This window comes from Lactuca virosa, chromosome 5 (assembly GCF_052849685.1).
Source record: "Lactuca virosa cultivar CGN04683 chromosome 5, Lactuca_virosa_CGN04683_v6, whole genome shotgun sequence".
Lineage (NCBI taxonomy): Eukaryota > Viridiplantae > Streptophyta > Magnoliopsida > Asterales > Asteraceae > Lactuca > Lactuca virosa.
The window spans coordinates 458,671,675-458,743,763 of NC_136430.1; the positions used below are offsets into that span (position 1 = coordinate 458,671,675).

Sequence of the window (72,089 nt, forward strand, 5' to 3'; positions counted from 1 at the left end):
TAATTACACCCTTTTCTCAACGGGTTACAAAGGTGGCAAGGTTTCGCAAACTATTTTTATCTAGCTTAATGTGGTAAATAGTTTGTACACACAATATATATATATATATATATATATATATATATATATATATATATATATAAGAATAATGTTGTGTATTTTGTACTCGTTTTTCATATCTTTACGTTTTTATCAAAACTTTGTATGTAAAATATATGAGGTCTGTTGTAAAGCCATTTCACGTATTTATCACTTTTCGTAAAAATAGTAATTAAATGTATTTGAATGTTTGCATTTCAACATAAATTTTCTTGTGTGTTACTTATATTCCCCCCCACCCCCCCCTCCCCCCAAAAAAAACATAGAAAAAGCCTTGAAAATATAGGGGTATGAACTCACATTATGTGTGTTTGTGGCTAGATAACGAGGTGTAAACGATGATCTTTGAGTTTAGAGTACGTGCCGGTAGTCGTATCCTAATATTTTTAAACACATAATGATATGTGTAAATTAGATGAACTAATAGTTTAAGTGTTGTATAAGCACTAGATTTATGATAAAACTTACCAAAATCTCTTGAATTAGCTTGGAAGATGATTGGAAATAAAGCCTTGTATTTCAGAGAGGAAAACAAGAATGGGTGGAATACTTTTAACTGTGAAATGTGAAAGTGTTTGGAAGAGGTCTTATTACCTCTTATATAAGGGAAAACAAAATGGAAAGTGAAGTGACATTTACGTTGGAATGTGTAATTTATCATCTTGGGAAGAGTATTTAACCAATCACAATCACTACAAGTGGGTCAAGTTGAGGATTTCGGCCAAGCTATGACCGAAATCCTCTTGATTTTGGTTTGGCATCACCCAAGAAAGAGTGATTTCGGTCCTAGTGGTCCTTAGGCTTGAGATTTCGGTCCTAGGCTTGAGATTTTGGCCATATCATGAGATCTTGGCCCTACAAAACCGAAAACCCTTTTGTTCTTGATTCCTAAAACCGAAATCCCTTAAGTAATTTACAATTTCATGCTTTTAGACTTATCATTTTGACTTGTGTTGACTTGCTTTATCTTGTTTTGTCTTATGTGGTCTTATGTTGATTGTTTTAACTTTCAAAGTTTCATTACCACGTGGTTTTTAATGTATATATTTACTTATACAAATGATGCCTTTTGGCTATAGATGATCCATTGCAACAATGTTAAGATGTGGTTTCACTTATACATAATACATCTTTAGACTTTGCTCGACTCCAACTTTGCCAGTTGTCACACTATCCTCAAAAGCCTTGTGACTACCTGTTTAACGGTTTCATGAGAATACAAGTAGTTTTGAAATGTGTCAACAATTAAGTTGGTGAGTTCATAAGAGTTTTGTATGTAAAAAATCTATAATTCTTTCCTTGTAAAATGATAGTGTTTGTTCCCAGAAAATCCAATATTTCCTTAAAAATGAGTTGTAGTCTTAAAAACCCTAAGACCAAAAATGTATAAGTATTTATATACTTAATATAATATTATGTAGTTTTATTCTTATATAAAACCATTTGAACACATGTTACCCCGTAAACTAAATGTATCGTTGATTTCCCATGTGAGTTATTACAACCATGCTAAAACCGAAGTTGGCTTGCTGCGACGTTCTTCAGGCGTCGGAATGTTAGACATTTGTCACCCCAGACCTGCTGGTGTAGCTGTAGCTAGCAGCTTAGGTGCGGGATTGTCAGTCCCGTATAGATCTATACACAAGTATCACGCTCTCTTACCGAGATTATGGTTATAATTCAGGACTTTAGTGTGTACTCTAGAAGGTACGGTGAAGACTTTGTCTCACATAATTGTTTCAACATGTTTAAGTTTTGTTGTAATGAAAACCCGTGTATGTGTAATTATCACTTTTCCATGGTATTAATATAGTGTATAATAATTATATACTTTTATATAATTATTAGTCTTGTCTAAAAATATTATAATAGTTTTAATGACCCATAAACTACACCTATTATAGTTTATTATAAATATTTCGTTGTACCTATATATATATATATACACACACACACACACACACATATATATATATATATATATATATATATATATATATATATAGGTTAACATGTTTAGATGTTCATAAATAACATATATTATACATCTAACACAAATATATGAACTTTTAGTATGATAAAATCAGTTTTCTAGTTTTTGACTTTTTACGTCACCAAACGGTAACTGTTGAATTATAAACTTTGTAAAATTTATTTTTACCTTTTGTGACGTTTAAGTCAAGTTAACCTTATATGTTTAAAACAACATATTTTAGGTCAAATCTCACAAAAATGGTACCATAACCTGGTTGTGACCATTTTTGTTAGAAAACCCTAATTTTTACATAAAATGATAGATTTTTAGGTTTTCTATTTGTAAAACCAAATCCTTGGTATTTATAACTAGTTTCGTAACATATGTCCAAAATAACATATTTTGATTTATATCCCACAAAAATGGTGTAATAACTTGATTATAACCATTTTTGCTAGAAAAGTCATATTATGTTCATAAAAACCATAGTTTTTTTTATAGTTTTGTTTTTGTGACTTTTTCTTAAGAACATATAGCATGTTTATACTCATTTTTCATAGATTTGTATTTTAAGAAACATACCACACATAAATGTTCATAATACTAGGTAATAACATTATTTCATGTAGATAACATTTTTACACAACATGAAAGTAAAGCATGCATAACAACATTGTTTCATGTAGATAACATTTTTACACAACATGAAAGTAAAGCATGCATAACAACTTGTACATTTATACAAGTTTATTTGTATTCTCCCCCTAAAACTTGGATAAAGATGAAAATGAGGGGTATGAACTCACTGTGAGTGTGTTTCTTGGTGGATAAAGAGGTGAAGATGAAAGATTTCAAGTTAAGAACACTTGAAGATTGAATGATCCTATGGATATTAACACATATTAATGTGTGTAATTGTAACAAAACTAGTATATATATGTATAGAATCACCAGATTAGTAAGGAAAACTTACCAAAAGATCAAAAACCAACTTCTGAAAATTAGTCTTGAGTGAGAGAGAGAGAGAGAGAGAGAGAGAGAGAGAGATCTTGTTCTTGAGAAAGGAGATAAACAGAAAAATGAAGAAGACCGGGGGGGGGGGGGGGGGGGGGGTCGGCTGAAATAAAGAAAAAGAGGGAGGGAGGGTGAGTGGGGGTGGGGGTGGGGTGGGTATGGGGGGCATGGAAAAGACTTCTTGAATTTAATATTCAAGTATGTCTCCTTTACTTAAATAATAATACTTTTATAAAAGGGTAATAATCATATAAGACAAATGTGGTCTTTAGTTTATTTGTATAAAAAAAATGGGTAATTTTTATAAGAGTTTGTGATTTTTATAAAAAGTGTGGTAAAAATGATGTATAATTACTTAATTTGAATCATATAAATTCAAATTATTATAAAAATAATTATCATTAAAAATAATAACACGTTACACGAAAGTTAGGATGATTCCTAATTCTTTTCGTTAAAGTTTGAGTGTTTAAGTCGAGTAAAGAATTTGTCGCATTTGGTGACGAATTCACCAAAAATCTGAATATGTAACATTTGTTATGAATTTGTCATGTAGTATAAGGTTTATGAATTCAACTACATTGTGTTATGTATATTATTTATACCTAAATAATATATAATTGAATTATGGAATTTTTACGGTACTAACCCTAATTAGGGTTTATATTCAATAATTGGTAAAAAAAAGAGGTACTTTGTATTATAACTTGTCAATAGTACATTAGAAACATTAGGGAATGTCACATTTCTCTTAAAATTCTAATACGAGTTGAGTTGACCTGGTTGACTTTTGTTGACTTTGTTTGACCGAAATTGACAGTTGTCACAACCACCACCACCACCATCACTACCACCATCGACGCTACTACCAACCACTACCGTCACCGCAACCACCATCACCTGCCAACAACTACCGCCGCGACCACCACCACCACTACCGTCGTCGCCACCATCGCTACCACCGCCGCCACCACCTCCACTGCCACCAACACCACCTCCACCACCACTACCACTCCCACCATCACCACCACCACTATTGTCGCCGCCACCACAATTTCCATCACCCGCTACCACCATTACCATCTCCCACCACCACTACCATCTCCGCCACCACCACCACCATCACCCGCCGTCACCATTACCTCCACTATTACAATTTTTTCCGCCACCACTACCATCATCCACCACCATTACCACCTTCACCGCCACCACCATCACCGACCACTACTACCACCGTCGCCGTCACCTCTACCACCACCAACACCACTGCCGCCACCACCACCACTTGCTCCATCAGTACCACTACTATCCCCGCTGCCATCACCGTTACCATTACCCACCGCCACTACCACCACTACTGCCACCACTATCACCACCACCACTACCATCACCATTACCATCACCATCCATCAGATACCTCAGGCTCTTGTGGTCTATGTAAATAGTACAACGAACCTCATAGAGGTAATGTCGCCAAATCTTGAGGGTGAAAACCACAACCCCCAACTACAAGTCGTGTGTAGGATAATTCGCCTCATGAGGCTTCACCTGCCTTGAAGCGTAAGCGATCACATGACCCCGCTGCATCAAAACTACACCCAAACCAGTGATCGACGCATCACAATATACCACAAAATCCTCAACACCCTCCGGCAGGGTCAGAATCGGCGCCTCACACAGTCTCTGCCTCAGAGTCTCAAAATCTACATGTTGCTCAGGCTCCCAACAAAACGTAACAGTCTTATTCGTTAACCTGGTCAAAGGAACAACTATCTTGGAGAAATCCTAAATGAATCTCCGATAGTAACCCTCCAATCTAAGGAAACTCTGAATTTCGAATGGAGACCTCGGAACCTCCCATCTCATAACCGCCTCAACCTTGGCCGGATCAACCAAAATATCGTTCTGGTTGACAAGGTGTCCCAGACACTGCACCTCGCGCAACCAAAACTCACACTTAGAGAACTTCACGAACAACTTCTCCCTCCTTAAAGTCTCCAATGCCTCCCTCAAATGCTCCTCACGGTGTTCCTGAGTCTTGGAATAGACCAGGATATCATCGATAAATACAATCACTGAACGGTCCAACAGAGGCCTGCATATGCGATTCATGAGGTCCATGAACACGGCTGAAGCATTGGTGGGACCCGAAGGAAATCACCAGGAACTCGTAATGACCATAACGAGTCCGGAAGGCCGTCTTCTACATATCCTCCTCTCTGAACCTCATTTGGTGATAACCTGAACGCAAATCAATCTTGAAAAACCAAGATGCACCCTAAAGTTGATCAAATAAATCATCAATCCTCGGGAGTGGGTAACGGTTCTTCACCGTTAGCTTATTCAACTGCTATTAGTCGATACACATCCGATGCGACCCATCCTTCTTCTTCACAAATAAGATCGGCGCTCCCCATGGTGAACTACTTGGCCGAATAAATCCCTTGTCCAACAACTCCTACGGCTATTTAGACAACTCCTACACCTCTGGAGTTGCTAACCGATAAGGTGCTTTGGTTATCGGAGCCGTACCTGGAACCAAGTCTCCGAAACTCCACTTACCTCTCCGGGGTGTGATACAAACAAGTATTCTAGAGATTGAAACTCGAATTTTGGATCAAATCAAGATAAATTCGATTTCTAGAACACAAACTTTCTCAAAGATGAAGATCCCACAACAATGAAGATTCACTCAAATCATGTAGTCATCGTGGATCAATTCTTGAGAGCATCAAGAACACTTGCTCTGATACCAAATGTAACATCCGGATAGGAAGGGAGTTTCAAGCTAGGCTGCTTAGAGGGGGCTCAGAACTTCTTCTATTTCATCAAAGGCTTCTGTTTGAGGTAAGAATCCATGCTTATTTTTGTGTATATAGTAGATTTCTGGAATCTAGGGTTTCTTTACTCCTTTTTGTTGAGATTATGGAGCATGGGGAGTCCCTTTGAGGCATATGACATTAGATCTGGACCTTGAGAGGTCCAGAGAGTCCCAATCATCTAGCTTTATGCAGTCCCATTGGAGTTTTGAGTCTAGGTTGTCATTTTAAGGGCTATTTCTTCAAATAGAGCTTGATGTGTGGTGCATGGACATAAAGATTGAACCTTTACATGACTTTTGGGTGCTAGAAGGCCAGGTCTATAAGTTAGAGAAACAGATCTGACCTCAGAAGGTCAAATGAGTGTTGCCATAGAGGAAACTCATCGAGTCCATAAGAGGACTCGACGAGTCAGATCGGGTTGCCCCGCGATTCATGATCAGTGGTAACACGTCGAGTGAAAGGTTAACTCGATGAGTCAAGTGAGGCCTTATAAGGATTCAGAGGACACGCATGGACTCGCCGAGTCACCCGAGTGCACTCGATGAGTCGGGTCAAAGTTGGACCGTTGACTGGAGTTGACATCAGTTGACCTTGGGGGTTTGGTCAAACTGAATCATAAGAGGCCATGGAGGGGTAGAATGGTCTTCTACCCATTCTTTAGGGATGAGAACATGAGGAAAGTATTGATTAGAGATATTATCATTTTGATAGGCGGAGGCTAGGTCGGGGATATCGAGCACGAGAGTTTACTAGACATCATACGAGGTGAGTCTTCTCGCTATACATTACCTAGAGTGGTATCTATGTGCAGACCGGAGGGTCTTATGTGTTATGTGTATGTTTGAGATTATGTGCATTGTGATATATGTATGCTATGTGTTATATAGACCGGACCGGAGATTCCAACGACTTACGAGGCCAGAGGGTCCTCGAGTAGACCGGACCGGAGGGTCCAACGATTTAGACTGGACCGGAGGGTCGAACGAGCTAGACCGGACTGGAGGGTCCAACGAGCTACGGGACTGGAGGGTCCCGCTGAGACACATTGACCGGAGGGTCATACCGAGTTATAGCCTCGAGTGGCTTATGTGTTGTATGTGGTATTTTGGGGAACTCACTAAGCATTATGTTTACCGTGTTATGTGATATGTGTTTCAGCTACTAGCGAGGATCGCGGGAAGGCGCCGCCATGATTTGTACACACTGACAGAGGATTTTGTATTTGAGATTCTGGGATATGTTTTACCGTGATAACATTTGATACACTTGAGTTTTGAGATGATTTATATGAGATATGTTGTGTTTGAAAAATGAAAAATTGTTTGAAAATTTACGTTGTTACAAGTTGGTATCAGAGCCTTGGTTTGAGGGATTCGGATGCACCTTCGGGCGTATCTGAACTCAAACTGAGGATTTGAGAAAGTTTTTCATAAAAGAAACAATTTTTCTAAAAAGAGTAAAAGATTTTCGAGAAAAGCAGAATGGAGCAGTGTGTACGATCAGCCAGCGCCCGAACAATGATTTCCCAAAATACCCTTACATTATGTGTTATGAGATATTATGTGATATGCTATGCATGCTAGAGTAGGCTAGGTATTCATATCTAGGACTAGAGTGGCCTGATTTATGATGCCTTAGCCTAGGAGATTACTGCTGCTATGAGTTACTTCGAGAGTGAGTAGGTAGCAGCGAGGAGCTTATGAGTGGTCTACTGGAGGGTAGCCTGTGTTCAGGGAGATATAGTGTACTTGTGATCTGGGATCCTAGGAGGAGGACTTGGGGTGAATACTAATGCGGTGTGGAAGGTAGTATAGGGCCCGTACTACTGGAAACACCGGATCAGTGAGCAGTTCAAGTAAGAGTCCTTAGGGTACTAGGGAACAAGTAGGGTTGAGTAGCGAGTGCGAGTATACTCGAGCGAGTCTCTGATTTCTTTTGTGTTGTGTTTCAGAGACATCATGGTTGGGACACGCCACACACCAGAGGGCAGCGGCGTTAGCGACGAGGAGATTCCTCGGATGATTCATGACGAGGTGGCCGCGGCGATCCGGGAGGCCATTCCGGAGATGTTTGGGTCTATCAAGACCACGCTGATTGAGACGTTTGACGAGAGATATGTTGTTGTTACTGAGGCGGCTGATGCTGCATCCACTGCAGCTGTCGCCGCCACGAGCCCACAGGGGGGTGACTCATTGATGTACCGAGAGTTCAGCAACACGAAGCCACCAGAGTTTGATGGGACTCAGGATCCTATCACCGCGATGAGATGGATCTCTGACATTGAGGGATGCTTCTACACTTGTTCTTGTTCGGAGCATCTGAGAGTACGGTTCGCGCTGAACCAGCTTCGCCTGGGGGCAAAGGATTGGTGGAAGTTTGTGACGGCTGATTTCACCACAGCAGAGCTTACCGCGGTGACTTGGGAGAAGTTCACCGCCATGTTTCGAGATGAGTACGTTCCCCCGGTGGAGAGGGAACGGTTGGCTCAGGAGTTCTTGTCCCTCAAGCAGGGGACGGAGTCCGTGACTGTGATCACACAGATGTTTCATGAGAGGGCGTTGTTCTTCCCTGAGCACGTGTCCACTAAGCAGGCACGTATGAGCCGATATATGAGCATACTGAGGAGGGAAATTCGTGAGTTCATGGCGAAATCGACGTACCGGACATTTTCCAAGCTCCAGGAAAATGCCCGGAAGAGGGAGATTGAGTTCGAGACTCAGGCCAGGGAGGAGCCCGAGTCTCAGAGGAGGGATAGGCGGCCGACACAGTCTCAGCCGGCAGCCAAGCGGGCAAAGCCCGCTGATTCGAGATCTGGAGGTCCGAGGGGCCGCACTTGCGGGAAGTGCGACAAGAGCCATGAGGGAGTGTGCAGAGTAGGGGTGTGCTACAAGTATGGCAAGGAGGGGCATTTCGCGAGGGATTACCCCAAGGGGTTTGTAGTTTGCTTTCACTGCAACCAGACTGGCCATCGGAAGGCCGAGTGCCCACAGCTACTTCAGGGATCAACACATAGATCTGCACCTGCTGCTAGAGCTATCGAGGCCCGTCCAGCGAAGGCCGAGGCACCGAAGGTTCGCGGGAGAGCCTTTCAGTTAACAGCGGAGGAGGTTCGCGCAGCGCCCGATGTCGTGGCTGGTATGTATCCTTTGATTTACTTATACTGAGTTTGAGATTTTGTGCTTATATTGTGGTATGCATAGGTACTTTTCTTGTGAGTTTTGTACCTGGTTTGGTGTTGTTTGACTCGGGTACGAGTCGATCTTTCGTATCATTAGCATTTAGTCAGCACATCAGTATCCGACGAGAGGTGTTGAGTCGACCTCTGCGAGTTTCTATAGCCGACGAGCGAGCGGTTTATGCTGCTGAGGTGATTCGAGCATGTGTACTCGAGATTTTCGGTGTTGAGTTCCCGATAGATTTGGTACCGATTGCGATGGGGGATGTTTGTGTCATCGTGGGCATGGACTGGTTGAGCCGATTCGGAGCTGTTATCGACTGTGAGCGTCAGTTGGTGACCATACGAGACCCTAGTGGGGGAGTACTTACGGTGTATGGCGAGGGTACCCGATCTGGGTCAGCATTTTGCTCGACTGCCAGAGCGAGACAGAGTCTACAACAGGGCTGTAGAGGGTTTGTAGCCTATGTGATGGATACACGATTTGCCACAGAGAGGTCGAGTTCTGTCGGTGAGGTACCGATAGTAAGAGAGTTTACGGATGTCTTCCCCGAGGAGTTGTCGGGTGTGCCTCCCGAGACGCAGGTGGAGTTCCGCATCGATTTGGTTCCGGGGGCAGCCCCCATTGCCAAGGCACCCTATCGCCTTGCGCCACCGGAGATCCAGGAGTTATCCTCGCAGCTTCAGGAGCTGTTGGGGAAGGGATTCATCCGACCGAGTAGCTCGCCGTGGGGAGCGCCGATCCTTTTTGTCTAGAAAAAGGATGGTTCACACCAAATGTGCATTGATTACTGGGAGTTGAACAAGTTGACGGTCAAGAGCCGTTATCCACTACCGAGGATCGACGATCTGTTCGATCAGTTGCAGGGTGCGTCTTGGTTTTCCAAGATAGATTTGAGGTCTGGATATCACCAGATGAGGGTACGCGACGAGGATATCCAGAAGGCGGTGTTTAGGACTCGTTATGGGCATTTCGAGTTCGTGGTGATGCCTTTTGGGCTCACCAATGCACCAACGGCGTTCATGGACCTCATGAACCGAGTATGCAGGCCGATGTTGGATCGATCGGTGATTGTGTTCATCGATGATATTCTAGTGTATTCGAGATCCAGAGAGCAGCATGAGGAGCACCTGAGGGAGATCCTTGGAGTATTGAGATCGGAGAGGCTTTATGCCAAATTCTCCAAGTGTGATTTCTAGTTACGAGAGGTCCAGTTCTTGGGACATCTCGTTAATCAGAATGGGATATTGGTCGATCCGGCCAAGATTGAGGTTGTGATGAGTTGGGAGGTGCCAAGATCCCCCACCGAGATCAGGATTTTTCTGGGGTTGGCCGGCTACTACCGGAGATTTATTAGAGATTTCTCCAAGATTGCCATTCCCCTCACCAGATTGACCCGGAAGGGCGCTGCTTTTATTTGGGGTCCCGAGCAGCAGACCTCGTTTGAGACTCTTCGCCAGAGATTATGCGAAGCCCCGGTGTTAGCCCTTCCGGAGGGAATAGAGGATTTTGTGGTGTATTGTGATGCGTCTATATCGGGATTGGGTGCGGTGCTTATACAGAGAGGGCACGTGATAGCATACGCATCGAGGCAGCTGAAGCCTCATGAGACGAGGTATCCCACCCACGATTTGGAGTTGGGGGCAGTGATGTTCGCCCTCAAGATATGGCGCCATTATTTGTATGGGGTTCGGTGTACCATATACACGGACCACAAGAGTTTGAAGTAATTGATGGATCAGCCCAACCTGAATATGCGCCAGAGGAGATGGTTGGATGTGGTAAAGGATTACGATTGTTAGATCCTATACCACCCGGGCAAGGCTAACGTGGTAGCCGATGCTCTGAGCCGCAGGGCGGAGAGTGCCCCGATTCGAGATATATGTATGAGGATGACGGTGATGACTCCGGTGTTGGATACCATTCGAGAGGCCCAGGCAGAGGCTGTGAGATCGGAGAACCGCAAAAGAGAGCGGGTGATTGGACAGGTATCCGAGTTTGTGACGGATAGCCGAGGGCTTATGACCTTTCATGGTCGGATTTGGGTGTCGTATACGGGCAGGGCACGTAGCACTCTGATGGAGGAGGCGCATAGATCGAGATTCTCGATCCATCCCGGGGCCACTAAGATGTATTTGGACCTGAAGAGAGACTACTTGTGGCCCTGTATGAAGAGGGATGTTGCATGGGTAGTAGAGAGGTGCTTGACATGTCGTCGGGTTAAGGCCGAGCACCAGCGTCCGCATGGCAAATTTCAGCCATTAGAGGTTCCCCAGTGGAAGTGGGAACAGATTTCTATGGATTTTATCACCAAATTGTTGAGGACCGCGAGAGGTGTTGATGCAATTTGGGTGATTGTGGATCAGCTAACGAAGAGCGCTCATTTCCTTGCTATCAGTGAGAGCTCTTCTGCAGAGAGGCTGGCAGAGATATATGTGAGGGAGGTGGTGTCGTGGCATGGAGTGCCGATCTCGATTGTGTCGGACCGAGATGTATGTTTCACTTCCAGGTTCTGGAAGAAGTTCCATGAGGACTTGGGAACGAGATTGCACTTCAGTCCTGCTTACCACCCAAAGACGGATGGACAGAGTGAGCGGACGATACAGACGCTTGAGGACATGCTTCGAGCATGTGTTATGGACTTCGGGGGAAGTTGGGACACATACCTACCTTTGGCTGAGTTTTCTTACAACAACAGCCAACATTCGAGTATAGGTATGCCTCCCTTTGAGCTTTTATATGGGAGGAGGTGTCGAACTCCCATCTGTTGGGGAGAGGTAGGGCAACGAGTGATGGGTAGCACTGAGATAGTGCTTAAGACGACTGAGCAGATACAGCAGGTCAGACAGAGGTTGATGACAGCCCAGAGCCGCCAGAAGAGTTATGCGGACAGGCGGCGATCCGAGCTCGAGTTCCAGGTTGGAGATTTCGTACTCCTGAAGGTATCTCCTTGGAAAGGAGTGATCCGATTCAGGAAGAGGGGCAAGCTGGGGCCCCGATACATTGGTCCGTTCAGGGTGACCGCGAGAGTGGGTAAGGTAGCATACCGTTTAGAGCTACCTGCGGAGTTGAGCCAGATTCATGATACCTTCCACGTATCCCAGTTGAGGAAGTGTATAGCCAATGAGACGGAAGTAGTGCCGCTAGAGGATATTCAGGTGGATGCGAGCCTGAATTACATTGAGAGGCCGATCGTGATCTTGGATCGGAAGATCAAGGTTCTGAGGAACAAGGAGGTGCCTCTGGTTCAGGTCTAGTGGCAACATCGGAGAGGGTCCGATCTGACTTGGGAGCCGGAGACGGAGATGCGGGAGCAGCATCCAGAGCTGTTTGCAGAGTAAGACTTCGAGGGCGAAGTCTGATTCTAGTGGGGGAGAATTGTAACATTCGGATTTCCAGTGCATTCTTGCAAAGAAGGAAGGGAGTTTCAAGCTAGGCTGCTTAGAGGGGGCTCAGAACTTCTTCTATTTCATCAAAGGCTTCTGTTTGAGGTAAGAATCCATGCTTATTTTTGTGTATATAGTAGATTTCTGGAATCTAGGGTTTCTTTACTCCTTTTTGTTGAGATTATGGAGCATGGGGAGTCCCTTTGAGGCATATGACATTAGATCTGGACCTTGAGAGGTCCAGAGAGTCCCAATCATCCAGCTTTATGCAGTCCCATTGGAGTTTTGAGTCTAGGTTGTCATTTTAAGGGCTATTTCTTCAAATAGAGCTTGATGTGTGGTGCATGGACATAAAGATTGAACCTTTACATGACTTTTGGGTGCTAGAAGGCCAGGTCTATAAGTTAGAGAAACAGATCTGACCTCAGAAGGTCAAATGAGTGTTGCCATAGAGGAAACTCATCGAGTCCATAAGAGGACTCGACGAGTCAGATCGGGTTGCCCCGCAATTCGTGATCAGTGGTAACACGTCGAGTGAAAGGTTAACTCGATGAGTCAAGTGAGGCCTTATGAGGATTCAGAGGACACGCATGGACTCGTCGAGTCACCCGAGTGCACTCGACGAGTCGGGTCAAAGTTGGACCGTTGACTGGAGTTGACATCAGTTGACCTTGGGGGTTTGGTCAAACTGAATCATAAGAGGCCATGGAGGGGTAGAATGGTCTTCTACCCATTCTTTAGGGATGAGAACATGAGGAAAGTATTGATTAGAGATATTATCATTTTGATAGGCGGAGGCTAGGTCGGGGATATCAAGCACGAGAGTTTACTAGACATCATACGAGGTGAGTCTTCTCGCTATACATTACCTAGAGTGATATCTATGTGCAGATCGGAGGGTCTTATGTGTTATGTGTATGTTTGAGATTATGTGCATTGTGATATATGTATGCTATGTGTTATATAGACCGGACCGGAGGGTCCAACGACTTACGAGGCCAGAGGGTCCTCGAGCTAGACCAGACCGGAGGGTCCAACGATTTAGACCGGACCGGAGGGTCCAACGAGCTAGACCGGACTGGAGGGTCCAACGAGCTACGGGACTGGAGGGTCCCGCTGAGACACATTAATCAAAGGGTCATACTGAGTTATAGCCTCGAGTGGCTTATGTGTTGTATGTGGTATTTTGGAGAACTCACTAAGCATTATGCTTACCGTGTTATGTGATATGTGTTTCAGGTACTAGCGAGGATCGCGGGAATGCGCCGACATGATTTGTACACACTGACAGAGGATTTTGTATTTGAGATTCTGGGATATATTTTACCGTGATAACATTTGATACACTTGAGTTTTGAGATGATTTATATGAGATATGTTGTGTTTGAAAAATGAAAAATTGTTTGAAAATTTACGTTGTTACACCAAATGTAGTAATCCTAATCATGATGACATATGCGGCATTGATAAGATCAAGTGAATCATACAAACATCAAACTAACACTTACAAAATGGATCTTACATAATGGGAGTCACTCACTTCCTAATTATAGGAAAGACTCAACCCATTTACACATACAAGAGGATAAGCCTACACTCTACATCCAAGGAGAACTTTGCACCCTAACAATGATACCCTCCTTGAACGACCCAAACATCACCGGGGTCGCATCAAGGATGCCTCTAGTAATCTCAAATGCAATGAACTCATGTAATTCTTCATCAATTGGTTCGGTACCCGAACTCGAACCGGATCCAGATCCTAAACCTCCTGCCTCATCGCATTTCATCACCATGCTAAAACATAACACATAGAAAATCAGTATACACATGTAGATGTTCACACTTTTGAGTTTCCAGGATTCATCATGGTCTTCCTTGTCTCGGGTATAAATCTTGTGCTTCTAATAATACGGTCCCAATACTACCTTCCACTCCTATCTATACCCTCCCCAAGGACTATCTCGAATCCTCCAAGTCACTCATTCTTATCTAATACTCCTCTCATACTATAAGGCATCCCATACGCCAAGACATATTCCAGGAACTTCCTACGGTTCCTCTCCTCACCACCCTCTGCTATCAGCTGCAGAAAGAACTCCCTCTAATATCATCTAACTACCACACAAATACAATTACATATCATTGGTACAAGATAATTCTTCTAATGAAAGGTCTCACACTACAACGGTTGGACTCAAACAAGAGCTGCGCAATAGATTTAAACCTAACCTTCTAAAATTATCTAATCTCAACAATATGTAATCAATCGCATTCATCTACTAGTCATTTGATACTAATGGGAATTCCTAAAAGCACAAAGCATGCAACATTCGAGCATAAAGAAATTTGAGTCAGAACATAACCTAAAAAGACCATCCTATCAGATAATTGATCTCATACTATTATGCAAATCTATAAGCTCATACAATAGGCACATACAAGCATCTCTCCTAGCATTCTATCATGCAATCATGAGCAGATCCTTAGCCCTAGTCTAGCATGTGATTCTCATATCATAACATAATACATTTAACATGTAAGGATATTTTGGGAAGACTTACTTGAGCTCGGCCGATTGCATGCATCACACCCCCTTCTTTTATTAGAAATTTCTTAATAAAATATTTCTTTTTATGAAAACCTACCAAATCCTTAGTTTGAGTTCAGACACACCCGAGAGTATGCTTGAATCCCTAAAACCAAGGCTCTGATACCAACTTGTAACATCCCAAAATTTTCAGACAAAAATTTTGTCTTTAATTTATTTCTAAACATCCAGTAATCATGTCAAAACAACCAAAAGTGTATCATAGTGAAATAATATCAGAGAACAAATCCCCAAAATCACATAATGCGGAAAACATGGGCGGATGCGGTGCGATCAAGTTGTGCCCTTCCCTTTCAAGCTGGAAGTACCTTAAACATAAACTAAAAATGTAAGCATAAAGCTTAGTGAGCTCCCCCAAAATATCCCATACCATACATACATAACAGTCAAAACATAATTGGGTCTATTTCACCCCCTTCGGTATCTTTCAACCGGTATTGGGTCTATTTCACCCCCTTTTGGTATCTTTCAACCGATATTGGGTCTATTTCATCCCTTTCGGTATCTTTCAACCGATATTGGGTCTATTTCACACCCTACAACTATGCATACAATCATATCAGTGAAAGTCACGAAGACAACAAGCATAAATAGACATAACATGAAATTCTCACGAATACAACTATCAGCCTACTAACATAATCTAGTGGGCCGACATGGGTGCCTTCGACCCACGAGTACAGTGGAGGAAACTCACCTTGCAAAGCAGCTCAAAAGTCAACACACTCTCAAAATCCCGCAATAGATGCTAACACCACCTAGATAATCACACAAGGCAAGACCTTAGTCTACCTATCATTAGCTGAACAAAAGTCTATAAGTCAAAATTAAACCTTCACGGTCAATGGTCAAAGTCAACAGCCGATGTTGACTCCAGTTGGCCGCCACGACGTGGTCTTCCTTGGCCACGAAGTGGTCCGTATACGACCAAACATGCAGGAAAATACCAGCCACCACGTCGTGGTGACCTAGGACCACGTCGTGGTTGCCGAGGTTCCAACAACTTAATGCATTAAGCGGTTTTCTTCGATTCCAAGAGCCCCAAAGCTTAGATCTAGTCTAAAATGTGATCGTGAAGAATAAAGTTTCTAACTTTATCCATTAGGACCATATAAGGGTCCCAAAAAGGCTTAATAATGCAAGAACTTAACCAATAAGCACTTATTCCACAAGGTCGGAAATCCATCCTTTCCAAAAGCAATTCTAGCACCAAAACTCACTTAAAAGTTGGTGCTTTATAGATATGCATGTCTAATGCATGTCTTGAGCCCATATTAGGTCAAAATGAGGGCTTTATGACCTAATCTCATGCATGGATCAAAAACCCAACCAAACTCCAGATCCATGACACAAAATACTCCAAATTTCCCAGAGATTCATAAAGTTGCAAACTTTATGAGACCTTATCATCTCAAAAAACAAGAATAAGAAGTTAATGGGACAAAACTCAAGATCTAGCAACCTAGCATCATCAAAATCGAGTCTTGGACACTTACAATGGTCCAAAAGAGTGCTATAGTGAAGAATGGAGACTTGTTTGTGTGATCTTTGCTTCTTTCTTCCTTCTTTAGCTTCAAGGAACACCAAAACTAGCTCAATAATAGAGGAAGGTGATTAGGGTTTCTTTAGGGCTTGAGGGAACTGATGGAGGTTGAGGATGAGCAAACCCTAGCCTCCTCATTCCTTTAAATAGGGAGCAAACATGTAACACCGTAAATTTTCAAACAAATTTTTTGTTTAAAATCACATAATTCTCACAACGCGTTTTACAAAAATACCATTTATTTAATTTACCAAATACAACTCCATAATTATTTAGTTAACAATCCAGGATCCTCAAAATATATCTCCTTCTCTGTTGTGTACAATCAAGCCGGCGCCTTCCCGCGATTCTGATAAAACCTGAAACACATAACACATAACATGGTAAGCACGAAGCTTAGTGTATTTTCCCAAAATACCACATACATCTTTCTAGCCACTCGAGGCTATAACTCTGTACGAACCTTCGGTCAATGTGTCTCAGTGGGACCCTCCACTCCCACAACTCTGGTGGACCCTCCGGTCCTAACTCTGTAAACTCTGAGTAACACACAGCATAAATCACAAAGACCTAATGCAGGATATCACAATACACAGATAAACACATAAAACAGCTCAATCACCACTCTAGGTAAGTATAGTGAGAAGACTCACCTTGCGAACAAGCAAGCAAATATCCTCGAACTCGAATCTCGAACTAGCCACCGCCCAACACATATGGTAAATATCTCTAATTAATACTCGATTCTCGACTCTAAGTAACCACATGTTATCCTTTTCTCTCTAACTCTCGAATTGGGTAATATACCATTTTACCCCTCCATGGTCTCCATTACTCATGTTGACCAAACCTAAAGTCAACAGAAGTCAAACTCGAGTCAACAGTCCATGTTTGATCCGACTCGTCGCGTGCACCCTTGTGACTCGTCGAGTCCATTCATTTCCTCTAAAGTCTCGTGGAAGTCCAGCTCAGCTCGTCGAGTTGACCCCCAACTCGTCGAGCTATCGCATGATTCAGCTCTCCGGGACAAACCCTAACCAACTCGTCGAGTCGGCTCATCGACTCGGCGAATTCATTCATACCCATTGCTCATTCAGACGATTTAAAACAGATCTATCACTCCCAACACTAGATCTGCTATCACAAGGCTTAATAATCACGTAAAGCTTCGATCTTTACTTTCATGCATGATATATTTGCTCCAAAATTCCAATACACGCCCTTTATGAATGATTAAGCCCAAAAACCCTCATATGGATGAATAAAGCTGGGACATCTAGACTCTAGGGACCTCACAAGGTCCAGATCTGAGCTCTAGACTTCTTGATAACTCATGCTATTCAAGGACCCAAACAAAAGATGGCAAAAAGCCCTAAAACTCCATAGATATGATATCTATCCAAAATAAGAGGAAAGGTGAAGACTTTCATACCTTCCCCAAGAGCTCTAGACAGGAAATCAATGGACCCAACAAGCTCTCCTCCAGCTCCTTGCTTGATAACCTCCTTCTATTCCTCAAATGATGCACAAGAACCTCAAAATGAGCTTTTCTCTCACTCTCTAGCTCAAATTGCAATTAGGGTTTGTTATCAGGGGTGTAGGGTAACTGATGAGGCAGAAATGGGGCATAAGTTTCCTTATATAGGCCCCAGCCCTGGGAAATTAGGGTTTCTCTGCCCAGCATCTACTCGGCGAGTCAGTTTCCCGACTCGTCGAGTCCACTCATTAATTCCCTACGAATGTCTCGACTTGACTCGGCGAGTTGGACCCTCAACTCGTTGAGTCTCTCCACAAATCCTCAAATTAAAATACACCATACTATACCTGAAAAATCTGGATGTTACAATTCTCCCCAACTTGAATTCGATTTTGCCCTCGAAATCGCTCCTTAGCATCGCATAGATCAAAACCCAATAGCTCGAGAAGCACCACCAAAAAGCATTCCATACCACACAACTATTTTCCTCCATGGACACCTGAATCCAAACTCTCAAACCCAGAAAAAGGCAGACCCATCTATCGCTACGACACCTCTTCTGGTTTTCACAATCTGGAAACTCTAGTGGCCTGTCTCATTGCCAGACCGCCCTCTCAAGATATCACCATGTTATTCGCTCCTCGAATAACAGACCACGATGACTTACTGCCCCTCCAATTCTCTCGTTGCGACTGATAAAAACAAGTCAATACCTAAAATTGGCTACCGATCACTCATCCCAGACATGATAGACAATCCAGATCATATACCAAGGAATGAAAGGATCACATCACACCAGGGGTCCATCCACTGTACTGCAAACAAAACCCATCTGAACAACGAACCCTCAACACCCTGTCCTCAGACACATAAAATGATCATGCTCGTTCAGAAGTATCCTCAGACTTCTAACAATCATAAAATCCAGCTCCCTTCTCAATATCCCTTTCAAAACTGAGCACCAGGTCATCTCCCGACCCAACAAATGAACCTCCAACCCATTGCACACTCAAAACGTATCTCACTAGCTTCCTCCTCGCAATAACTATCTCGGCTCATTATGACACACAGGTCACGAAGTTTGCTTTTTCCCCATCGAATACTACAATACCAACTGAAGATCATCTCACTATCGACCTCTGTCGTCTACTACTCATTAGTTCCATGCGTCTCGCGGTCCTTCTCATACAACGAACTGACCCACTCAGGCCTAAGACATCAGATGACACCCAATACCCCTCAAAATGAAACCCATCTCTGAATCCAGAATCTCATTCGCCTGCTCAATTCATCACCCAAGCCAAGCTCGAACTCAAGCGTCTGATCCGACCCAGAATTGGAACTACTCATCCCAATACAACACTCAACTCATGACCCATGACCCGCAACCCACACGTACGCCACTTCTCCAATTCCCTTCGGTTGCGATAACCACCACTCAACTCAGAATTTAACGACTCCCGACAAATAAAGAGACCCCAGTCTCGCCCCTGGTTCGACCACCAGGATTCTACAGACTCGAATGACAAGGCTACACAAGCCTAGGAACTCTCCCGAGTCATGCTCTGACTGACGATTAACACGGCTCCCCGCAGCACCACGACACTCTCTCGCTGGCTAGTGAATACTACGGCTCCCTGCAGCATCACAACACTCCCCCAATGAGTGGTGAGTACTATGGCTCCCCGCAGTATCACAACACCCTCTCTCTGACTAGTGAGTACCATGGCTCCCCGCAGTATCACAAAACCCTCTCACTGACTAGTGAGTACTACAGCTCCCCGCAGTATCATAACACCCCCTCACTGACTAGTGAGTACTACGCCTCCCCGCAGTATCACAACACCCTCTCACTGACTAGTGAGTACTACGGCTCCCCGCAGTATCACAACACTCTCTCACTGACTAGTGAGTACTACGGCTCACCGCAGTATCACAACACCCTCTCACTGACTAGTGAGTACTACGGCTCCCCGCAGTATCACAACACCCTTTCACTGACTAGTGAGTACTACAGCTCCCCGCAGTATCACAACACCCTCTCACTGACTAGTGAGTACTACGGCTCCCCGCAGTATCACAACACCCTCTCTTATCGCCCCACAATCTCATCCTCATGTCATTACCTCACCGCGTTCACTAACTCACGCTTCGCGGCCCAACATCGATAAATGCACACACCCACCCAGGCTAAGCATCACTACTCCCGACGACCGCCATCGACAAAAACACTTTTTCTCGTTGCAATTCACATTCTCAGATAATCCCGCTTGATGTCAATTAGCTAAAAGGGCTCCCACCGGAACCATAGACACCTGATACACCACTCGCCATCTCATAACTCAAGTCTCAAAATGATCCGAAATTTAGGACATCATACTCAGATACCTCGGTACATCATCACAAAACCTCACGACGTCTTGCATCAACCACTGATCTCCTACTTACGGCATCATACCCAGATACCGTAATGCATCCTTTCAGAATCTCACAACTGATCTTCCTCTCAAACAACTCGTAACTTCAGAATATTCCAATTCTCAATTGAAACATGGAGGAATCGACGATGACTCAGAACACGTTGACGACAATCCTAAACTCCCTCCTCTAATGCTCAAAACCCATGTAGGAATACTCATATTGATCCTGAAGTTGGTTGCCCAATCAACTTCTATCCTTCCCAAGGTGCATATAACAACCCATACATTGAACCAGAAATTCTCAACCGCCGAAACTATCCTTACGAGCCAACCACCTCGAAATTACCATGACATCCTCGAAGAACTCATATCCACCACAAGGTCTCTGACCAATGGCCACCTGCCGTGGAGACACTCATCCCTTCTTGAACACGTACAACATGCACTATCTCGCTCTGCACCTCGCCTCGACCACTAATAATCCTGGTCTCATGTAACCGTACCGTAGGTCACCATAACTAGTCCTCTAACCGTTGTTGAACAAATCTCTGATATCCTCAACAAAATACCCGGTTCTCCCCCACTCAGGGCTCGAACCATCACCATTTGGCACACCAACCATCTATTCTACAGACTGTTTCACCAGGTACATCACGCTTACTCTTGTAAAGTACCACAGAACACTCGATGATCATCCCGATAGGGACAAAGCAACTCCAAACATCCTAAATCTCATATAATATCCTCGAAACTTCCCAACGTGACTGCCCCTAGTCATGTTGAATGCCTCAGACCGACACACCGCCAGATACTCCGACTGTCCCGACACAATCCTGACTCTCAATTTGGAAATAATGCACTATTACGCACCTCGTTTCTGATTCCTCGGCCAGTCTCCCAACGCGTCATTCAAATCTCATACTGACACACTACCGGACATCGCAACAGTTCCGTAGTAGCCACGACTCTCAGTCTGGAATTAATGAACTATCACACTCCTCGTCTTTGACTCCCCAACCAACGTCCCCTCATGAGAATTATCATGATAGTAGAGACCACACTCCCACACTCGATATCCATCATATACAATGAAGGCCACCACCCCGATACACTCCTCTTGATCACCCGACACTGCAGCTAGCATATGCCCTACAATACTCAAATAGGGTATATCCTTGTCCTTGACCATCTCAGTTCCCACTGATGACCCTCCCATGCTATAATATTACCTTGCGGCAGACATACCGCCTCGATACTCTGGTGAAAAGATCGCAACCAATACTACCCCACAAGGTTTACCCCCAAGCTCGGAAATCGGAAGCTCAATATCTCTTCTGCTTCTCACAGGAAACGAAAATAGCACAAGTCTGGCCACAGAAAGTGACATCTCCACTATCGGTCGATTGTTCAACTCAGACCGTAGTCCTCCACAAAGCACCATCTCTATTCATCCCTGAGTCTTGCGACTCCAACTGACATTTCACCAAAAAAAATCTCTCGGAAACTAACTCGATTTCCCTCTCAAGGTATGCTCCATTGAAATTCGTTCAATATGGCCCTCTGGCCCCACACTCTACCACATCTGATCTCAGACTAATCAATCACAACGGGATAATTGGTCAAACTAGAAGCACTAACCGCCACGAGTCATGGCACTCGAACCATGTTATCTCCTCTCCATCTGCTATTTAGAACCTCTAGAACTCTCCCTGTTTCGAGTACGGGTCCTCTGCTTTCAGTAGTACAGGCCCATACTACCTGCCACATCTACCCATACTTTCCACACGGATTGCCCCAGATGTCCTAAGTAGCTGTTCGACCTCCTCGATCACCAATCCCGTCAAACCTGGTCGCTCCCCAGCGAGCACTCTAATCTGTCAGCGTACTTATCTGACTAAGGTCACTCCCTAGGCTCTCCCTAGGTTCTCACACCTCTCTGCCATCAGTTGCTGAAGAACTCCTTATGATGTCAGCCATCTACCTCCTGAATATCGTCATATTCACTTAGTAGCTGACTCCCATCATCAAGAGTTCCACAAAGCACGAAGCAAGCAACATTCAGGCATCGAATAATCTTCTCTAGTACGTGAAACCACTCTAGGCTACAACTTTATTTTCTCTACTTACACTCAAAAGGTATCACCGAACTCAAGCAACCCTACCTCTCGTAGGTATCTAACTACTCCCTCAGTAGGCTTCTCCAAAACTCATCTAGGTATCTCTTCTAGATTACTCCTCTACTCCAAGCTCTCTTTAAAAGATTCATGTTGGATACTCTTACTCCGTACATACTCAAAGCACATCACAGATAACAACAATTCCTAGGCTAAGGCATCACAAATTAGGCAACTCTAGCCCTAATATATGAAGTACCTAGCCTATCATCTAGCATGCATCACTAATATCTCAATAATAACTCATAACACAAATAAGTAAGGGTATTTTGGGAAATCACCTTTCGGGCTCTGGCTGATTGTACACACTGCTCCTTCTCGTTTTCTCTTAGAAACTCTTACTCGTTATAGAAAAAATCTTTTCTTTTTGAAAACTTTTCTCAAATCCTCAATTTGAGTCCAGACTTACCCGAAGGTGCATCCGAATCCCTCAAACCAAGGCTCTGATACCAACTTGTAACACCGTAAATTTTCAAACAAATTTTTCGTTTAAAATCACATAATTCTCACAACGCGTTTTACAAAAATCCCATTTATTTAATTTAGCAAATACAACTCCATAATTATTTAGTTAACAATCCAGGATCCTCAAAATATATCTCCTTCTCTGGTGTGTACAATCAAGCCGGCGCCTTCCCGCGATTCTGATAAAACCTGAAACACATAACACATAACATGGTAAGCACGAAGCTTAGTGTATTTTCCCAAAATACCACATACATCTTTCTAGCCACTCGAGGCTATAACTCTGTACGAACCTTCGGTCAATGTGTCTCAGTGGGACCCTCCACTCCCACAACTCTGGTGGACCCTCCGGTCCTAACTCTGTAAACTCTGAGTAACACACAGCATAAATCACAAAGACCTAATGCAGGATATCACAATACACAGATAAACACATAAAACAGCTCAATCACCACTCTAGGTAAGTATAGTGAGAAGACTCACCTTGCGAACAAGCAAGCAAATATCCTCGAACTCGAATCTCGAACTAGCCATCGCCTAACACATAGGGTAAATATCTCTAATTAATACTCGATTCTCGACTCTAAGTAACCACATGTTATCCTTTTATCTCTAACTCTCGAACTGGGTAATAGACCATTTTACCCCTCCACGGTCTCCATTACTCATGTTGACCAAACCCTAAAGTCAACAGAAGTCAAACTTGAGTCAACAGTCCATGTTTGACCCGACTCGACGAGTGCACCCGTGTGACTCGTCGAGTCCATTCATTTCCACTGAAGTCTCATGTAAGTCCAGCTCAGCTCGTCGAGTTGACCCCCAACTCGCCGAGCTATTGCATGATTCAGCTCTCCGGGACAAACCCTAACCAACTCGTCGATTCAGCTCATCGACTCGGTGAGTTCATTCAGACCCATTGCTCATTCAGACGATTTAAAACAGATCTATCACTCCCAACAGTAGATCTGCTATCACAAGGCTCAACAATCACGTAAAGTTTCGATCTTTACTTTCATGCATGATGTATTTGCTCCAAAATTCCAATACACGCCCTTTATGAATGATTAAGCCCAAAAACCCTCATATGGATGAATAAAGCTGGGACATCTAGACTCTAGGGACCTCACAAGGTCCAGATCTGAGGTCTAGACTTCTTGATAACTCATGCTACTCAAGGACCCAAACAAAAGATGGCAAAAGCCCTAAAACTCCATAGATATGAGATCTATCCAAAATAAGAGGAAAGGTGAAGACTTTCATACCTTCCCCAAGAGCTATGGACAGGAAATCATTGGACCCAACAGCCTCTACTCCAGCTCCTTGCTTGATAACCTCCTTCTCTTCCTCAAATGATGCACAAGAACCTCAAAATGAGCTTCTCTCTCACTCTCTAGCTCAAATTGCAATTAGGGTTTGTTATCAGGGGTGTAGGGTAACTGATGAGGCGGAAATGGGGCATAAGTTTCTTTATATAGGCCCTAGCCCCGGGAAATTAGGCTTTATCTGCCCAACATCCACTCGGCGATTCAGTTTCCCGACTCGTCGAGTCCACTCATTAATTCCCTGCGAATATCTCGACTTTACTCGGCGAGTTGGACCCTCAACTCGTCGAGTCTCTCCACAAATCCTCAAATTAAAATACACCATACTATACCTGAAAAATCTGGATGTTACAAAACCCGAAAAAAAAAGTAGGGTTTGCATGCCAACCGCCACCACGTCGTGGCCAATACTGTCATGTCGTGGTGACTTAAATGAACACGCGATCCATTTCGTCTCGCCACGTCGTGGTGGTACCTCCACCACGTTTTAGTAATCCCCACGGTGACAATTCCAATTACTTAAAAAAATACCTCAATATCTGGGCGTTACATGATTGCAACCTTTGCCAAGAAAGAGTTGTATTGTTCAAATACCCAACTCGGTGCAGCATCAAGCAGTCCAATCTTGCGTTGGCTCAAAGGATTGAAACATCTGCCAAGAAAGAGTTATATGGATCAAACACCCAATTCCACAATAAAGAAAATAAGCATGTGAAGAAAAGAGTGAGCAAACAACATACATAGTAAGATAAAGGAAAAAAGTGATTGTTCTGTTACACGCCAAAACTTGGCAAACCAAAGCCATGCAGGGCCAATAATAAAAGAAAATTGTTCATTCACACCCATTTCAGGGCAGTACTGAAGGGTTTTGAGCACTATAACAATCTTATGGTGTCCATACAACCCTAAATTCTTTGGATCTAAGTTTTCTCAAGTTATACATGCAATTTCATTTTATCCAAAGCATATACCCTAGCTAGCATGAAATTGGAGATATACAATATAAAAACTAGTTAGATGAATACCTCTTTGTTGTAGCTTGTAGTCCTTGGCCTTTCAAGAGCTTAGTACCTCAAATGTGATACTTCTAATAAGTTACAAACACCAAAAGCAAAGGAGGCTTATGATAGAGAGGTTAGGAAGCAAAAAATCGGCTAGGGTTTCACCTTGGAATTCTTATGGCCAATTTTAGGGATGCTAGGGGTTACTTTTATAGTGTGGAATTCCTAGGGTTTCTTACATATAAACCCTAATTCACCATGACTCTTCACATTTGATAGTCCCTTTGGACTAAACCTTCATGGACTCTCATATAGGTTTAGTCCATCCCTAATCAACATGGATCATTAGCCCAAACTATAAGTATTACTGATTTACCTAATCAGTCCCCGTAAATTTAACCAGTCTCTTTTGATCACTAAATAAATTCTAAATTAATTCTTGATCAATACCAATTAAATAATAGGATTTCTCAATTAATATATTATTCATATAATATATTAATAAATCACAAATAATCTCTTTCTCAAATATCCATCCTATCAAATTGCTCCGGTGAAGGCAACCCAAAAAGACCATGCTACTATCGGGTCAAGTACATACCAATTATAGTTATGGGCTTAGAAACCTAATCCAACAGTCTCCCACTTGGATAAGTCTAATAACTATAACTGTCAATGTAACTTCAAAATCCGATTAGCAATCGTAGCTGTCAAAAGTCGCTTTCCAACTCTGTCCTTTAGATAAGGGATCATATAATCCTCTGTTCTTCAAGATATCGTGTGGATAAAGACATGGAAAAAAGTCATACTCATTGTCCAACAGTTTGTTTCCCAATTTCTGATTTGTTCGACATAGAACTTGATTGAACACATCAATTTAGTCTGGACCGGTCCCGGCACATAAGTCAAAACAAAATCATCGAGGGGCCCAAGATATCACTTTTAATCCTTCTAGGATAAAAGGAACAGATAAACTTCGACTTATATGCTTGTACTAATTACTTGTTAAATTATACACAACAACACGTTTTATAACATCAAGTTACTGATGCGTTTTCATATTATCAATGCACAACCAACTCGTAATAAACAACTCATATATTTTGGTTTGAAGACTATACGATATTATCGTCTCACAATCACTCGTGATAAATTCCATGAAGTGATTCATGTGAGCATGGGTTTAATCCAATACTCAAATTCTTATTTCGAGAGTACTCATGAACGTTGTAGCAAACCTTTGCTAGGTCTAAACACCTTAGACAATCTACAAGCCAGTTCATGACAGTCTAACCTCATAGCTTACTTCCAAAGTATGATTGACTGTGAATGGTTTGAATAATCATATTATTCTGGAAGTCAAAACATGCAAAAGTGAAACACAAAATAACCAATTGACAAAAGACAGTAACTTTACTTATAAATAAAAAAACTTTATTATTTACTCATCAAATGTCAATTACATTTATTTATTACAAGTTTCTAACTGCCTATCTAATCACTAAAGCTAATATCGTCCCTTAGGCCAATGCTCTTAGCATGCTGCAAATGCTTAACCCTACTCAGTCCCTTCGTAAGGGGATCTGCTGGTTTATCCTCTGACGATACCCTCTTCACTACGAGGAGTCCATCTTCTATTCGATGTCTTATGAAGTGATATTTTCTATCGATGTGCCAGGATCTGACATTATCCCTTGGTTCCTTGGTTAAGACGACCGCACCCTCGTTGTCACAGAAAATCTCCATAGGCTCCTTTACAGTCGGTACAACTCCAAGGTCTCCGATGAAGTTCTTTAGCCATATTGCCTCCTTCGACGCTTCGCTTGCTTCTATGTACTCTGATTCGCACGTTGAATCAGCTACAGTCTCCTGTTTGGAACTTTTCCATGTTACTGCTCCTCCATTAAGGGTAAATACCCAGCCCGACTGAGAGCGGAAATTATCTCTGTCAGTCTGAAAGCTGGCGTCACTATACACTGTCACTCTCAAGTCATCACTCCCACCGAGGGTAAGTACCCAGTCCTTAGTCCTCCGCAGGTACTTAAGAATATTTTTTATTGCTATCCAGTAAGTTCTACCAGGATTCCCTTGATATCGACTAACCATGCTCAAAGAAAAAGCCACATCAGGGCGAGTACATGTCATAGCATACATGATCGAGCCAACGGCAGAAGCATATGGTATTCGACTCATTTCTGCTATTTTGGCATCGGTACTCGAACTCTGAGTCTTACTCTGTTTGGTATTGCTCTGGATAGGCAATTCTCCTTTCTTGGAATTCTCCATGTTGAAACGTTTCAACACCTTGTCCAAGTAGGTACTTTGATTAAGTCCTACTAGTCTTTTACTCCTATTTCTCAATATCCTTATCCCTAGAATGTAAGCAGCTTCCCCGAGGTCCTTCATAGCGAAACACTTCCCAAGCCAGGATTTAACTTCCTGCAAGGTTGGAACGTCGTTTCCTATAAGTAGTATGTCATCCACATACAACACCAGAAAGCTAACAATACTCCCACTAGCCTTGACATATACACAAGACTCATCCTCGCTTCTCGTAAAACCAAACTCTTTGACTTTTTCATCGAAACAAAGATTTCATCTGTGATATGCTTGCTTTAATCCATAAATGGATTTCTCAAGCTTACACACTCTATTAGGGTACTTCGTATCTACAAAACCCTCTGGCTGACTCATGTAAACATCTTCAACCAACTTCCCATTAAGGAAAGCGGTTTTGACATCCATCAGCCATATTTCATAATCATGAAATGCAGCTATGGCTAGCATAACCCTTATAGACTTGATCTTCACTAGTGGTGAGAAGGTCTCGTCATAGTCAACTCCATGAATTTGAGTAAAGCCCTTCGCAACCAACCACGCCTTATATGTGTGTACTTTCCCATCCATGCCGGTCTTCTTCTTGAAGATCCACTTGCACCCGACCGTCTTACGACCTGGTACATTGTCAACCAAGTTCCAAACTTGATTGTCATACATAGACTGAATCTCGCTGTCCATCGCCTCTTTCCACTTCGCAGACTCTTGGCCCGCCATGGCTTCCTTGTAGTTGTTAGGTTCATCCAAATTTACTAGTATGATATCACTGATAAACATATCACCTTCACTTATTATATGAAAACCATATAACACAGGTGGAACACTAACTCTACTGGAACGTCTCAGAGGTAAGGACTGGTCAACTGGTTCAACAGGAGTCTCATCCTCTGGTTGAGTGCTAGTGTTAGAGGTTCCTTCATCGCTTGATTCTTGAAGCTCTTCAAGGTCAATTTGCCTCCTACTATCCTCTTGGCATATGAGTTCTCTTTCACGAAAGACACCCCTTCGTGCTACGAAGACCACATTCTCACTAGGTGTATTAAACAAATATCTAAAGGATTTCTGTGGGTAGCCGATGAAAATACAGCGCTCACTACGAGGTTCGAGCTTGTCGTGAGTCTCTCATCTTACGAAAGCCTCACAACCCCAAACCTTGATATACGCTAACGAGGGAACCTTCCATGTCCACATTTCGTGAGGTGTTCTGGCAACCTTCTTAGTTGGTACTATATTAAGGATATGGGCAGCAATCTCTAAGGCATACCCCCATAATGAGATAGGTAACGAAGCTCGACTCATCATGGAACGAACCATATCCAACAAGGTTCGATTGCACCTCTTGGCCACACCATTTAGCTGCGGTGTCCTAGGTGGATTCAATTGTGAAACAATTCCACATTCCTTAAGATAGTCATGGAATTCAATACTAAGATACTCACCACCTCGATCAGATCGGAGCATCTTTATCTTCCTGCCTAATTGATTCTTCACTTCTTGCTTAAACTCTTTGAACTTTTCAAAGGTTTCTGACTTGTTATTGATTAAGTAGATATATCCATATCTGCTATAATCGTCGGTAAAGGTTACATAGAAGCGGTTAGCATCCCTTGTGGCGGATCTGATAGGCCCACACACATCGGTGTGTATGAGATCCAACAAACCCTCACCTCTTTCACAAGTACCAGTGAAAGGTGACTTGGTCATCTTTCCAAGCAAACAAGATTCGCACTTGTCATCCGACTTTAAGTCAAATGACTCCAACACTCCATCCTTTTGGAGTTGGGCTATGCGCTTCTTGCTGACATGTCCAAGACGACAATGTTACAAGCATGCTTTGTCCAAACCATTGGACGAATCAATATGCAATACATTATTTCCTAAGTTGTCTACAACCATCACAGTTTCATATACACCATTACAAGGCAATGCTTCAAAATAAAATTTATCATTATAAAAAGCATTAATAGAACCAATATCATTGTTAAATGAAAATCTAAAACCTTGTTTATATAAACCATGAAAAGAAATAATGTTTCTCGCCATATCTGACGAGTAGCAACAATTGTTCAAATCTAGCCCTAACTCATTACTAAGCAATAAAGAATAAACTCCAATCTGGGTGACAGGCGACGCTTTCCTATTCCCTGTGATCAAGTTCATCTTTCCATGCTCCACATCCCTACTTCTTTTTAGACCCTTCAAATCAGAACAAATGTGAAAACCACATCATGTATCAAGGACCCAAGAACTAGCATGTGATGGGTTGTTAGATTGAATAGTGTGAATACCTGGGAAGGTGGGCTTTATCTTCCCATCCTTAATGTCCTGCAAGTATTTAAGGCAGCTTCATTTCCAATGCCCTTTTTCATGACAATGGAAGCACTCTGCTTCCTTTGGATTGGATGGGGGAGTAGCAGAACCACCTTTGGACCCACTAGAAGAGGATCCATCACGAGAATTTCCCTTGTGATTCTTTGAAGGAGCGTTCCTTTTCTTCCCTCTACCATGTCTAATTGCCAGGACTGGGGCAACAGAAGTAGTAGTGGGTACAACAGACTTGCCTTTCAAACTACTTTCAGCAGTTCTCAGAAGGCCTTGAAGCTTGTTTAGAGTGACTCCCTCCTTATTCATATGATAAGTCATTCGGAACTGATCATAACAAGAAGGTAAAGAGTGTAGGATAATGTCGATAGCCAACTCTTCGTCAAAATTGACATTCAACTTTAGCAAGCGGTCCACATATCTTTGCATCTTTTGCAGGTGGGCCGTGATGGACTCTCCATCCTTCATTTTTGTTGTTATCATGGAAGCAATTATTTCATACGTTTCTTGTTGAGCACTCTGATGGTACCTTTACATCAACTCTTGGTGCATATCGAAAGGCCAGAAGTCCTCATAGGACTTTTGAAGCTCAGAAGTCATAGTAGCTAGCATGATGCACATCACCTTTGTCGCGTCCTTCTCATGAGCCCTATACTCAGCCAATGGGTCAGGAGTAGCAGTTTCTTCATCAATCTCCTTTAGCTCTTTGTTGAGGACATATTCCTTTTCCTCATATCGAATGGCCATGCGAATGTTTCGAAACCAATCATTGAAATTCTACCCATCGAAAATGACCCTCCCACATAACTTCATGAGGGAGAAAGAGCCGGAAGAGTTTGAGTTTGAAGCGTTGTTTGAGGTAGACATCTGAAAAGAAAGACAAGTTTCATTAGATAGAAATTCCTTAATATAACACCCAAATGAAATATTAAGGTTATGACCCAAACACAATAATTCACAACTTAGAAAAGGGATGCCGTAATCTAATTGTAAATTATTTGAAGGGAGGTAAATGACGATTTACCAATTTTCACCACCCAAAACCAAAATTTAAAAGATTTAAGTTTTATGAAATTCCTAGTTCTTTGAGACTCATTGAACTTTTCAATGACATGTTTAATCTTGATTATGCCCTTCATGTTTGTGACTGGGATACTGAGGATCACAAACAAGGTGTGAATAACCATGAAAATGGGCTTGGTACTCTCGATGTAATTTATCACCTAATCAATGTGTCGGTTAACCACACACGCTCCATTGATCTATGACAAACATCGAGCTACCCTTTGCCACCCTTTGTTAGTCCAAATTAGTGTGCCGGTAAACCACACACGCTCCACTAACAACTTGGCAAGGTGTAAAATGCAATTTCATGGAATAACACCATTTTTACATTTTTCCTAAAGTAACTAAGATTGGGAATTTATGAAAAATATTTAGTTACTTTTATAATTATCATTATACTTTTTAATGAGAATTAATGTCCTATCCTACCCGTTCGGCAAACGAACCTCCACTAGTCAAGGGAGCGATGGGTGAGAGTGGACACCCATTCAATAACCATTTTATAGGCAATTTTCTTATACCCCCCTTATAGACCAGTTTCGTGAATGAGGCCTACTAACGGTAAGACTGATTTTCTTATACATATATATAAGTATTAAGCTTTTAATATTATAATAGTATAAGGGTTGAATTTTACACTTTTAAAACTCTAGGGTTTAGAATTTAAATATTTCACAATTAAAACCTTTTAATCAATTTTTTAAATTCCAAAACTTGAAGGAAAATTTTGAAACTTTTCAAAACTCTTGGATCAATTTGAAAACAATTAATCATATAATTAACTATATCACACAATTGACCTAATCTAATTTCATATAGCAAGATGATTCAAGTCAATTCTACAAATAATTAGTTTTTTCACAAAATCAAGTAATTATCTTAAAATTTGACAGTCATCATTCAATTGGATGAGGATAATCATTACCTTATCAGAAAAATCGAATTTTAACAATCAAAACAGTTTGTGGTAATGATCCTAATCCAAAACTGGCCAAAAAACTCGAAAATCTGCAAACAGATGATCCAACTCGTTGAGTTCATGGCATGGACTCGTCGAGTTGGACCAACTCGTCGAGTTCCTTCATGGGACTCGTCGAGTCCAGCAGTCAAAGGCAAAAAATGAAATTTTTTCAGCTTTGAAAACAATACAATTGCATCAATATAACAGAAAACACCCTAGGCTCTGATACCAGTGAAGGGTTTTGAGCACTATAACAATCCTATGGTGCACATACAACCCTAAATGCTTTGGATCGAAGTTTTCTCAAGTTATACATGAAATTTCATTTTATCCAAAGCATATACCCTAGCTAGCATGCAATTGGAGATATACAATCTAAAAACTAGTTAGATGAATACCTTTTTGTTGTAGCTTGTAGTCATTGGCCTTTCAAGAGCTTAGTACCTCAAATGTGATACCTCTAATAAGTTACAAACACCAAAATCAAAGGAGGCTTATGAGAGAGAGGTTAGGAAGCACAAAATCAGCTAGGGTTTCACCTTGGAATTCTTATGGCCAATTTTAGGGATGTTAGGGGTTACATTTATAATGTGGAATTCCTAGGGTTTCTTACATGTAAACCCTAATTCACCATGACTCTTCACATTTCATAGGCCCTTTGGACTAAACCTTCATGGACTCTCATATATGTTTAGTCCATCCCTAATCAACATGGATCATTAGCCTAAACTATAAGTATTACTGATTTATCTAATCAGTCCCCTTAACTTTAATCAGTCTCTTTTGATCACTAAATTAATTCTAAATTAATTCTTGATCAATACCAATTAAATAATATGATTTCTCAATTAATATATTATTCATATAATATATTAATAAATCATAAATAATCTCTTTCTCAAATATCCATCCTATCAAATTGCTCCGGTGAAGGCAACCCAAAAGGACCATGCTACTATCGGGTCAAGTACATACCAATTATAGTTATGGGCTTATACACCTAATCTAACAGTACTGTAGGGATAAGTCCCTAAAACAAGAAAGTTCATTCATTTACCGACTCCTCCATCTAACCTTGTGATCTTGGCATCGTTGTTAGGACCTACTCCTCCATGATCGTCATCCGCACACAACTGGCAAAGGCCATCAATATCAAGGGAGCCCAACTTCATCATGGAGGCATAATCATAAGAGATGAACGATTTAATTTCATCAACCATCTCCCCCGAGTGGCTTGAGGTGGAACTAGCAGCATTAGGATCGAATGCCCCGACAACCACTTCCTTACTCAGCGCCACTCCGTCAGACTCCTCACCAGCAGCGAAGCACATGTTCTTGATACGTCCCACACCCTACAAAAAATCTGGAAGCTTAATAACTTTGTCAACAATCTTTACAATGAAGAAATGATAAAAATTCATTTGCTCTAATACCAACTGAAGAAATGAGAAAAAATCAGTAAACCTTAGACTTGAAGAGTCCAAGAGTTGAAAATACTGAAACAGAGTTACAGAATCGTCAAGTGGCAAGTAATGCGGAAAAATAAAGAGTTGTGAATCACCAAGTTAATGATAAACACTTTTTTTATATGTTCAAGATCAATGATTCAAAAGTGTCTCATATTCATTAGAATTCAGTTACAAGTGTTTGAATGGTAAACAAACTAAAACACTCGAGCGGCTCTCTGAAAACTAGTCTAAGTAGCAATTGTGCAGAATGATCAGAATTGTGCAACTTTATAATGGAGCCCAAGGGGCCTATTTATAGGCTTTGGAAAAGCCCATGACATGGCTTGATCAATCAGGTGCTGACACGTCATCATGACTTAGTCATCAGTTGACACCTTTTCCCTACTTAATGGAGAATTGATGGAATATTCCAATTCCGTTAGGGTTCCATCCAAGTTATGAGTCTTCATAATTCTTGACCCTTCTTGATCAACGTTGAAAATGTGATGAGCAACATGAGCATCATGTTGCTCCATTGTTTTCTAATATGTCATCAACTTACAGAAGTGTCATTGATCAAGTTGAGTTGTTTCTTGAATATTGAAATGTGTCTTGAACTTGAAGATGTACAACTAAGTGTTCATGATGGACCATGGATGAAATTCATGTGCTTTTGAGCATTTGGGTGTGCCTCCATTGTACATGATGATCCATGTGCAACCTTGTTGAGCCATCAATGTGATCATGTTGATCCATTGACTTGAGATGAGCCACCAAGTATTCATGTTGATGCATCAATGTCTTGCTAAGCCAAAAAGTTTTGGAAGAGTCAACAATGTTTCTGATAAGCCATCAACGTTCATGTTGATCCATCAACGCCTTGATGCTCCACATATGATCTAGATGTGACATCTAATATCATGATGATCCAACTTGTTTTCAGCAGGTGCTCCATGTAAACTGCAAGTGCTCCATGTTCAGCAAGTGCTCTATGTATACAACAAGTGCTCCATGCTTTCAGCATGTGCTCCATGTAAGCTTCAAGTGCTCCATGTCAAAAGAAAGTGCTCCATGTTCAACTTCAAGTGTTCCATGTGTACATCAAGTGCTCCAACATTTGATTCTTCAATCACTTTTTAAACTGTTCAGGATCTTTCCAACCTGAAATGTTCTGATAATGTTTGTTAGAAAATGTAATTCAATACTCAACTTATTTCAAGTGCCAATCACATCAAATATTTCCAACATACAATTCCATCCTCGACAAGCCAGTCCAAATCATTCCCGAGACAGGACAGCTCTGCCTCACGGTCAAGCAGTAATTTTTCCTTATCTAACAGCTCCCTCTTCAGACTTTCCACCTGAATGCTCAAGGCCTCATTCTGTTGGAGGGTGTCAACAATTTTTGCATCCACTTGAGCATAGTGCTCCTCAAGGGTCATTTTATCGCCAGCCAACAGCTCCAATTGGCGACGAGAGGACTCCACTGAGGATTCCAGAGAAGCAATGTGTTGTTGGAAACCCCTCCCATTCGCGCGAAGCTTAACAACCACACTTTTGAGATGAAGAATACGGCGAACCCCCGCAGTAAAGAAAAAGGTGCTTTTGGCATAAGAAAATTCCATAAAATCAATTTTTTGGTCGTCAGTAAAAGTTTCCATCTCGAAAACGGTTCCCTTAGGGAAAGCGTGGCAGCAACTTCTTGTTGGGAGAGATGAGACTCATTAGTAAGATTCCATTTAGGAATGAAGAGATTGTTGGAAGAAATATTTTTGCCTTGGAAGCTGGCAATGAGATTATCATAGTCAGATGTCTCCGAAGCAGTAGGAGACTTACCCTTTTGGACCAGTGGTGGCTCCGTTGGGCCAACCCCGGTAGGTACCTTGTTTAGGACGGGCTGCTTAGATGCCCTTGGTATCCCCTTGGATTGGTGTGTATCGTCATCAAGGATACTTATTACCTCTTCACTAGAAGGTATAAAATTGGCAATAAATTTGGTGGCAAGCTTGCGTCGATGACAGCAGTCGGCAACGGTTTTCCCTTTGGCCACATCAGAAAGAGTCGCAAGGCTCAAAAGTCCCATTTTTCTCGTCATGCGGGACGTTTCACCTGCCAAAATCCCCTCTTTGTTATCTTCCACATGCACCGAAACCTTAGAGGAGGTGGGAGGAGGAAGCACGACTAGGGGCACGCCACACAGGTTGCCAGGCGTCATGCCAGCTGGGGTCGAGTGCGAAGGTACCGAAACAACAGAAGTAGTGAATCCCAAAGCAAATTTCTGGCCGGGAGGGGGGAGGTTTTCATGAAGAGCAATTGGTCGAAACTGCAAATCCCCTTGGAATTTCCGCCCAAGCACATCAGAAAAAGAAAACACTTGTTTCTCCTCTGAAAGATAATCATTCCCTTTTTATCTTTTTTTTTTTTAAAAAAAAAGGGGTGGAAGATAGGAATAGGAACAAAAACAAAACAGGAAAGTCAAAAAATGAGAAATCCTATCTCCATTGATGATAAAAAAAATCAGGCATCTCTTAACGGCGCCGCCACTCGGTACTTGTCCCCGCACCAGCAAGAATGCATTCAGGGAACTCCTCGAGAACAATGGTAAAACTTTCCAGAAGACGAACAGTTTCTTCATCTCGACCAAGCAGTTTGGGTACGCTATCATAATTCGCTTCAGTCCCAATGTAGGGTCCTTCAAATCGAGAACTGTCCACCCAGAACCAACGATTTTTCCAGTTCTTTGGTCTTCTTTTCCCATTAGGAACGAGGACGTGAGCATTCTTCCGGGTATAAAAAGTAAACTTGTCACCAGCAGTAGAAAAACAAAAAAACTTCTTGAACACCAGGAGACTTGGAAGAAAACCTTAAGATCTATATAGCATCTCGGAAGCAACGACCTTGTTTACATCATTAGGAGTAAGGTCGTAAACATTGAACCGGTTTTTGCAAAGCACCTCATCGATAAAATCGGTAGTCGGAAGTCGATAGAAGGCATCAAAGGTCCTAACATAGACACTGACCTTTCCCGGAGGAGGTTACAGAAAAGAGGCTTCATCCAAGGGGACAAGTACCCTATCCTCCGACTGAAAGCCGTACTTCTCCCGGAGAGTCTCAGCATACACAGAAGTCGGGATAACACCATGGGAAGAAAACATGCTAACACGGAGAGCCATTTTTTTGAAAAATGAAGAATGGAGTAAAAGGAAAACTGAGATGGAAAGAAGAAGGTGTATAAAGGGGAAGGTGGGTGTTTATGGATAGAGATCATGGCAAATCAAACGCCCAGAAAAAGCGGGCATGTTTGCAGGGGTAATAACTGCTTGACGGATAAGAAAATGACACATGTGTCTATGAGTCTAGCACATGATGACTTGCTACACTGCCTCATCACTACTAGAATAGAGGGCTTGATGACGTATCCCATAGTGGCTCGTCGTGACGTGACTAAACACAATGGTAACTCGTCAAAGCAAAGAGGCCACTAGCTCGAACTGATCAAAGAAGAAACATCTAAATGGTGCTGACCAGCTAGGTCTGGGAGCCAGTAGAAACCAACTTCGAGGCTATAACCTAACCACACAAATGGGACGATCAACTATGCCCAGCAGACAGCGGAATACAGGGAAGGACTTCTTAATCTCCACGCAAGGCTATGGGCTAGCATACAAAAGGAGACGTCAGTATGGTTGTGCACGGGCCACTACAATTAATTTTCTCTGCACCAATCAAGACAGAGTAGGAGTCGAAGGTTGACAAATGGAACAACAGCAGCTCAGCACGCCAAATACCGTTGCAATGGTCCCCTCCGCCTAATGCCCTAACTATATAAGAAACGCTAGGAGCACCTGAAGGAGGTACAATCTCTTTTAACTCTCTCACTGAGATATCTCCAAAGATTTACTCAATTTGCTGACTAAAGCGTCAGAGCATCCTCCAGGGATCCCCACCAGGAGAACGTTTTACGTCTTGCTTAATTGTGGCTACAGGTTCCGTGTAGAGATTCCTTAGTCGCTCAGAGTCTCGATACGGGAACGACGTCGCAACATAGGTGGTAACCGCTCATTTACGTGTTTGGTCAATTGACCCTATTGAGTCTCGATGTTTGATATTGTGTCCTGTTGGTTTCTTATTGTAGCATCAGTTGCATCATTCTTTTCACAGAAACAGTTACAAAGCAGGCATGCATTAACTCGAACTCAGAATTGTTCTCGGTTGGTGGTTGTTCTTTTTGATAAAAGCCACGACCCATTTTCCTAAACTTTTATTCCTTAGCCTTCTTGTATTGATCTTATGGAAATGATTCCTTCTTAAGCTTCCTCCAATCTTCATCAAATTGGTCAACAGTAGAGTAGCATACTTGCACTTTTCGGTTCCCATTCTCATCCAAGTTGCAATCTTTTGTCAAGTGTGGTCCACTACAATTTTCACATCCCACTTGTATGGCATGAATGGATTGACCCATCTTAGTGATTATTATGTCCATATTATCTAGCTTCGCCATTACTGCTGCCAAATTCTCGTTTCCTCTATCTCCACCTATCTTGCTTATTGTAATGTCTTCACGAGGGTTGTGGTATTCGCGTGAATGCTTTGCAAACTCTTCAATTAATGCCTTTATTGTTGTCAGCTCCTTCTTCATCATGGGTCCTTGAGAATCAAGGAGTTGCCTCGTGGTTACATTTATCTCATCATAGAATATCGACAGTTCTTGTTGAACATTGAGGTCATGTTGAGGACAATTTCTAAGCAATACCTTATATCTCTCTCAAGCTTCATATAAGGATTCGCCATCATTTTGTTAAAAATTAGCAATCTTCTTTTTGAGTTTGGCTATCTTCGAGGGAGGGTTGAATTGTTCAATGAATTCTTCACGAAGGTTGGTCCAAGTTCTAATCGTTCCAGGTGCAAGTGACTTCAACCAAATTCTGGCATCTCCTGTAAGTGTCATTGGAATCATCCTCAGTAAAACCACATCTCTTGAAACATTTGGAACATTAAAATAGTTTGCAATGTCCAAAACTTGATCAATGTGTTTAAAGGCATCTTCATAGTCTTTCCCAGAAAATGGAATGTCTTTAAGCATTGAGAGGATATGTCCCATTAGCTCAAAGTTTTATGTAGCGGGAAATGCGGGTGGAACAAAACCGGGACCGTTGTCATTACACATCCTCTTTTTGTACTCCTCCATGGTCATTGTTGTGATGTCCACCATTTCTTCTACCTTACTTTTGACTTCATCTTCATAATCGATTTCTGTTCCTGGCTCGTATCTGGTTCCTTTCTTGTTGAGGGTCTTATCAAAGCTTTCGTACATCCGATTGAAAAGTGCTACTTGATTCATCGACGTTTTTATCTTTCTTCTTATGGAATGCGGATTCTGGATCTTCAAGTAGTGGCACAATAGGAAAATTGGATCGCCTGGTCATATATCACTGAAACAAACAAAGGATAAACGTAAAAACGAACTAAAACAGAATAACAAAAAATTGAAAACGAACAGTGCCCACGCCATGGAAATTAAGTTGCCACGTCGTGGGAGCTGGTTACACAGAAAAAAAAAACAATGCAGAAGGGTAACTTTTTGCAGTTTTTACTCCACAAAAGGATCGATTAACTAAGAGTAATTAAATTAAAACCAAAATAAGTTGTTCCCCGGCAACGGCGCCAAAAAATTGATGTGCACAATATTACCTACCAGTTTTAAATTTATAACCTAACTAAACTTTTACAACTAATGCACTTATAGGCAGTGTACCTAGTCAGTTTATAATATAGTAAAGTAAGTTGAGTATTGAACACATGGAAGGATATTTAGCTAATAGAATAACTACTAAAAATTAATCTAAACACAATAACTAAAATGGGAGTTTTTTACTGATTCAAGTTTAAAGAGTACTTCCGTTTAGTTAAGAATTCCCCCTCTCCTATGGTTGATTTCTAGTGGATAAATTATATTGATTACCAATTCACTAAATTACTAGTTATCATGATCTGATACCTAGATTTACCAATTTATGAATTACCATGCAATGATCAAGCACAAGTTAGACACAAAATTGATATAAGCATGAGTTGGACTGTGAATGATAAATCTATGAATTACCTATCCTAGATTAAGACAGGAAACTCAAGCACAAATTATTGATAAAATATGCTCTCTAACACAATCAACATAGCTAACTTTTATTTACCTAACTCTAGGATTTGTTCAATCACCAGATCTAATTATTTAATGGTCATAAACAACTAGCTAAAAAATTCATCCAATAAGAATGATCATCTATTACACAAAACTTGTATAAAAAGCAATATAAGTTAGAACTTCAACATGTTAGGATTATGATCATTTCCCTGAATCCAAAATCAACACGTAGGATACAGGTTCATCTTCACCGAACAGAAGTATAGGGTGATTAGCCTATAACTAAAACAGAAACAAACATAAAATAAAAGCTAATTAAACCAGACATGGTTAAAACTAGAAAACCGAATGATTAAATGTTGTTCTCCTTCTAATTCTCTTCAATGCTTGAACATCAAAATGAATTATAAACTTTCAAGGGTTCTCCAGGGGTTTTAGTCACAGCTCTTAACTTAATTCCCAAGTTCAATCCTGGAATTCAACCTAAAGTTTGATATATATATATATATATATAGTTGCCAAAAGTTGGTTGCCACGTCGTGGGAATTAAGCCTCCACGTTGTGGCCCTCATATAAAACATGTACGCCCCAGTCTCGGGAAGCTTCTGTATCTAGAAAGATGGCCACGTCGTGGCCTTGCGAATGCCACATCGTGGCATGCAATTTGCACGACTTCTTCTTTCTTCTTCTCCAATGCAGCTTCAGTCCTCCAAACATCCAACTTTCTACGATTTCAGCTCATTTTTCTCAAAAATATCATTTTTGGCTGCAACATACAATTTAATCATTATAAGTACCAAAATCTTTGCATTTTACAAAAATATAGCTCAAATGTATTAAAATAATGCATGAATATATGTATAAATATGACAATATCACGCTCACATTTACATGGACAACTATTGCCCGCCGCAAAGAGAAAGTATCCCTCTATAACTTTTGGTGTCATGTCTAAATCATACTTTCTTTTCTTCCTATTATAATATTGTACTTTAAAAGGGTTAAAGTAGGATGCTATATAGTAAACAAATCAATGAAATTACATTGCTATTCATTGTCCCAATTATATACATTTTTTAGACCATCTACTTTGCAGCAGTTTAGTATAATTATCTAGAATTTTTTTGGTGTGTATATCGGATTTAAGTAATGAAATATAAATTTATTTTCAGACTGGTCCTACTCTTTGTTCTTTGCCAACATAGAATCTCTTGCATAGACTCATACCGGCAATAAACAGTACAAAAAAAAACTTCGTTCTATAGCCAAGCACGGGCATATCTCCTAGTTTTATCTATTACAAGACTTGAACTATTAACTATTTGAAAAGAACATTTTTTTTCATTACGTTTGACAACGATAAGAAAAAAAACCGCTTTGTTTAAATTAAATAATATACGAGTAAAAATGCTTAATGAAAATTAAATGTTTCTTATAGGTAATTATTGAATCCTAAAATTAACATAGCGTTTGGCGATTTTTAATACGAAGAAAATATTGGTATTGAATTCAATATATTATCAAAATGTTTCTAGTCCAGCAGTATTTAGTGTTGTCTTCTTTATGTAACATCCATAAAATTCACAAAAATTTAAAAATTTTTCAAACATTCAAAAACCATTACTTATTACAAAATGTTTTCAAAATAATTTCATATCAGAGTATCCCAGAAATCAAAATCATAAAATGTGAGGAGGTGCACGATCAAGCCTTCGCCTTTTCGCGGTCATCCGAAGTACCTGAAACAAAATCCAAAACTGTAAGACCGAAGCTTAATGAGTTTCCCCAAAATACCCGTACAACAAATAACACACATATAATAACAACATACTATGGGCCCAATCAACCATCGGGTTGGAATGCCAACATACTATGGGTCCAATCATCCTCGGGATGGTATACCCTCGGCCCACAACCATCGGGTTGGAATGCCCACGTACTATGAGTCCAATCATCCTCGGGATGGAATACTCTCGGCCCACAACCATCGGGTTGGAATACCCCGGTATGTTGGCTCTCGCACAAAGCAGAAAAGCCTCAACCACTAATCAATCATGTGTACATATATCATATAATCACAAAACAGTCTACAGACAGTGAAACCGATCTACAGATCACTAAGCATAGCAACATCCTATCTACCAGGATACCGATCTAACCGATCATAACCACATAGAAACATCCTATCTACCATGATACTGATCTAACATATCTCACTAATAATAAAGCAGGATAACAATCCAAGGGGCCGACCGTGGTGCCTTCGACCCTTGAGTATAGTGAGGAGAACTCACCTCACAAGTAGTGTTGTAGTGATAATATCCAACTCCCAATCACAACTCCGAACTCAACCGCCTGTAACCACCATATGACTAATTCATCCAAAATCCCAAATTACCAACATACCCCCCAGAAGTCAAACTTGGTCAACCTTGTGTTGGATTAGTGTCTAAGTCCATAACTATTTTGGTATGTACTTGACCCGATTATGAGCATGGTCCTTTTGGGTTGCCTTCACCATAGCAATATGTAGGATGAATTAAGGAGAGAAAGGTTTAATTATGATTTATTAATATATTATAAGAATAATATATTAAAGGAGAAATCATATTGTTTAATTAATATTAGTCAAGAATTAATTAAGAATTAATTTTGTGACTAAAAGAGATTAATTAACCTTAGGGGACTGGAATTGTAATTATAGGATAATTGCAATTGGCTATGGATCACCTTGGAATAATAGGTTGGACGAATTCTATGGGGAAGCCCATTAGGAATCGTCCAAGGCATGTTCCAGAAGGGGTCCATGGCTGCTTAGGGCTTAAGCAGTCAAATTAGGGTTTCCTTGTTGGATAACCCTAATAGCCTAAGTATATAAGGAACCCTTGGGCACCAAAAATGTGGCTAACACTTGGATTAGGGTTTCCAGCCGTTTTTGGTGTCTCCCCTCTCTTCTCTCCTTCATCTAATTGCTTAGTGGTGTTTGTGACTCCATTAGAGGTGCAACACTTGAGGCACTAAGCTTTCTGAAGCAAATCAAAGCAAGGAATTGATTGTTATTACTATATAACAATCAAAGGTAATTACTAAACCCTTATTTCAGTTCTTATATGATAGATCTAGGGTTTATAGCTTTGGACATTCAATTGCATGTTCATTAGATAAACTAGATCCAAAAGCTATTAGGGTTTGCATGTACACCATAGGAATGATGTATTGCTCGAAACCATCAGTGGTATCAGAGCCTAGGGCTGTTTGTTAGTGAATTTGATGCTTGATTGATCAATTTTTGCATGAAAAACGAAGTTTTTTTGCCCTCTGCCTTACTAACTCGGTGAGTCAGTGGATGAACTCGGCGAGTCCAGTCCCTGACTCGGCGAGTCCATGGATCTGGCAGCCTGTTTTTGCGATTTTCTTGCCTATTTTGCTGTGGGATAATTACCAAAACAGTTTTTATCAATAAAATTCAAATTTTATGTATATATGGTGATTATACTGGCCAAAATAGAAGATAATTGTCAAAATTTAGATAATCTTTTGTTTTATTAGATAAAGATTGATTATTTGTAATTTAGATTTGAATTATCTTGTGAAAGAGTTTCAATTTTCCCCTTTAGGTTTTATAGTTTAAATTTGAACTTAAAAGTTTTGTTTTTGAAATTTGAATAGTTAAACCCAAATGTTTTGAAAAGTTTCAAAACTTGCCCTCAAGTTTTGGAATTTAAATTTTTGATTAAAAGTTAATTTTGAAATATTTAAATTCTAAATGTTTTGAAAAGTTTCAAAACTTGCCCTCAAGTTTTGGAATTTAAAAGTTGATTAAAAGTTTAATTTTGAAATGTTAAATTCTAAAACCCTCGTATTTTGAAAAAGTTCAAATTACACCCTTATGGTTTTGTTAATTAATTATAATTAAAAGAGAGTTAATAAATCCATAAAGTTTTTGGTTTACATTTAATTAAATTAAAAGTATAATTAATTAAATTAGACCACCTAGTATTTTAAAAGTTTAAAATACACCCTACACTATGTATATATGACATTAAAAGTCTAATATTATATATGTATGAGTAAACAGTCAGCCTTACCGTTAGTAGGCCTCATTCACGAAGCTGGTCTATAAGGGGTGTTTAAGGAAATTGCCTATAAAATGGCGATTGAATGGGTATCCACTCTTACCCACCGCACTCTTGACTAGTGGAGGGTCGTTAGCCGAACGGGTAGGATAGGACGACACCTTCCATTATAAGTATAATGAAGTACAAAGTAACTACATGATTTTACAAATTCCCAAAATTCTAGTTACTTTAGGCAAAATGTGAAATTATATGCTAATCCATGGAATTACACTTCATACCCTTGTCAAACGTTAGTGAAGCGTGTGTGGTTAACCGGCACACTAATTTGGGATTGACATTGGTGGCGAAGGGTGGCTCGGTGTTTATCGTAGATCAATGGAGCGTGTGTGGCTAACCGTCACATTGATTAGGTGATAGTAGCATTGGGTGCACCACGTGATTCGCACGGTTATTCACACCTTGTTTGTGATCCTCGGCATCCCAGTCGCAAACCTGAAGGGCATAATCGAGATTAAACACGCCATTGAAAAGTTCAATGAATCTCAAAAGATCTAGGAGTTTCAATTCATTTAAAACTTCAACACCACTTATAGACCAGCCTCATTCACGAAGCTGGTCTATAAGGGGTGTTTAAGGAAATTGCCTATAAAATGGCGATTGAATGGGTATCCACTCTTACCCACCGCACTCTTGACTAGTGGAGGGTCGTTAGCCGAACAGGTAGGATAGGACGACACCTTCCATTATAAGTATAATGAAGTACAAAGTAACTACATGATTTTACAAATTCCCAAAATTCTAGTTACTTTAGGCAAAATGTGAAATTATATGCTAATCCATGGAATTACACTTCATACCCTTGTCAAACGTTAGTGAAGCGTGTGTGGTTAACCGGCACACTAATTTGGGATTGACATTGGTGGCGAAGGGTGGCTCGGTGTTTATCGTAGATCAATGGAGCGTGTGTGGCTAACCGTCACATTGATTAGGTGATAGTAGCATTGGGTGCACCACGTGATTCGCACGGTTATTCACACATTGTTTGTGATCCTCGGCATCCCAGTCACAAACCTGAAGGGCATAATTGAGATTAAACACGCCATTGAAAAGTTCAATGAATCTCAAAAGATCTAGGAGTTTCAATTCATTTAAAACTTAAATTTTTTTTCGTTTTTCATGGTGGAAATTGGTAAATCGTCATTTACCTACCTTCAAATATTCTGCAACTAGATTACGGTATCCCTCTTCTAGGTTGTAGAGTATTGTGTTGGATCCTAGCCTTGATGTTTCGTTTGGGTGTTACATCAAGGATTCTAATCAACTTGACTTGAATTTCTCCCGTTTTGTAGATGTCTAAATCTTACAATGGTCTTCCCAAGTCCTTTGGAACAAGCTTTCCAAATGAAGATGACGTTCCACGATACGATCAAGGAAATGAGAGTCATGCTTCACTTCCTCCACCTCCTCCAATTATTCTCCCTAACCCACAAGTTCAAAGGCTTGAAAAGTTTAAGCTCACTCAAGCCCTATTGGCAAGTAAACACGAAGATTGGAAACCTGTGTGTGCACACGTCTTGGAGATAAAGTCACACATTGACAGGTTAAGGATGTTGGGTGTCGAGATTTCAGGTGAGTTGGCTGTTGACTGGGTTCTTCAGTCACTTCCTGAATCATATAGTGAGTTCGTAAGAAAGTACTATATGATGGAACACGACGTGACCCTCATTGATCTCACCTATTTGCTTATAGCTGCTGAATCAGCAATTATTTGGCGTGCTAGTCAAGCAAATTTGTCTGGTGAATCAAACTCCCAAACTTCAATGGACACTGGCAACATTGGAAGTCCAGAAAGGACTAAGCATAAGATTGTCCCATGTGATGTGCCAAAGGAGTCCATTTGCTTTTATTGCCTAGAGAAGGGGCATTGGAGACGAAGCTGCCCAAACTACCTGAGAGATCTAAGAGATGGGAGAGTCGAGGAATATGGCTCTACTTTAGGTAAAATCCATTATCTAACTCTGTAAGTTCCTATTTTTTGATTCTTGATACATGATGTGATAAGATTACATTTTGATGTTTTGCAGGATCGAAGAAAAGAGAGGAAGCTTAAGGAAGAAGCGTGCTGAATCTGATCATGAAGAAATGGATTTCGATCGCATGGATTCGAAGATCAGATTTTTGAGCTGCTGCTCTAGAGTTAGGATAGATTGATTAGAAATATGTAATAGCATAGTTTTTCAGTTGAATTGCATTGTAAGGACAAATTTTTCCGCAATAAAATAAATTTTGATTTTGTCTTATTTATTTATCCTTGCAATGGTGTGAATGAAAAATTGATGTTTAATTGTTTCTATTATTAGCAATAATGGATTTGATTCTTAATTATGTTATTTGTGGAAATGTCGAGAATTTGCCAAATAAGGGAAGATTCTCATCGCCCAAGTTTCAATTGGACAGAAACTTGGAATCATACAACTTGGTTGCGTGATGAATGAGAAACTTCATATTTGGAAATTAGACTAAATCTTTGACAAAGTGTCAAGAGAAGGACTAGGAGATCGAGTACACTAGGTTGTGCGTTGATCAAGTCCACCACAAGATTGATAAAGATGTTCGTCATGGTTTACAAAAGTTTAGTAAATATGATTACACTTATAAGATTAAGTGTAATTCTAAGTTGATTGAAAGAGTTTCAATGAATAGCAGAACGAATAAGAAGAATCAAGTAGGCAGAAAGATAAAAGTTTCTCTATTCTAAGAAGAAGGGAGAGTACCTTTTATTGTGTTTTATGATAAGTCTTAATGATTAAGAACCATATCTCAATTGATACTCTAAGTGAGTCTTAGTACATTTGTATGTCTGAGAAGAGGAATTGAGAATTGTGAAAATGGTTAAATCAAGAAGTCAATCATACTTCATTCCAAAATCAAGTCTTAGAGTCATACTTTAAGATTGTGACTTGAGTGACAAGTCTTAAGAAGGTTTATGACACTCATCAAATGTGGAATTTGGAAAAGTTTTCATATCCTTGCACATTTGAAATTGGCAAGTTGTGATGTCTTGGATAAGTCAAAGACCAACTAAGGCCAATTGTGTGAAGTGTTAAGCTTGATAAGAAGCTACACTAACTCTTGAATATCTGTTTTTCAAGAAATGTTTCTTGACAAGAGAACCTTATATGTCAAGGAGTCAGTGGGAGTCTTAATGGTCTTGAAAAGTTTCAAGAATTAATCAAGAATAAACCTAATTGATCATCACTAGCGCACGACTTGAGGTTTGTAACCTATCGTGGATGACATAATTTTGTTTTCTGCGCCATTCCAGTTAAGTTAATTATGCATCTGAGTTCTATGAGTTCTCATTTGTATGCATAAAGGCAAGCACCTTAATCAATGGAAGGTACATTGATATGTAAGGGTAAGTTGTTAAACTACTTGGAAGACATGGTGGGCACTCGTGTTACCATGAGACAAGAAATCAAGATTGAGAAAGTTCAGTCCATATGTTTTTGGATTTGTTGCAAACCTTCGTTTTGGCAAATTCACATGGATAGGAACACATACACCATAAAATCTAAGTGACATAAGGTTTCCCTCCTTCATGAAAATGATTGTGAGGAAATGCTTTCACTAAGAGAGATTTTAAGAAGATAGCCATTGTGAAAAATTGTATTCTCAAATTCGATTATGATTACGGCATCCCTTTTCATAGTTCGAATTGTGAGATTTGGCAATTAGTCTGAACATTTGGGACTTAGTAACATAAGTTTTGAATTTGTCTAGACACACATATGAGATTTCTAAGGCAAAGGTGTATGAGTTTAAGAAGATTAGATAAAGGCTTATCAAAGCATCAAGTATTAGAAATATGAACTTAAGGAATTCAATAAGCATTGTTCCTTGGAAGTTCAGCTGTTTTCTGAATACATGTCAAAGCTAGTGGGAGCATAAGTGTTATGCTGGTAAGAAATTAATCATCATGATAGTGGGAGCATGATTATTATGGTAAGTATTGCAAGTTAGCAATATTAATTATAGAAAACAAGAGTTATACTTTGCAAAGTCGCAAGGGTTGAAAAAATTGTTTTGCTATAATTAAGGGAGAGAATATTATACTTCGTTTCAAAATCTAAAGCTTAGATTGAGAAATTTTAATAAATTTAGTCAAAGAATACATAGTATGTTCTCAAATTTCGATTATGATTACGACATCCCTCTTCATAGTTCGAATTGTGAGAACGTGACACATAAAATATTATGGCAGAAGATTGATAAAGTATCATATCTTTATGTAAGACATTATGCATCGTGTCACATACGCTTAGGGTATAGGATCGATTGCAAATGCTATAATATTTGACCATTCTAAAATTTTCCAAATGCCTAGGGTATTAAGAGGGAAAAAGGACTAGAACTGGATTTGACTAAAATAATTAAACAACTATCAAAGGACGATCTAAGGTTCGCCAAGGATTTGTTGCTTGTGATTAGTTGGAAGTATAGTGTTGGATGGACCATATCGACATTATTATGAATAGATAAGATTCTATTAAGAATGAGTTGTCGTATGGCAAATATGGAAATGTTTCCATATTGGGAGTTGGAAATTAAGAACTTATGTCTAGATTAGAAAATTTTATGCAAAAAGGATGTTCAAAGGAATGTACTTTGAGTGAGAGACATCACATCTATAGAATTGTTTTGTAACAATGTCTGATAGAGACCTTGTAATTTAATTGGCCAAGTCTTGGTGACTTTTGTGCTATGACTTTGCGAAAGGATCGTTGCATAAAATGTAAGAATCTAACGTATTCTAGTAGTGGCAAGAACCTTATGTTCTTACACTAACGATGAGGATTAGGAATTGTGAAATGAACATCATTGGAAAAGTTTTCAATTGATCTATTTCACAAAGCATGGACCATAGGAAACAAAGTGTGTATGCTTGGAGCATGGGACAATTGTTGTTGTAATTCAAGTAATGAGTTGATTATCCGAAACAGTAAACAATGAATAATGAGTAATCAATATGGTGTTTAAATGAAAGTGTTTTATTTACTCTCACAAGTTTGGGGCCATATAGGATTAAGTATTATTGTTGTGTTTCATTTTGCATGTTTTGACTTCCAGAATAATTGGGTTATTCGAACCTCCACAGTCGGACATACGTTGGAAGTAGGCATGAAGGAAGATTGTCATGAATCTGTCTGTAGATTGTCTGAAGTGTTTAGACATAGCATAAGTTTGTTGCAGAGTTCATGAGTGCTTTGATAAGATTAGAGTATTGGATTAAACCCACGCTCACTTGAATCACTTCATGGATTTATCACGGGTGATTAGTGAGACGATAACATTGTATGTTCTTGAAACCGAGACGTGTGAGTTGTTATTTGCTGGTCGGTTGCACATTGATGATAAGTAAACGCACAAGTAACTTGGTGTTATAAAACTTATTGTTGTGTGTGATTCGATTAGTAGGTGCAAGCAAGCATTTGAGTCGAAGTTTATCCATTCCTTTTACCCAAAGTGGGATAAAAGCGATATCTGTGGGCCCCTCGATGATTTAGTGATGACACCCTAAGCGCTTGGCCAAGCCGGGACTAAGTTGATGTGTCCAATTGTAGCCTGTTGTTAGTCGTCATAAATCGGAAGTCGGGAAACAGTATAGAGAGAATGATCGAAATTCATGTCTTGTGTCTATACGATATCTTGAGAATGGAGGAATATATGATCCCTTATCTAAAGGACACGCGTATCTGATAAGATCAGAGTTGACAGCGGCTTTTGAAAGCTACGATTGTTGATCAGGTTCTGAAGTTATGCAAAATAGTTATTAGACTTATCCAAGTGGGAGACTGTTGGATTAGTGTCTAAGTCCATAACTATTTTGGTATGTACTTGACCCGATTATGAGCATGGTCCTTTTGGGTTGCCTTCACCATAGCAATATGTAGGATGAATTAAGGAGAGAAAGGTTTAATTATGATTTATTAATATATTATAAGAATAATATATTAAAGGAGAAATCATATTGTTTAATTAATATTAGTCAAGAATTAATTAAGAATTAATTTTGTGACTAAAAGATATTAATTAAACTTAGGGGACTGGAATTGTAATTATAGGATAATTGCAATTGGGCTATGGATCACCTTGGAATAATAGGTTGGACGAATTTTATGGGGAAGCCCATTAGGAATCTTCCAGGCATGTTCCAGAAGGGGTCCATGGGCTGCTTAGGGCTTAAGCAGTCAAATTAGGGTTTCCTTGTTGCATAACCCTAATAGCCTAAGTATATAAGGAACCCTTGGGCACCAAAAACGTGGCTAACACTTGGATTAGGGTTTCTAGCCGTTTTTGGTTCATCCCCTCTCTTCTCTCCTTCATCCAATTGCTTAGTGGTGTTTGTGACTCCATTAGAGGTGCAACACTTAAGGCACTAAGCTTTCTGAAGCAAATCAAAGCAAGGAATTGATTGTTATTACTATATAACAATCAAAGGTAATTACTAAACCCTTATTTCAGTTCTTATATGATAGATCTAGGGTTTATAGCTTTGGACATTCAATTGGATGTTCATTAGACAAACTAGATCCAAAAGCTATTAGGGTTTGCATGTACACCATAGGAATGATGTATTGCTCGAAACCCATCACCTTGGTCAAAGTCAAAGTCAACGGTCAAGGTCAACAGTCCATGTTGACCCAACTCGTCGAGTGCGGCTTACTGACTCGTCGAGTTCCTTTAGAACTCAGAAACCGTGAAAACTCGAGTCAACTCACCGAGTTGCCAAACAACTCGTCGAGTCCATGTTGACCCAGAAGATCGGAAAAACCTTAACCAACTCGTCGGGTTATCTCACCAACTCGCCGAGTTCACTCAGAATCCAGAAAGCGGGAAAACCATTATCCAACTCGTCGAGTTGGCTAAGCAACTCGTCGAGTTCCTTTAGCCCTTTTCTCATTCAGACACTTTTAAGCAAAACCAAGGCTCCAAACTATAGATCTAGCCCCCCAGGGTCTAATTACCACGTAAAGTTGCCAACTTTAAGTGCATGCAAGGCCTCAAGAGGCTAAAACACCCAAAACTAAGCTTAAGAAGAGGTTTATGGCATGGGGAAGGGTCGAGACTAGATAAAGTCGACAACTTTATGTCCATGGGGCCTAGAGGAGTTCAGATGTGAGACCATGTCCTCATGAAAAGCTCAAACCCGAGAATGACTCCATTTTGCACCAAAAATGACCATATACTTTCATAAGAGGATATCTAAGAAATGGAAAGCCAAGATAAAGACTTGTTACCTCCAAATGGTTGCTAACACAGAGTAGATGTCGGATCTAATGCTTCTCCCTTTGCTCCAACCTCTTCAAGCTCCAAGTTCCTTCACAACTATACCAAAATCACACTCCAAAGCTCTCACACACACTCAAGAAGGTATAAGGCTCGAACTAGGGTTTCTTTGGACTGTAAAGTGATAAGGGAGGCCGGTGAGGGGACTTAAGGTCCTTTAAATATGGTAGAAACCCTAAAAATTAAGGTTTTCATGCACAGCCTCAACTCATCGAGTTGGAGTCCTCCAACTCGTCGAGTAGGTTCCATAAACCACGCGGCATGATCAGTTCCTACACGACGAGTTGGGGGCTCCAACTCCTCGAGTAGGGCTTAAATGATGTATAAAAAATCTTGAAATTCATACCTGAAAATAGGAGAAGTATACAAGTTTGTACAATTATCTCAGTGCACAGTGAAGTGAGTCAGGCCTGTATGGTACAACCACAAAATATGGTGTGTATGCTACTCAAAGAACAGTGGAAACAAATAAGTATATATGCCACTAAAAGGATACAATATGTTTATGATGCACAATTCTATTAGCATCATCTATCAATGCTCAAAAATGTTACGACACACTGAACAAAATAAGCATGGTTGAGATTGAATGATCTACCTTTTCCCATATTTGTTGCTAATAACTACAGCATATAGCCATCCCGCCCAAAATATGTAGATAGTGATTAAAAGATTGATTTCATGTGTAAAATCTTGGTTAGTTGTCTATATATTGGAATAAGAAATGAAACTGAACCCCAAACAGAACAATACGTGGCAGGATTGGTACCTCTGCAACAATCAAAAGTTTAGTCAAAAGCAAAAAGGCAACACAAAATTTTATAGAATACAAATTTAAAGGACTGATACAACCTACGGGGAAGATGGACTTCATAGTAGTAGCAGATTAGAATAAGAAAGGACCTGGAGACCAAAAGCTACAAAATTTGGTCAATGATGTGTTGGTTATCTGAACTAAAATCAGAAACCATCATCTAGGGAAGATGGGTATTGTAAACATTCATTCCATCATAAACCAGGTTTGCTTTCAGCTAAGGGCGAACATAAAGAAAAAATGTAAATTACTAACAAGTGAATCTGCTTTGAAGAAGAAAATCTCATTCCATGTAACCAATTCAAGATCAGAAGATTTGTCACTACTGGAGCTGGCACCACATGTACGTACACTTTGCCGACCAAGAAGGATGCCATTGGAGGAGCTTTGGCCAGGAGTTAGACAGAAAGCAATGCCATATTGATGAGAACCCAGTCCTTCTACTTTAGGAAACTGATATGAAAGAGAATGTAAGATCATGGAAATGTAATAATATGTGCAACATTAAACTTGTATGAAAAAAATAACCCAACAAGTGTTGGATTAGGTGTCTAAGCCATAACTATATTTGGTATGTACTTGACCCGGTTGTAGCATGGTCCTTTTGGGTTGCCTTCACCAAAGCAAATTGACTGGAAGAATAATAGAGAAAGAGGTTATTATGTTTTATTAATATATTATTTGAATAATATATTAAAAGAGAAATCATATTATTTAATTAACATTGGTCAAGAATTAATTTAGAATTAATTTTGTGGTCAAAAGAGGTTAATTGAATTAAGGGGACTGTTATTGTAATTATTGGATAATTGCAGAGTGGGTTGAGGAACCCTAAAGATAGGGTGGACGAAATCTTATGGAAGCCCATAAGGATTTCGTCCAAGGGATAGGTTCTGGAAGGATCTAGTGGGATGCTTAGAGCCTAAGCAACCAGATTAGGTCTTTGACCGAAACCCTAATTCTTCAGCTATATAAGGACACCCTTGGCATCCAATTTTCGACTACCACAACCCTAGAAGGTTTCATTGATCCGAAAATAGCTTCCTCCCTCTCTGTCTTGCATTCTCCAATTTCTTTGGTGTTTGTGATCTACTAGACGCATCACATTTGAGGTGCTAGGTTTTCAAAAGCTCAAGATCTACAAGCTTTAATTGAAAGGTAACATTCTTACTAGTTATTTATGTTGATTTCAATTTTGTTGTATGCTAGATTAGGGTTTGCAAGTCTTGGACAATTACTGCATGTACAAATTAGAAAAACTAGATCCAAGTATTAGGGTTTGCATGTGCACCATAGGATTTATGTAATGCTCATAACCCAATAGTGGTATCAGAGCCTAGGTCGTTTTTCTTTTGTATTGATGCATAGCAAATTTGTTCAAAGCTGAAAATTCGAAAAATTATGCCTCTGACTGATGAACTCGTAGAGTCACCTGATGAACTCGACGAGTCAGGGCAACTCGACGAGTCCAAACAGTGACTCGGCGAGTCGGGTCGTCTGCTGGCTCATTTTTTGGGGTTTTGACCGAAATTGAATTAGGATAATTAACAAAAATATTTTTGACTCATAAAATCCGATTTTTTAATAAGGTATTGATTATCCTAATGCAATTGAAAGATAATTGTCATAAATCTGATAATTACTTGTTTATATGATAAAAATTAATTGTTTGTATTTTTAATTTGAATTATCTTGTCAAGAAAATAGATTAGGTCAAATTATGTGATAAAGATTAATAATATGATTAATTAATTATTTTTCAAATTTGATCTAAAGATGTTTTGAAAAGTTTCAAAACTTGCCCTCAAGTTTTGGAATTTAAATTTTTGATTAATAGTTTTAATTTTGAAATATTTAAATTCTAAACCCTAAAGTTTTAAAAGTTAAAATTCAACCCTTATACTATTATAATATTATAAGATTAATTATATATATATATATATATATATATATATATATATATATGTATAAGATAAAGCTAGTCTTACCGTTAGTAGGCATCATTCACGAAGCCAAACTATAAGGGAGGTATAAGGTTGTTGCCTATAAAATGGCAGTTTAATGGGTGTCCACTCTCACCCACCGCTTCCTTGATTGGTGTAGGGTCGTTAGCCGAACGAGTAGGATAGGGCAACAAATTCCTCATTAATAAGTATAATGATTATATAAAGTAACTAAATGTTTTTATAAATTCCCAATCTTAGTTACTTTAGGAAAAATGTGAAAATGTATGCTGTTCTATGAAATTACACTTTACACCTTGCCAAGTTGTTAGTGGAGTGTGTGTGGTTAACCGGCACACTAATTTGGGACTAGCAAGGGTGGTAAAGGGTAGCTCGATGTTTATCATAGATCAATGGAGTGTGTGTGGTTAACCGACACATTGATTAGGTGGTAAATGACATTGAGAGTGCCAAGTACATTTGCATGGTTATTCACACCTTGTTTGTGATCCTCGGTATCCCAGTCACAAACTTGAAGGGCATAATCTAGATTTAAACATGCCATTGAAAAGTTCAATGAATCTCAAAAGAATCTAGGGATTTCAATTCATTTAAAACTTAAAACCTTTTTTTCGTTTTTCATGGTGGAAATTGGTAAATCGTCATTTACCTACCTTCATATTATTTGCAATTAGATTACGGCATCCCTCTTCTGAATTGTAAATAATCATGTTGGGTCCTAGCCCTAATTTCTCATTTGGGTGTTTAATTGGGGATTCTTATCTAATCTAAACTTTGTTCCTTTTCTATTTCAGATGTCTACTCAAAACAACAACGCTTCCGGCTCATTCTCACTCATGAACTTGTGTGGGAGGGTGATATTCGATGGGACCAATTTCAATGATTGGATCCGCAACATTCACATGGTCACCCGCTACGAGGACAGAGAGTATGTTCTCGACAAGGAGCTGAAGGAAGTCAATGTGAACACTGCTACTCCTGAAGAAATTGTAGTGTACGAAACTCATGAGCGAGATGCTACGAAGGTTCATTGCATCATGCTCGCAACATTGACTATTGAACTCCAAAATTCCTACGAGGACTCCTATCCATACGAGATGCACCAAGATTTGATGGAAAGGTACCATCAAAGTGCTAGGAAGGAGAGGTACGAGATCATCGCCTCGATGATCACTACCAAAATGAAGGATGGAGAGTCCATCACGGCCCACTTGCAGAAAATGAAAAGGTTTGTGGACCGCTTGCTAAATTTGAACGTGAACTTCGACGAGGAGCTGGCCATAGATATCATTCTACACTCGTTGCCTCCTTGTTACGACCAGTTTCATATGACCTATCATATGAACAAGGAGGAGGTCACTCTGAGCAAGCTTCAAGGCCTGTTAAGGACTGCTGAGAGTAGTCTAAAAGGCAAGTCTACTGCATCTACTCCTACTACTGATGCCTTTGTCTTGGCTATTGGGCAAGGGAAAGGAAAGAAGAGGAAGGCTCCTTCTAAGAGCCACAAGGGTAAACCCCATGATGGATCCTCTTCTAGTGGGACCAAAGCTAGTTCTGCCACCCCCCCCCCCTTCCAACCCAAAAGAAGCAGAGTGTTTCTACTGTCACGACAAAGGGCATTGGAAACGAAGCTGCCCAAAGTATCTGCAGGACATCAAGGATGGGAAGATAAAGCCATCCTTCGTAGGTATTTATACTATTCAATCTAACAACTCATTGCATGCTATTTCTTGGGTCCTTGATACAGGATGTGGTTTTCACATTTTTTCTGATTTGCAGGGTCTAAGAAGAAGTAGGGATGTGGAGCATGGGAAGATGAACCTGATCATGGGGAATAGGAAAGTGTCGCCTGTCAAAAAGATTGGAGTTTACTCTTTAGTGCTTAGTAGTGGGTTAGGTTTTGATTTGAATGATTGTTGCTACTCGTCAGAAATGGCGAGAAACATTATTTCTTTTCATGGTTTGTACAGACAAGGTTTTAGATTTTCGTTTAATAATGAAATTGGTTCTATTAATGCTTTCTTGAATGGTACTTTCTATTTTGAAGCATTGCCTTGTAATGAAGTATATGAAACTTTGAATGTTTTAGATAACTTAGGAAATAATGTGTTGCACATTGATTCGTCCAATGGTTTGGACAAAGCATGCTTGTGGCATTGTTGTCATGGACATGTGAACAAGAAGCGCATAGCCCAACTCTAAAAGGATGGAGTGTTGGAGTCATTCGACCTCAAGTCGGATGACACGTGCGAATCTTGTTTACTTGGAAAGACGACCAAGTCACCCTTCACTGGTACTTGTGAAAGGGGTGACAGTTTATTGGATCTCATACATACGAATGTATGTGGACCCTTTAGATCCACCACAAGGGATGCGAACTGCTTCTATGTGACTTTCACCGATTATTATAGCAATTATGGGTATATCTACTTAATCAAGCACAAGTCAGAAACCTTTGAAAATTTCAAAGAGTTTAAGCAAGAAGTGGAAAATCAGCTGAGCGGGAAAATTAAGATGCTATGATCCGATCGAGAAGGTGAGTACCTTACTATTGAATTCCACGACTATCTCAAGGAATGCGGAATCGTTTCGCAATTGACGCCACCTAGGACACCGCAGTTGAATGGTGTGGATGAGAGGCGCAATCGAACCTTGTTGGACATGTTTCGCTCCATGATGAGTCGAGCTTCGTTACCTATCTCATTCTGGGGGTATGCCTTAGAGACGGCCGCCCATATCCTTAATCTAGTCCCAACTAAGAAGGTTACCAAAACACCTCACGAGATGTGGACAGGGAAGGTTCCCTCGTTGGCACATATCAAGGTTTGGGGTTGCGAGGCTTTCATAAGACAAGAGACTCGCGACAAGCTCGAACCTCGAAGTGAGCGGTGTATTTTCATCGGCTATCCGCAGAAGTCCTTTGGATATCTCTTATATATACCGAATGACAATGTTGTCTTCATATCGAGGAGAGGGGTTTTTCGAGAACGAGAACTCATATGCCAAGAGGATAGTGGGAGGCAAATTGATCTTGAAGAGCTTCAAGAATCAAGCGATGAAGGAACCTCTAACACTGGCGCTCAACCCGAGGAGGAAACTCCTGTTGAACCGATTAACGAGTCCTTACCTCTTAGACGTTCCAGTAGAGTTAGTGTTCCACCTGTGTTGTATGGTTTCCATATAACAATTGAAGGTGATACGTTTATTAGTGATAGCACACTAATAAATTTGGATGAACCTAACAACTACAAGGAAGCCATGGCAGGCCCGGAGTCTGCGAAATGGAAAGAGGCAATGGACAGCGAGATTCAGTCCATGTATGACAATCAAGCTTGGAACTTGGTTGACAATGTGCCAGGTCGTAAGACGGTCGGGTGCAAATGGATCTTCAAGAAGAAGACCGACATGGATGGGAAAGTACACACGTATAAGGCGCGATTGGTTGCGAAGGGATTTAGTCAAACTCCCGGAGTTGACTATGATGAGACCTTCTCACCAGTAGCAAAGATTAAGTCTATAAAGGTCATGCTAGCCATAGATGCGTTTCATGATTATGAAATATGGCAGATGGATGTCAAAATCACTTTCCTTAATGGGAAGTTGGCTGAAGATGTTTACATGAGTCAGCCAGAGGGTTTTGTCGATGCGAAGCATCCTAATAGAGTGTGTAAGCTTGAGAAATCCATCTATGGATTGAAACAAGCGTCTCACGGATGGAATCTTTGTTTTGATGAGAAAGTCAAAGAGTTTGGTTTCTCAAGAAGCGAGGATGAGTCCTGTGTATATGTCAAAGCCAGTGGGAGTACAGTTAGCTTTCTCGTTTTGTATGTGGATGACATACTTCTCATAGGAAACAACGTCCCAACCTTGCAGGAGGTTAAGTCCTGGCTTGGGAAGTGCTTTGCTATGAAGTACCTCAGAGAATCTGCTTATATTCTAGGGATAAGGATATTGAGAAATAGGAGTAAAAGGCTAATAGGACTTAGTCAAAGTACTTACTTGGATAAAGTGTTGAAACGTTTTAGCATGGAAAATTCCAAGAAAGGGGAGTTACCGATCCTAACCAATACCAAGTTGAGTAAGACTCAAAGTCCGAGTACTGATGTCGAGATAGAAGAGATGACCAGAGTACCTTATGCTTTCGCGGTTGGCTCAATCATGTATGCTATGACATGTACTCGCCCTGATGTAGCCTTCGCTTTGAGCATGGTCAGCATATATCAAGGGAACCCTAGTAGAGCACATTGGACTGCGGTAAAGAACATTCTTAAGTACCTACGGAGAACTAAAGACTGGTTTCTTATCCTCGGTGGGAGTGATGACTTGAGAGTGCGAGGGTATAGTGACGCCAGTTTTCAGACCGACCGAGATAATTTCCGCTCTCATTCGGGCTGCGTCTTTACCCTGAATGGAGGAGCAGTGACATGGAAAAGTTCCAAGCAGGAGACCGTAGCTGATTCAACGTGCGAATCAGAGTACATAGCAGCGAGCGAAGCGTCGAAGGAGGCAATATGGCTAAAGAACTTCATCAGAGACCTTGGAGTTGGACCTGCCATAAAGGAGCCTATGGAGATTTTTTGTGATAACGAAGGTGCGGTTGCCTTAACCAAGGAACCAAGGGATCATGGAAGATCCAAGCATATCGACAGAAAATATCATTTCATTAGACATCGGGTAGAAGAGGGACTCCTCGTAGTGAATAGGGTATCGTCAAAAGATAACCCAGCAGATCCCCTTACGAAGGGACTGAGTAGGGTTAACCACTTGCAGCACGCTAGGAGCATTCGGCTGAAGGACGATATTAGTTTTAGTAATTAGATAGATTTTAGAAACTTGTAATAGATAAATTGTGATTAACATTTGATGATTAAATAAAAAAGTAGTATTATTTATAAGTAATGTTACTGTCTTATGTTAATTATTTACTATTGTTTCACTTTGCATGTTTTGACTTCATAAATAATAAGATTATTTATACCATCCACAGTCGATCATACGTTTGAAGTAAGTATGAAAGAAGATTGTCATGAATTGGCTTGTAGATTGTCTAAGCGTTTAGACATAGCAGAGGTTTGCTGCAACGTTCATGAGTGCTTATGAAATATGATATGAGTATTGGATTAAACTCACGCTCACATGAATCGCTTCATGGAATTAATCACGAGTGATTGTGAGGCGATAATATCATATAGTCTTTAAACCTAGATATATGAGTTGTTGTTTATGAGTCGGTTGTGCATTGATAATGTGTAAACGCATCAGTAAATTGATGTTATAAAACGCATTGTTGTATATGATTTGATGAGTAAATAGTACAAGCATATAAGTCAAAGTTTATCTGTTCCTTTTATCCTACGAGGCTAAAAGCGATATCTTGGGCCCATCGATGATTTTGTTTTGACTTATGTCTCGGGCCCGGTCAGGACTGAATTGATGTGTTCAATTAAGTTCTATGTCAGGCAAATCATAGATCGAGAAACAAACTGCTGGACAATAAGTATGACTATGTTCCATGTGATTGTCCACGCGATATCTTGAGAACGGAGAACTATACGATCCTTATCTATAGGAAGTGTCAGAGTTCGACAACAACTTTTGAGAGCTATGATTGCTAATCGGATTTTGGAGTCGTACTTGCATTTATAGTTATTAGACTTGTCCAAGTGGGAGACTGTTGGATTAGGTGTCTAAGCCATAACTATATTTGGTATGTACTTGACCCGGTTGTAGCATGGTCCTTTTGGGTTGCCTTCACCAAAGCAAATTGACTGGAAGAATAATAGAGAAAGAGGTTATTATGTTTTATTAATATATTATTTGAATAATATATTAAAAGAGAAATCATATTATTTAATTAACATTGGTCAAGAATTAATTTAGAATTAATTTTGTGGTCAAAAGAGGTTAATTGAATTAAGAGGATTGTTATTGTAATCATTGGATAATTGCAGAGTGGGCGGAGGAACCCTAAAGATAGGGTGGACGAAATCTTATGGAAACCCATAAGGATTTTGTCCAAGGGCTAGGTTCTGGAAGGATCTAGTGGGCTGCTTAGAGCCTAAGCAACCGAATTTGGTCTTTGACTGAAACCCTAATTCTTCAGCTATATAAGGATTCACACCTTTTACCCCAAAATTCATCCTTTTTCACATCTTCTACCACCACAAGCATATTTACAACCCCCAAGGCCCCGATATCGTATCAAAAACCCGAAGCAAGCCCCGAAGCCCCGGAATTCTTGAGAAGATAACCTCTTTCCAGTCGAAGTGCTGCCCCCATAAAGCCCGGTTTTTACTCAAAACTCGCGGTTTCTTCGAGAAAGATCATCTATAGAAACGAAACGCTGTCCAAATCACCACTTATCAAGTGAGTTCATACCCCTATAAATTACATTTTTAATGGTTTTTAAATGCTTTTTAGGGGGGGGGGGAATACAAGTTGAACACAATATAAATTGTGTTAATAATTGTATGTGATAATAATCACACAAAGGCTTTCCTTATGCTTTTAAGGATTACCAAATACTTCCAAAATGACTTAAAGCCATGTTAAATCTTTAAAGTCATGTAAAATCCGTTAAATTCTTTGAAAAAGGTTTTATAAACTATTTCAAACTATAATTGCCAAAATCATGTTTATATATGTATAAATATATAAATAAGATTTGAAGGGCTTAGGACTAATGAATTATCTTATTTCATTTTCCTTGTTTGGATGTGGAATTAAGGTGGTGTTATTTGCTCGAAGGTCGTTTCCTTCTTAATATTATATATATTATACATATATGAATATAAAAGGTTACTTCATTCGGTATCATTACCTTTGTATCATGCTGAGCAAAGGTGTTCATCCATGAGAAATCATGCTAATCAGATAGAACATATAAATTATAATAGGTATAATTTATGATTCAAAACTAAATATACAAGTATGATTCACGATTTTATACTTTCCAAGGAAATTACCAACAATTCATTTATCTATACCAGGATATGTATAATACCTTTAGTATATGGATAACATATTAAAGAAGTAATAATACATCATACCGGGTTTGCATTAACAAGGGTACAATACAACGTACCAGGGTTAGCAATCACAGGATAATAATACATCATACTGGGTTTGCATTAACAAGGGTACAATACAACGTACCAGGGTTAGCAATCACAGGGTAATAATACATCATACCGGGTTTGCATTAACAAGGGTACAATACAGAGTACTAGGGTTAGCAATCACAGGGTAATAATACATCATACCGGGTTTGCATTAACAAGGGTACAATACAGAGTACCAGGGTTAGCAATCACGGGGTAATAATACATATCATATCGGGTTTGCATTAACAAGGGTACAATACAGAGTACCAGGGTTAGAAATCACGGGGTAATAATACATCGTAAATCTCGTTGAAACAATAAATTTGTGAGACTCTTCATGGTGTACTTATCTAAGTACGACCTTAAGTCCTGACTTATTAACCAGAATATCTAGTAAGGAGGGCGTGAATTTGTGTATAGATCTATATGGGACTGACAATCCCGCACCTTCACTGTTCGCTACAGTTTGGCCGGCAGGCCTAAGGTGTCAAATATCATATCGTTTCCGACGCCTGAAGAACGTCGCATCAGGCACATCAGTCATATTAGTATGATTAATAGAACTCACATGGATAAAACAACGAGTAAATTACTAAGTAATATACTTCTCTTAAAACAGTAAGAAAAGATAATTACATCCTGACCAAATATACCTTCTGTTAGTTTTTACTTACAGTAAAAACTACATATCATGAAATCAAGTATGGCATGGCAAATATACTTGTACTTCTGGTTTTGGAACATTTAAAACCATAAAGCAGTATTATGGATAATATAATATTTTTCAGGATTAATACTAATGTTTTACTGTAGAACGGATATAACTAAGAATACTTTTACAAATGAAACGGTTTATGGGATTAAACTACTTTTACAAAATAAACGGTTTATGGGATTAAACTACTTTTACAAATGAAACGGTTTATGGGATTAAACCACTTTTACAAATGAAACGGTTTATGGGATTAAACTACTTTTACAAATGAAACGGTTTATGGGATTAAACTACTTTTACAATTGGAACTTAGTCATTCACTCTCTGTAAACTAGTATAACATAAAGTACCTTTAGTGGCTAATTCTATAATTCCTTAGTTTTTACATCAGAGTTATACATAAGTAATATCCGATTGACAGTGAAATGTGTGACTTCCGCCTTACTTCCTGTTCCTTGTTTGGTTGTGGGCTTAGGGTAGATACACCCATTTAACTGTCCATTAGATATTAGGTTATATATAATTAGTATAAACTAAGTAATTACAGAGGGAACTATTGAGGTTATCAGTTTATCACTTCAGGAAATATAGGATTTTCTGGAGGAACCAGCGAACTTTTCCAAGAACTTAGAGTATACTTATAGAACTAAAATACTTATGAACTCACCAGCTTAAATGCTGATCTACTCTTTCAAAATAACTTGTATTCTCAAGAATCCAATAGACAGGTACACTCCTGAAGCTTTTGAAAAGACTACCTACTACCGTACCGCGACTCTTTTCTTCTACTGTATCTACTTGGTGTTTGAATATGTAATGTTTAAACACTTATGTAAAACTTATACTTATTAATGCAATGGTTGTTTGTACTTTGATTACTATATTGCATGTGTTGTGATACTTACCTGAAGTCCTCCGCCCCCGAACGTTTCTGTCGTTCTCGTTTGGGGGTGTGACATAAGGACACCCTTGGCATCCAATTTTCGACTACCACAACCCTAGAAGGTTTCATTGAGCCGAAAATAGCTTCCTCCCTCTCTCTCTTGCATTCTCCAATTGATTTGGTGTTTGTGATCTACTAGAGGCATCACATTTGAGGTGCTAGGTTCTCAAAAGCTCAAGATCTACAAGCTTCAATTGAAATGTAACATTCTTACTAGTTATTTATGTTGATTTCGATTTTGTTGTATGCTAGATTAGGGTTTGCAAGTCTTGGACAATTATTGCATGTACAAATTAGAAAAACTAGATCCAAGCATTAGGGTTTGCATGTGCACCATAGGATTGATGTAATGCTCATAACCCAATAACAAGTTTAGTAGCAGCCCAGTTAACTAGTTTTTTTTGTACAAAAATAGAGAATGATTTGCTAATGAAGCCCAACAGCTAATGTAAATCAAGTTGGCTAATGAAAGCTCTGGTACCATTAATAAAGAAATCAAAGATTGACAAGGGAGCACACATGTGCCTATGAGATGATGATTGTTACCATAGATAGTAGTTTCTTGGAAAGATTTCCTTTCAAGTGGGAATCCAACATGATCTTGGAAACTGGTACTTTCAAAGACTTGTTTTCTCCAGATGGCATCTTGATTATATGTGGAAGTCCCCTGATTTCAGTAGCTCTAACAAAAATATCTTGTCCAAGTTTATTTTGCGGGATCACGAAATAATTTTTCTTGTGATGAACATCGATGATAGGCCCCTCATATGATGGATAGATTGCTTCCTGTTATAGGGAGGACATGAAAGAAAGAATCACTCACTAATCCAAGAATACTAAAAAGTGACCTGAACAATTTGACTATTAATATGCACCAAGGGAACCAAAAAATTACCCTAACACTACAGGGTTCATGAACTTGGCTAAGATTATTCCAGCTTGCATAAGCTTGAATAAGCATATTAGCATTAGACACTGTTATATTTATGTTGAGATCCCTTGTAGTGGTCAGTCATAATTAAGATGTAGCACTTGGAGCATTGACATCATTTTGATACCTGTACATTGAAACCAAACAAGAAGACATTAAACAAGGAGCGAGAAAGAGAAAAGGGATCACTTCAGAAATTTATCACTAAAACCTATTTGCAAAATTATAGAGAAAGAGATAACCTACCTTAAGACACCATCAACAGGTTCAACAAGAGGCTCCCAAGCTTCAAGTTTATCAGTATATGATCTGGCGGCCAATGAGAAGCAAACAGTGGTGTTGAGGTAATCAGGCCTGCTATGGAGACTAAATCCTATACTGCTCAATGATATGTTAGACAATGGTGTCATCTGCAATTCCAAACATATGAAACAATTTAGATCCTAGTTATCAATGTGGAGGATAACACTAAACAATTTATAAATATCCAGGGAGAGCTTGAGGAAGCCACAAAGATATACATTCAGCTCCTTTATGTTTCTTTTTTTTTCCCGACAAGTTGAAAACCAATATGATCTTTAAAAGGCTCATCATCTTCAGGAAGAACTATGCATGTGTTTGGAGGCTCATAGCCTGTAGCAGCAATATCACCAAAATACACCATCCCTTGAGGAATAATAGGTCGCCATATGGATAATTTCTTTCTAGATTTTGAACCTTGATTCCATACCAAACGGAAACTAGCAACTGTCTGAAACTGCCTGCCAGAAGTTGCAGTTGATGACCTCTCTGATTGAATATTATAACGATTAGAAGGAAGTGCTTGGACATTTGAACCCTTTGATGATTTTGAAGATACTCCATGGAAACCAAAAATTATATGGTGCAACTCATAGGCTCTACCAGACATGTTTAAAGTCCCTGGATCTGCTGGAAGGAAGGTACCAAGAGAATTATCCACACGCCAAAATGCCAATCCACGAGAACTTCTGCAAATTAAATAAAAAGTCAATAGAATACTCGAGATCTAGGTATGGTATCATTTATTGAATTGGGAATTTCACATACATGTCACCAGAGTTAATTGTGGTGTAGTCCCTTAGCGCATATGGAGATACCAAAGAAGCATGTATGCAGAAGGTGGGGGAGAGTTAAGGTTGTGTCTTTCCAGGAGAAACCACACATCCCAAGGAAACATATCTTTTTGGTGCAACCGGAAACCAAATGGAACAACTTTCTTCCCCATCTTCAAGGACAAGCTCAAGGTTCCCAGCACCTTGAGAACCAGAAGGGGGCCAAACTAGTTTGAAGGCCTCTGGCTGTTGGTAACCAACCATTGAACCTAATCATGAGTCTCCAATTTTACATGAAACTACTTGTGCTCCAGGGGAAACTTCATTCATAAATGGCTCCTGTAATGTAAATTCACACATGTCAAAAATTTAAAAACAAAAAAAAAGTTGTTGTAATGTGGTTGGAAAGCGGTTGCAATGCCAAAGACAAGTTATCACATGTTACAGAAGAAGAGTGTGGTTACTTTTTTTATAGACAAGTACAGATAGTTTAAATTGGAAAGAAATTTCACACACAGAAGAAGAGTAGGATGAATCGGTTACAGAAGATTACGACGACGACAATGAATGGCATAGTTTAACTCGTACAAACTCAAACGAGGGTGTAGATGTCAATTCACCAGTAAGAAGCGATTCACAAGAGTGGATTGAAGCCCTAGAAAGTAGGAGCAATGCATTCTATTGGTCTGATGATGATAATAATAACGACAACATTTTTGAACTCGCACAACTTACATACAGGTAGATAAATCAAGTGATTTCGGACGAAGGTGTAGATGTCATTCGCGATTGTAGAAGAACAGTCTCTAATCTTCTTCAAAGTGATTTCGGTGCGAGACTGGATCAGCTGTTGATGCAATCATATGTGAATCGACAAAATCAAACATTTGAATCACAAAATGAAGTTGTTGATTTGCCATTAGTTGCCATCCCCCAAACAGAGGAGGAAAGTGAGATAATCAATGGGTTCAAGCCGCCATTAGAGGTGGTGGAGTTTCTGTTGAGCCGTCATCGCCATAGAGATATAGGAAGATAGGAGGCGAGATCTAGGGTTCAAGCATGAGAAAGAATTGTTATAGAGTCGTCGGTGATCGGATTTCATCGGAGGGTGGAGATGTGGAAGAGAGAACGTTCAGTGGAGGAAGGTGGGGCAAGTTCTTGACAAAAAGCCCTAGCTCTATTCAGGATTTAATTAATTATAGGCTAGGAACACGCATTTGAAAAATTATAAAGCGACATGCTTCCACGATACACGCGTTATGAAAGGCGCCCTCCGTGTTTTTTATTTTTTTTGTTTTGACACTAACTTTAGGGAACGCACAAATGCGTGTCTTCTATCCTTCAACTTTTGGAAAGTTGACAATAATTTTACAGCACACAAAAAATGTGTATCGTAAATCAGTGTGTGCCATTGTTTGCGCGTCATTAAAGGGTTGTTTTCTAGTAGTGCTCGTAACCACCATACTGAAAATACACCAGAAAGATATCAGATAATTCATATAAACAATGGGGAACCAACTCCCAACGAAGCCCTAGGGGTTGTGACTTCCTTGCTACGCGTATGGGTCATGTGCTTTCAGAAGTACGGGCCCATACTACCTTCCACACCTACGCATATTTGTCTCAAGGATTATCACAACACCCTAACAATGTACATAAGCATACGCGAGCGCTCAATCCTCACTCCTAGAGGAAGGCTAAATATCTCATAACTGGTCGACTGACCCCGCACAACACATCCATGAAACTTTCACCAACCCTGCAGCACTCGTGTATGCTAGCCATACATAACGTTGGACCCTATAGACATTCAAATATCTGATCCTACCCTACGCCCTTAATCTGACAAGAATAGAAAATAAAGCCAAACCAAACATTCTCAGGCTATAAGATCTTAATTATGTACAACTATGATGCATATACTAATGATGTTAATTTCATATAAGGAAAACCCTAGGCTATCAGGCATCATATAATCAGGCAATTCTATCATGCAATTCCTGACGATTCCTAGCCTATCACTAGCATGTTCTTCTAACATATCACAATATCAAATAACAGTACGGTATTTTGGGGTCTACTTATTGGCTCCGGCTGATCATACACTCTGCATCCTCCTTTAGCATTTTTAAAACCATTTGAAAATCTTTTCCTTAGTTTGAGATTGGATTTACACGAGTGTTCCTCCAATTCGCTCAAACCAAGGCTCTAATACCAACTTGTAACATCCATAAAATTCACAAAAATTTAAAACTTTTTCAAGCATTCAAAAACCATTACTTATTACAAAATGTTTTCAAAATAGTTTCATATCATAGTATCCTAGAAATCAAAACCATAAAATGTGAGGAGGAGCACGATCAAGCCTTCGCCTTTCCGCGGTCATCCGAAGTACCTGAAACAAAATCCAAAACCGTAAGCCCGAAGCTTAGTGAGTTTCCCCAAAATACCCGCACAACAAATAACACACATATAATAACAGCATACTATGGGCCCAATCAACCATCGGGTTGGAATGCCCCAGGCCCTCAACCATCGGGTTGGAATGCCAACATACTATGGGTCCAATCATCCTCGGGATGGTATACCCTCGGCCCACAACCATTGGGTTGGAATGCCCACGTACTATGAGTCCAATCATCCTCGGGATGGAATACTCTCGGCCCACAACCATCGGGTTGGAATGCCCCGGTCTATTGGCTCTCGCACAAAGTAGAAAAGCCTCAACCACCAATCAATCATGTGCACATATATCAGATAATCACATAACAGTCTACAGACAGTCAAACCGATATACATATCACTAAGCATATCAACATCCTATCTACCAGGATACCAATCTAACCGATCATAACCATATAGAAACATCCTATCTACTAGGATACCGATCTAACAGATCTTACTAATAATAAAGCAGGCTAACAATCCAAAGGGCCGGCCTTGGTGCCTTCGACCCTTGAGTATAGTGAGGAGAACTCACCTCATAAGTAGTGTTGTAGTGACAATATCCAACTCCCAAGAACTCAACCACCTGTAACCACCATATGACTAATTCCATCAAAATCCAAAATTACCAAAATACCCCCAGAAGTCAAACTTGGTCAACCTTGGTCAAAGTCAAAGTCAATGGTCAAGGTCAACAGTCCATGTTGACCCAACTCGTCGAGTGCAGCTTACTGACTCGTTGAGTTCCTTCAGAACTCATAAACCGTGAAAACTCGAGTCAACTCGCCGAGTTTCCAAACAACTCGTCGAGTCCATGTTGAATCAGAAGATCTGGAAAACCTTAACCAACTCGTCGATTTATCTCACCAACTCGCCGAGTTCACTCAGAATCCAGAAAGCGAGAAAACCCTTATCCAACTCGTCGAGTTCCTTCATCCCTTTTTTTCATTCAGACGCTTTTAAGCGAAACCAATGCTCCAAACTGTAGATCTAGCCCCCAGGGTGTAATTACCACGTAAAGTTGCCAACTTTACGTGCATGCAAGACCTCAAGAGGCTAAAACACCCAAAACTAAGATTAAGAAGAGGTTTAGGGCATGGGGAAGGGCCAAGACTAGATAAAGTCGACAACTTTATGTCCATGGGGCCTAGAGGAGTTCAGATATGAGACCATGTCCTCATGACAAGCTCAAACCCGAGAATGACTCCATTTTGCACAAAAAATGACCATATACTTTCATAAGAGGAGATCTAAGAAATGGAAAGCCAAGATAAAGACTTTTTACCTCCAAATGGTTGCTAACACAAAGTAGATATCAGATCTACTGCTTCTCCCTTTGCTCCAACCTCTTCAAGCTCCAAGTTCCTTCACAACCACACCAAAATCACACTCCAAGGCTCTCACACACACTCAAGAAGGTATAAGGCTCGAACTAGGGTTACTCTGGACTGTAAAGTGATAAGGGAGGCCGGTGAGGGGACTTAAGGTCCTTTAAATAGGGTGCAAACCCTAAAAATTAGGGCTTTCATGCCCAGCCTCAACTCGTTGAGTTGGAGTCCTCCAACTCGTCGAGTAGGTTCCATAAACCACGCGGCCTGAGCAGTTCCTACACGACAAGTTGGGGTCTCCAACTCGTCGAGTAGGCCTTAAATGATGTATAAAAATTCTTGAAAAATTCATACCTGAAAATTGGGATGTTACACTTTAGTTAAGATCGTAGATTCAAATCTCATCATAATTTCATTCTCGTCTATTTCCAACTGTGCAATGAATTACATCAAATTCCAAGTAATATTATCAATTAGAATAAAAATAAAAATATTATTAATTAATAGATTCTTGTTTTTTTAATCATATTGACTAATTTACATAATTATAAATATTAACATATAAATTTATTTTACAAAAATATATCATTAGAAATTTATCATTTTAAATGTAGCATTTAAAATGAATTCGATATAGAATACCATATTTAGTTTGTTTTTAACATTCAATTTCAAATTGTGCAATGAATTACATCAAAATATTATTAATTAATATATTCTTGTTTTTTTAATCTTTATCATATCGACTAATTTACATAATTATAAATATTAACACATAACTTTATTTTACAAAAATATATTATTAGAAATTTATCATTAAAGCATTTAAAATGAATTCTATATTGAATACCATATTTAGTTAGTTTTTAACATTCAATTATAAGAGGTGCCCATAACTTTTAGGGTAATTTGAACGTTTTAGTAAATTACACAAATAATCCTTGTAGTTTAGGGTAATTTGCATGTTTGGTCCCTAACTTTTTTTAATTCGGGACGGTCTTACTATACATTTTTGTTGCACGTTGGGTCCCTACCAAACATAAAAAGACTAAATTACCCTTCTTTATTTACTTTTTAATTTCTTTATTATTTATTTGTTATTTATCTATTAAAATTATTTATTTACTAAAGTGGGTCCTACTCCCACCCCTTGCCTTCACCCTTCCCACTCCTCATGTATCTTCAGTTTTCAAAATCATTATCATTGAGACATCGACCAATTCATCTCCTACCATAACCACACACACTCTTTCTTTCCTCCCTCCTCCCTTCCCCTACCTTCTTCGAAAAGCTCTTGGGCACCCCCTTCTGGACTCGTCGAAAATACCTTTTCTGGAAAGCTCTCAGCCACCTCCTTACCATATCACCTTAGACATCAATTCCTCTCATCGGAAAACCTAACAGCCTCTCCTCTATTAACACCACTTTCATCTCAACCCTCAATCGAGAAGAAGGGGTAATATCGGATGTTGTAGATCTCCATCGTCGGAGACAATTTCTTAGGGATCCACACCACTGCTCAAACCCTACATCACAACTCTACAATGAGAGGATGGAACCACCACTACTGATCGACTTTGGACCACCGTCGACCTCTGGACCAACGTTAGTGGTGTTAGGGTTCCACCGCCGCTTTAGATGTTGCCTCATGAACCGTCGACCTTTGATCCATTTGTTTCCATTCCATTTATTTCCTTGACATTCTTGATTTGGGTATATTATGATTTGAAGCATTTGGTTTATGATTTGTGATTTATTTTTTATCAGCTTGGTGATTCAACTTGCAAACTCGAATTTCAGATATTAGGATGTGAATCATTTGGTTTATAATTTGTACTTTTTATCTATGTTTTTTATTTTGATTTTGGTTTTGAGGTTTGAATTTTATATATTATGTTTATATTAGTTTGATTTTGAGGTTTGTACTGATATGATTTTGAGGGTTGTACCGGTAGTGATTGTCGAAGGTTAATTGGTTGCCAGATGTCAATTGGGTGTTGTTGGGGTGGTCGGTGATGAAATGGTAGTACGGGATCTTGAACGATGAAGGATAATAAGGGTAGATAAGAATAGTCAGTCCCAATAAACAAATAAATAAAAGATTTAATTAAATAATAAAAAACAAATAAATTCAAAAATATTAAATAAGGGCGATATAGTCTTTTTATGTCTGTGAAGGACCCAACATGCAACAAATATACATTTTAGGGACCATCCGAGTTAAAAATAAAATAAAATAAAAAATAAAAAAAATTAGAGACCAAACGCGCAAATTACCCCCAAACCACCGAGATTCGTGTAATTTACTCTAATATTTTAAATAATTATGCAACTATAAATTGTTTAGTGTACAAGTTTGAATACCTTTAGGGTGCGTTTGGTTCGATGGAATGGAATGGAATTCGAGAGAAAATGATTCCAATTTCACCACATTTCAGTGTTTGGTTCAACTTTGTATGATGGAATTGGAATCATAAATGAGAAAACTTTCCATCAAATAAAGGAAAACACATTCCTTCAACAAGATGAAATTAATTCCCTTCTAGGAAGGAAAGTGGCATTTTATCTTATTACTCATGTTTTATTTCACAACATAACCTCTACCACCATCACTCACCACCGCCACCACTACCCACCACCACCAACGCCACCACCACCACCTACCACCGCCACCACCAACGCCTACCGCCACCTCCGCCACTACCACCACCACCACCTACCACCAACACTGCTATTAACACCACTTACCGCAACCGCCACCACCACCAACCACCGCCACAACCATCTTCCAATTCTAATTTCAATTCTTTTTAGAAACATTTTGTGAACCAAACAACACCTTAAATAAATCCTAAATAAAGTTTTAATGATAATACATGTGTGTCAGTGTGTGGATCCTAAATAAAGTTTTAATGATAATACATGTGTGTCAGTGTGTGGGGTTCACACATATATTTCATCATTAAGTTTTTTTTTTTTTTTTTTTTTTTTTTGCAACCAGTAATAAGAGGTGTCTCAAATTTAAGTAAATTGTATTTTAAAATTATACTTTTCACATTAAAAATTTAGTATGTAATGTCGATATTTATTAGACCAAAGCATAGGTGCAATATTGCAATCATCTGATCAACAAGACAAGTTCATCAAATGAGAGGTTATGGATTTAAGTCTCATTAGTAGACATAGATAGTGTTTAAGATTAGATTAAGAGTACGATAGATTACCGTTTCAAATAAATAAATCTGATTAGAAAGACAAGTCCATCAGACCATCATCGGCCCCAAATGGACCACAATGCCCAAAAAATGGTGCCTACCATACCCAAACATTAATTTTTGTGTTATTAAAACGACATTAAATCCTATAATGATTCGTATGTTTTTTTTTATCATAAATCATAAACATATAATATATCAAAATAAACATTAAGAAAATTTGACATAAACATATTTTAGCACTTTGACATTGTTGGATGTTCTTTGTACTATTTTAGACTGTTTGAAATAATGTTTAATTTGTAGTATATATGCTCAAATTAAGTAGCCAAGTATGAATAATTTCTTTTTTTATTACACGAAGAAGCA

The 72,089-nt window shown here is 39.8% G+C and overlaps 1 non-coding gene across 1 annotated transcript; it reads left to right on the forward strand.

Annotated features, from left to right (window-relative positions):
- Window positions 1-38,339: 38,339 nt before the first annotated feature.
- LOC145118266 (small nucleolar RNA R71) lies at window positions 38,340-38,446 on the forward strand. The gene has a single exon (XR_013713225.1). It is a non-coding gene; the product is annotated as a small nucleolar RNA R71 (small nucleolar RNA).
- The last annotated feature ends 33,643 nt before the right edge of the window (window positions 38,447-72,089 follow it).